At 32.3% G+C, this 72,089-nt stretch overlaps 6 protein-coding genes across 7 annotated transcripts; 2 read left to right on the top strand and 4 right to left on the bottom strand.

Moving 5' to 3' along the window:
• Positions 1 to 24,564: 24,564 nt before the first annotated feature.
• On the top strand, positions 24,565 to 26,294 carry LOC120068999. Its single transcript, XM_039020644.1, has 3 exons — positions 24,565 to 24,746; positions 24,849 to 25,300; positions 25,582 to 26,294. Exons 1-3 carry the CDS (start codon positions 24,656 to 24,658, stop codon positions 26,125 to 26,127), a joined length of 1,089 nt encoding a protein of 362 aa, XP_038876572.1. The 5' UTR covers positions 24,565 to 24,655; the 3' UTR covers positions 26,128 to 26,294.
• Positions 26,295 to 27,655: 1,361 nt separating this feature from the next.
• LOC120068992 (bifunctional bis(5'-adenosyl)-triphosphatase/adenylylsulfatase FHIT) lies at positions 27,656 to 31,338 on the top strand. Of its 2 annotated transcripts, XM_039020635.1 has the most exons (6): positions 27,656 to 27,858; positions 27,956 to 28,066; positions 30,037 to 30,183; positions 30,461 to 30,516; positions 30,861 to 30,959; positions 31,053 to 31,095. In XM_039020635.1, exons 1-6 carry the CDS (start codon positions 27,730 to 27,732, stop codon positions 31,075 to 31,077), a joined length of 567 nt encoding a protein of 188 aa, XP_038876563.1. In that variant the 5' UTR covers positions 27,656 to 27,729; the 3' UTR covers positions 31,078 to 31,095. The 2 variants fall into 2 exon arrangements, with proteins under 2 accessions (XP_038876563.1, XP_038876562.1); XM_039020634.1 differs by lacking the exon at positions 30,461 to 30,516 and having other exon boundaries at positions 27,672 to 27,858; positions 31,053 to 31,338.
• A 1,248-nt stretch (positions 31,339 to 32,586) lies between these two features.
• On the bottom strand, positions 32,587 to 34,296 carry LOC120069009 (protein CANDIDATE G-PROTEIN COUPLED RECEPTOR 7). Its single transcript, XM_039020665.1, has one exon. It carries the CDS (start codon positions 34,191 to 34,193, stop codon positions 32,874 to 32,876), a length of 1,320 nt encoding a protein of 439 aa, XP_038876593.1. The 5' UTR covers positions 34,194 to 34,296; the 3' UTR covers positions 32,587 to 32,873.
• Positions 34,297 to 35,899: 1,603 nt separating this feature from the next.
• Positions 35,900 to 40,068, bottom strand: LOC120069019 (endoglucanase 1-like). Its single transcript, XM_039020677.1, has 7 exons — positions 38,376 to 40,068; positions 38,067 to 38,276; positions 37,745 to 37,945; positions 37,568 to 37,660; positions 37,307 to 37,468; positions 37,100 to 37,211; positions 35,900 to 36,453 (listed from the first exon to the last, which is right to left on the bottom strand). The coding sequence occupies exons 1-7, from the start codon at positions 38,577 to 38,579 to the stop codon at positions 35,966 to 35,968; spliced, it is 1,470 nt and encodes a 489-aa protein (XP_038876605.1). The 5' UTR covers positions 38,580 to 40,068; the 3' UTR covers positions 35,900 to 35,965.
• Positions 40,069 to 48,619: 8,551 nt separating this feature from the next.
• LOC120068993 (beta-carotene isomerase D27, chloroplastic) lies at positions 48,620 to 51,514 on the bottom strand. Its single transcript, XM_039020636.1, has 6 exons — positions 50,743 to 51,514; positions 49,990 to 50,082; positions 49,477 to 49,538; positions 49,263 to 49,369; positions 49,022 to 49,117; positions 48,620 to 48,918 (listed from the first exon to the last, which is right to left on the bottom strand). The coding sequence occupies exons 1-6, from the start codon at positions 51,121 to 51,123 to the stop codon at positions 48,869 to 48,871; spliced, it is 789 nt and encodes a 262-aa protein (XP_038876564.1). The 5' UTR covers positions 51,124 to 51,514; the 3' UTR covers positions 48,620 to 48,868.
• A 1,399-nt stretch (positions 51,515 to 52,913) lies between these two features.
• LOC120069011 (transcription factor MYC2-like) lies at positions 52,914 to 55,099 on the bottom strand. The gene is made up of 3 exons (XM_039020667.1): positions 54,642 to 55,099; positions 53,885 to 54,351; positions 52,914 to 53,684 (listed from the first exon to the last, which is right to left on the bottom strand). Exons 1-3 carry the CDS (start codon positions 54,947 to 54,949, stop codon positions 53,101 to 53,103), a joined length of 1,359 nt encoding a protein of 452 aa, XP_038876595.1. The 5' UTR covers positions 54,950 to 55,099; the 3' UTR covers positions 52,914 to 53,100.
• Positions 55,100 to 72,089: the final 16,990 nt, after the last annotated feature.

Below are 72,089 nucleotides of genomic sequence, written 5' to 3'. Positions count from 1 at the left end.
ATTTGGAAAAACTACTCTTTTTTTTTTTTTTTTTTGTTATTCTGGTTCTATTTTTCTGTCTAGTTTCTATTTTCTGAGTTTCAAGCTGTTTATATTTTTAATAAGTTTGGAGTTTTTGTTTCAATTTAATCTTTAAATTTTAAAATATTACAATTTTATTTTTTAGAGTTAATTTTTGTTTTTATTTAGTTTTCAAATTTTAAGATTTATATTTTTAATTTCGATATTTCATTGTTTATTTACTTTTTTAACACTAATTACTCACTTTTAGACATTGTCTTAATGTCTATTAATTAAATTAAAATAATTATGAAGTGATGTTTCACTAATGAACAATTGAGAGTAAACGATGAAAAACTCTGAGTTTCATTAACTTTCATAACTATTAAAATTAAATTTAAATTTCTACTTCAGGATTCTTCTAAATTAACTAATAGATATAATCGTTCTAAAAAATACTAATAAATATAACCACTAAAGATAAAAGATAAATATTTAATGAAAAATGGAGATTAGAAATATAAAGCTTGAAACTAATGGAACAAATTGAAACAAAACTTAAATTTCAAGAGTGAAATTGTAACATTTTGAAACCTATAGACTAAATTGAAACCGAGTTCAAAATTTAAGGACTAAAAGTGTAACCATTTGAATTCAAAGGACCAAAAGAATATTTATCTCTCTTTTTTCTTTCTCATGGTATTAAATTTTCATTGATATTTTTACAATTTTATATTTAATATCAATATAAGAGGAGAATTGAAATTTTTATTATTTCATAAAAATCATGAGACATAAAATAATAAGTAACAAAATACCACTAATATGAATATAATATAAATAAATAATAAAAAAAAATATCAATTTATACTTGTAAACTTTAAAGTTATATTAATTAAAATATTAAACTAATAATTGTCTCAATTTAAATAATGAACTTTAATGGTATGTTTGGTGTGTGATAAAAATAGAGAGTTGAGTTGACTTGAGTTAGTAATTATTATTTGGAGAGTTAAATTATCTGAGAAGTTAAATTGTCTGTGTTTGTTTGCAGAGTTGAGTTGAGTTGATAATTATTGTCTGTGTTTGTTGTACAGAGTTGAGTTGAGTTGAGGATCTGATGCAGTTTTTTGTGAAGGAGATTAGTTCTATTTTTTTCTGTTTGTTTTTTATTTCATTCTTTTATTTTTTTAGTTTTATACTTTGCTATTGTTGATTAATTTTCAAATATACACGTATTTTCTCAAATCATTTATGACATAAACTGGAAAATCTCATTTTTTTCTCAATTTGTAGAACATAATAGATTATTTTTCATATATTCTTTTCAAAAACTGTAATAATTCTAATTCTCTTCAATCGGTAAACATACCAACAAAATATATTTCATATTGCTGCTTAATTAATTGGTATATTGTATATTGTATGTATATATATTGAATGTTTGTATATATATTGAAGGTAATTATCCCAATTACTAATTGGTATATTGTATGTATATATATTGAATCTTGCTAATTTAACTTTATTATTTCACATATCATACAGTTTATTTTTATATAATATGGATAGTATATTTGGAATTGAAATTGTACATAGGATAATTACCTTTCATTTGATTATGATGGTGAGAATGTGATGCAGTACAGTAACATTTTTCATAAGATCACAAAAATAATATGAACCGACCGAATATGTGGCAGTTTCCAAAAAAATTCACAAAATATATGTTCTTTTCGATATTTATAATATCCGTGTCATAATACAAACACAAAAATTACATGTCATGACGTATGCAAAAGTTATCATTCTTTTCGACATGACAGTCCATTGTCTATTTGCTGTTATCCAAAAAAATTATAAATAAAATATTGGGGTGTGGTCAGTCTACATGTTTCTTCCTAGAAGACGGAGGCAGTACCTCTTCCGTGCGTGTTCTGGTACTGCAAGGAAGGAATCTGTCTTCTGAATGTCTGTGACAAGGAGGTCAATAAGAGTGACCTGATCATCCTCATCCAGGCCATCAATGTTGTATATGGCATTTACTACTTCTTTCCGATGCCCGAACTCCAGCTCATACTTCTCCTTTTGCCACGATGCAAGTCTACCTATGTGTGTGCTCTGCATTTCAACAGTCGATCTCATGATGCCGATCATTTCAGCTTGGAATGATGGTCTCTTCCTCTTACTGCCTTCAGATGACTCGGCAGGTACACTCACTCTACCTGTAGATTACTCTGCTGGCTCTTCATCTATTTCATCTTGATTTAATGGTGATTCTATCTAGCGAACCTCTGGTGTGTGACAGTCCTGTGATCCAAGTCGAATCTCATCTTCAAACTCTCAGAATGTATTCGTTGCCAACCCTCACTTGATTGCCCTATTGCTCTGTCTTTCCCAAATACGGTAGAGAGGTCATCGTAATGTGGGAATGGCTTGTTCCACATCCCCTTCGCATTGGGATGACTCTGCATTGATACACATACACATTATTAATATTTATATTATAACACGTACCCGTACATTTTTTTTTCTAGAATCTTATTCGAACCCAAAGATCGAAAATCTCCCTCTCGATCTGGACACATTTGAACTCCTCGTTCTAGCCAAACCCCGACTAACTTAACATCTCTGATACTGTGTTGTATTATTTCTTCAGACTCCTCACCTTGCACTCAATGGTGTTCTGATTCAGTGCGCACCTGGACACTTTCTCATGCAGAATTCGCTCCAAGTGTTGTAGGTATCCTGGTCGAAATGTCCCATTGTCGGACCTTCAACCGGTCTCCACCAAATACAATAGAGTTTCCATCAACTTAACGTCCTCCACCTTCGACCATACGTGTTTAGACCTCTTACCATTACCTGCCATTATGCTGCATGCATACGTTTGTTGAATAAAAATATGCTATAAATTAAACACGTGCACAAATAAAGGATAAATTGCTGAAATTATATGTTCCAATTTAACTTGCACATAGAGTCTTGGCACAAAACATTTTCACGATATACTTGAAATGTTCCATAATTAAATTCCATTTAGTAGTAAAAGAAAAGTAAGCAATGAATATTGAATAATCAGGCTCTTTGCCATTGAATAAACATTTCAACTGCTAAGTCATCCCTGAACTTGGTCCATTCCTCCGATGATTCAACAAATTCAATATGATCCCCATCAAGATCAACTGATGCAGAATTCTCCTCATCGGGCACGTCAAGCATTGCACCGATTCCCATCTCCCTTGTGATCAAGTTGTGAATAAGGCAACATGCAGTTATTGTTCGACATTGAACTTGTATTAGGTAGAATGATTTTCCCCTAAGAATAGCCCACCGCTCCTTTAGCAACCAAAACGCTTGCTCGATAACATTCCTTGTTGAAGAGTGTTTCATGTTGAAAAATTCTCTTGCAATTGCCAGTGCGTTTCCTACTCCACGCCAATCGGAGAGATGGTATCGTTCCCCTCTATACGGCGCCAAGAATCCTTCAGCGTTGGGGTATCCAGCATCACATAGGTAATAATATCTTATACACGTTTTGAAATGTCATGCACATGTGTTGTGGCATGTACGCATGTTTAAATAACGTATACGGTTATTATAATACCCTTTGGAACCCTCAATCCATACGGTCGCGAAACCGCATNAATAACGTATACGGTTATTATAATACCCTTTGGAACCCTCAATCCATACGGTCGCGAAACCGCATCCCTAAGAACCCTTGAATCGGCTGCAGAACCTTCCCACCCTAACAAAACGAAGATGAACTCCCCATTTTGATCACACACCGCAGGAACGTTTATGACAATCTTTCCCTTTCTCATCCTATATCGAGGTCGATCGACGACACTAACATTCATTTAATGTATGTGCCGTCTAGCATATCTAGACAATTCTGTTTCTCTCAAGTGATCAGAATGAATTTAAAAAAAAATCTATCGTTGCATAAATATTTATGACGTATTCATATAAAAAACTGAGTACTTTTTGTACCTGAGATCACTTCTATCTTCCATCGGTGCATGTATTTGTGATCGGTTCTGGTTTTCTTAACAAAACAGTGTGAAGTTGTAAGATTTCCCTAAGAACTGCGTTGAAATATCTCGAAACTGTCTCACCAAACCTCAAAAAGTTTCTACGTAACACTTGATTCTTGACATCGTGTGCAAGAATGTGTAGGAATATCACAACCATCTATTCGACGTCCATACATCTTGTTGGTTCCAAACAACCAGTCGACCGTAGCATATTACATAGAATCGTAAAGGTACGTCTATCCATTCGGGTGCTTTCACGACATGCCAAGTCACTCTCGTAAATTAGGCGAAAGAAGGTCAACTGCCTAATGCAGTGCCTAGCATATGTCGATTGTCTCTCTATCCTTCGGTAGTTGTCCAATAACGTGGTTAGTGTTATGAACAACTGTATTTGAGAGTGCGAAATAATTCTCATGATAAAAAAGAGGTCTTCAACAGTATCCATCTTTATAGGGAAAGGGATACATAAGTTTTTCCTGAAAGGGTAAGATATTTGGCGAATCATGTTTCATGATTAAGAAAGAATAGCAAACGATGTCAAGCGTCAGTATTGGGCATATTGGGTTATAGTTTAGATTTATGGTGTTATTTCCCAATGTACCTATAATAATCTAAAAATACATGTGTTTCAAGGGATTAGTGGGTTTTTTTCCTAAGGATAGGGTTGAGGGTATTTTAGTTAAGTCTTTTTAAGGGTCTAGTGGGTTCTTTTTTTTTTCTTTTTTTTTTTTTTCTCTCTCTCTCTCTTTCTTATTCTTCTTATTTTTTTCCCTAGATTGGTTTATGAACAATTTGAATCAGCTTCTAAAAACTTATCATACTCCTAGTTCCTAGGACAACAAATTTTCATCGAAAGATATGTTAACACGATGTATATAGAAAAAAATATGCATTTTTTCATACTTTCAAAACTTGGTGAACCGATTGTATGAATATTGGTGTGCAATATTTTTTAATTCTTATGTCACCGATTAGAAATTATATTTTTCAAAAATTAAACATTGGTTATAATATTAATACCATCGTTTCATTACAATTATATAATTTTTTTAAAAAAAAATCAATTTTGATTGTGAAATGATAGTAAGACATACCAAAATTAATCCTGAAACTAGCTTGATAATAACACACCAAAATGTATAGAATATGTTCTTATTGAAGCTGGAAAAAGAAAAAGAATTGAAATGAACGTATTATTAGATAAAAAAAAATTACATAACAGTACTATTTCACCCATAATTCATAAAAAATTTGAGAAGTATCAGATTAAAAAATATAATGTCGGCAACCATTAATAAAAAAAATTTGTGAACTAGTATTCCCAAAAAAATGTAACCAACAATTAACAAATAACATATTTTCATAAAAAAAAAATAAGTCTTAAAAAAATGGAGATACTCTGAACCTCAAAATAAGAAACCTCCTCAAACTAATTAGGAATAATTTGTGCAATTAGTTTGGACCCTACAAGAAACCCAAACTAATGATTGTTATATTAGAAATAAAATAAAATAAATTAAACTAAGGAGTAACCAACAAAAAAAAATTAAACTAAAGAGTAACCAATAAATGAGTGAGAAGTCAGTATGAGTGAGAAGTCATCTATAAATAGAAGAGGGAGAAAGAAGAGGTTGTTGGAGAGAGTTGGGTGCATTTATTAAAGAGTGAAATTAATTTAACCTAATTAATTAAAGAGTGACATGAATGTTAGTTGAAAGTAAGTAGCAACCACGTTGGTAGTAAAGTCAAGTACATAGAAATACGACAGTGGAATGAACCAACAAAAATGACAGTAGAATGAATTTGAACATATAAGATAAGATCGGTCCTTGGAAGAATCCAATAAAAACAATGAACCAAATCATCATATCAAATTTTTGTAAAACAAAAAAGTAAGCTATGAACTGGAAAAAAAATATTTATGTAATATAACACAAAAATTCTATTAAATTAGCTACCAAATTTGAAATGAAAATCAGATTAGGATGAGCGAGATCCTCCTCATGAGCGAGATCCTCATGAGCAAGATCAAGCATTTCTTTAACAAACTGTCTTTCTAGCAATGCTCACCTTACCAGCGAGATTCAATCCACATTTCTAGTGAGATTTCCTTCTAGAGCGAGATCCTCATTACAAAATTAGCGAGATTTCACTTGTCGAGGGTTGAAGTTTTGACTTATGTATGTAGAAACTTCAACCTTCGACAACCCTTTATACATATTGTTTCCAAGTTTTTTTTGTTTGTCGAGTTCTCAATGTTTGAAAACAACCATATTAATATAAAAGGTCCTAATTTTGAGGGGATAAAAAAGAGAGTTTTGAGTGAGTAAAAAAGGGGTTTTAATAACCCATAGGTTTTCTTTATGGGCTTAACAAACATGGGTAATAAATACCCACCCAACTCAATAACTCATACCCATTTATCAAACACCTCCTAAGTGTATTAATTTACACTATTCTCTAGATTTAGTTCTACCAATATCATGTAAAACTTATAATTTGAGTCAATTAAAGTTCTAAATTTTTACAAACCAATAAATTTAGACCCTTTAGTACGACTACTTTTGAAAATCATCACTACATTAATTCTCAAACTTGTATAGATTTCTTCAAATGTCGATTTTACATAATAAATATTTAGAGTAAATGCATGAACGGTTTTCTAATAAATTATTAATAAGAGTCTAAAATGATTATTCATTAGTAAAAGTTTAGGAGTTTAGTTGATAAAATATAAATATAAGTTTTACACGAGGTTTTTCCAAATGAAACGTAATGAAGAATGTAAATTGATACGCTTACAAAAGTTCAGGTTGTTAATTGATACAATTATTAGTTTTGGGTTTAAATTGATACAACATTTAAAATTTAAGAGTATTAGTTGATATTTATCCTGAATAATATTTTAACTTGTTTAAAAAATAATAAAATCTTTATTTATTAATTTGACCACAAAAATATCCACCCATATCAATATTTTTATGGATATTTTCGTAAAATTGTGACATTGACATTTTAACCATGGTTTTCCCTTCAAATTTTGGAGAAAGGGAAACCCTCGTTTTCACCTATAAACTTGTAAAAGGTTGTATCAACCATCAACACATAAGTATTTCAATCAATACTGTTTCATAAATATTTAGATGATGTTCGATAACTATTTGGCTTTCTAAATTATAATTATTTTTTTTTACACTTATTTATCATAATTTTTATCTTTCTTAACTAAAAACTTGTTTTAAAAGCAAATTACAAGTTGTTAAAATTATTATTTTTTAACTTTTCAAATTGGGCTTGATATTTGATAACAATCGTCAAAAAATAGGTAACAAGATAAAGAAACTAATAGGTAGAACTAATGATTTATAAGCTTCACTTTCAAAAATAAAATATCAAATGGTCATAAAAAAAGTCTTCAGCCTTATTTGGCAATCATTTTGGTCCCGTTTAGTAATCATTTTTTTAATTTTTGTTTTTGAAAATTAAGCCTATTTTTTTTTCATTTCTTACAATGATTTGCATATTTCTGTACTAGTTGAATTTTTAGCTAAATTTAAAAAACAAAAAATAAGTTTTTAAAAGCTATTTTTTTAATTTTCAAATTTTGTTTGGTTTCTTAAATGATTGGTAAATAGTAGATAACAAATGAAGAAATTTGGAGGTGAAAGTAATGTCTATATGCTTAATTTAAAAAAAAAAAAACAAAATGATTACCAAACGGAATATTGGTTTTTAGTTTCTAGTTTTTAAAAATTAAGTTTGTAACATTTTTTTACCTCTAAATTTTTTGTTTTGCTATTTGTATTTTACCCATATTTTAAAACAAGGCCAAATTTTGAAAACTAAAAATCTAAAAGTAGATTTTTAAAAAACTTTTTTTTGGGATTTGGCTAAGAATTCAACTCTTATATTAAAAAAATGCAAATCATTTTAAAAATTGAGAGGAAATAAGCAAAATTTTTAAAAACGAAATGGTTACTCGACGAGGCTTTAGTTTTTGGTTTTTGAAAATTATAAAGCTTATTTACTACTTACTATTTTATTTTTTTTAAATTAAATTTGATTATGAATTCTAAGAGTTCAAAAAACCCGATAATCCTACCAACCTGGACTACTTAACCCACTGTAAGGGTTAAGTTGGGTTAAAAATATTTAAAAAAATTAAATTTCGAGTCGGGTCTCGGGTTATCTCATTTAGGTTTGGGTTGACCTAACCTGACTATATATAGCCAACCTGACCCAACCCGACTATATATATAGCCACCCTGACCCAACCGAAAAATTTTGGGTTGAGTTGGGTTGGATTGACTCTTCAGAAATGAACTAATAGAGTTCATTTACAGTGAACCTGAATTTTCAGATTGGTCTACAAAATGCCTCCAATCCGGGCCTATCCCGACTCATATATACCCCTAATGAATTCAAAAGTTTATGGAGAAAAAAAGAAAACTATAGTAAAGAAGGAAGCTGTTTGAGTAGGATTCTAAAAAATCAAATAGTTATCAAATGAGATCTTAATTAATTTTTTAGTTTTTTTTTTTAAAAAATTAAGGTTGTAAACACCACTTCTACCTCAAGTTTTCAGTTTGTTATCAACTTTTTACTATAATTTTAAAAAATAAGCAAACTTTTAAAAACTATATATATAATTTTTAAGAAGTAATTTTAGTTTTATAATTTGACAAGAAAAGTGTTTTCAAACATAAAAAGTAAAACAAAATTATTGATGCCTAAACTTTTAATTTCATCAAATTACATCCTAAATTTAGTACAAAAAGTGTTTCAGCTTTTACTTTGAATATCTTTGGGTGAAAATTCATTTTTTTTAAAAAAAAAAAATCAAATATGTTTTCAATCTATATATAACAATAAGGGGAGAATTTTTATCTTCCCTTTTTGCCCTTATATCTCTTAAAAATTTCTATTCTACCATCATTCAATATTTTCAATTTTACGTACAACATCGCACCTTTTGAATTCTCATAGTCATAATATGTGGCAATAGATAAAAGAATCTGGTAGACTTAATCATAGCAACAGGTGAGAAAGTTTTTTCATAGTCCACTTCCTCAACCTTAGAATAACTCTTTACTACTAGTCTAGCTTTAAAAGTTTGCACCTTTTCATCTACACCATGTTTCCTCTTATAGATTCATTTGCAACCTATGGGTTTAACTATATCAGTTGATCTACAAGTTCGCAGATAGAATTGGAGTGCATAGACTCAATTTCTTGATCCATGACTGTGATCCATTCATCTTTGTCAACATCAACCATTGCCTTCTTGTAAGACGATGGATCATTAACTTTATCATCTAATTTGACGGTTTGCGTTTCTGTTAAACCCAAATAATGAGTAGGTTGGGTTACAATTCTCCCACTACGTTGAGGCTCTCTCAATACTTGAGAAGGATGTGTTTGACTAGATGAAGTAGCATAAACAACTCTTATTAAAATGCTCGCCTCTTCAACAACTCTTGTTGAAGTTTCAGTAGTTTCTCTAAAAATTTCATTTAATATGATTTTGTTTCTTGGATTTTGTTCTCTAATGTAGTTTTCTTCTAATAAAGTAGTATTTGTCGATACAAATACTTCAACCTCTCATTTCTTTAGAATAACCTATAAATAGGCATAATCTTGAACGTGGTCCAATTTCTTTGGATTTGCCACAAGCACATATGCTGAAAATCCTCAAATCCCGAGATGCCGTAAACTAATTTTATGACCTTTCCATAATTCAAAAGGTGGTTTAGTAACACTCTTTGATGGAACCTGGTTTAAAAGGTAAGTTGCAGTCTCCATTGCATAACCCCAACACGAGATAGGTAGAGAAGTATAACTCATCATAGAGTGGACCATGTCCAACAATGTTCTATTTCTCCTTTCTAATACACTGTATTGTTGAGGTGTACCAAGTACTGACAGTTGAGATGTGATTCCTTATTCTATCATATAGTTCTAGAATTCAATATCCATGTGCTCTCCACCTCGATCTAATCGAAGTGTTTTAATCTTTTTACCTAACAAATTTTCAACTTTAGCCTTATACTCCTTGAACTTTTCAAATGTGTTAGACTTATGTTGCATTAGATAAACATACCCATCTCTTGAATAATCGTCCATAAAACTGACAAAATATTCAAGCTCTCCTTTACCTTTTACACTCATTGAACCACAAAGTTCTGAATGTATAAACTCTAAGGGTTCTTTAGCTCCATGACCTTTTCCAAGAAAAGGTTGTTTTGTCATTTTTCTTTCTACACAAGATTCATATACAGGTAAAGAATTTTCTTCTAACTCGTTTAGAAGTCCATTCTTAACCAATCTTTCAATCCTATTGAGATTAATGTGACCCAGTCTTAGATACCAAAGATAGAAGAAAATTTTCTTTTCTTAGTTTTAGTGGTTGCAGTGTTGAACATTTCGATATTGTGAAGCATTTTAGATACTAACGGCCTTAGTACATATAAGTTGCTTTCATTTGTTGCAGAACAAATATCAATACTATTTTTCGAGACAAACGCTTTATCCCGTATAAAAGATACATTAAAAGAGTGTTCTAACAAACATGAAACTAAAATCAAGTTCCTTTTAAAATTAGGAACATAGTAAACATTATCCAACAACATATACTTTGATTCAAAAAACAGCTTCAAACTCCCAACTGCAAACACGGAGACAACCTCTCCTATTCTAACCTATAGAGTCATCGCTCTCGCTGCAATCTATTTCTAGGAACTAGTTTCTTACAAAGAAGTACAAACGTGGTTAGTGACTCATGAATCAAGTATCCAGGTATTGTTATTATTTTTCACCAAACACATTTCTAGAACTAGTAAATCATATTTACCTATTTTTCAGAATTAGTCGATCAAGTAAGTGGGAGATAATGAAGACTGACTATCGTGTAGATGATGTACTCGATCATTTAAAAGATGAAGCCTATCGTATAGACTTTTGTTACTCGATTGTGTAGCAACGATCAACCGAGCAACTATCGTATAGTCAACTCTTAGCTCAATCGTATATGCACTCAACACTATCACTTAGTAAAAACATTTTTTACTTGATAGCCTTTTTCATGAGTTTTTCCTGAATGAATCATCTGACTAATTTTGAAAAACAATTTTCCTTTTTATCTCATGGTTACCATAAAACTTCCAATAACCTCCCACTCAAAACGGTTATTAGAGAAAAAGAATTAATTAACATATAATTAATATATTATAAATAAATATTATAACCAACTTATCATATTATATTTATAACCTATAGTTTTAATATTTCATCATATGAAACATATAAACCATGGTTCTTTTTCTATTTTATGGTATTCAATATAAATCATATCTATATTAATTCCTCCAAATAATGTATCTAATACATTAAATCAATTATATCACATATAATTGAATTTTCTCTTGTTAATTTGAATACTTCAAATCAACCTAAAATCTGATTCTTAACTTGAACCCAATGAGCTATAAGGGGACCTCATGGACCTATAGCTTGAAGCTCCAACGGTACGTAAATAACTGACTAAACTCTTTAGTCACTAGATCCATCATTTGTTAACTGTTGGTCACTCCACTAAAGACCGACAGCTGTACTCTTCGCACTACAGATATATTTTTGTGTCCATATAACCCATCAACAGTGCGATGACCCTTCACAAATCACTCGTAAGTACAGTTGAGCCAATTTATGTTTTGCCCCTGTAGTTATATCTAACTCCTTAAAGTACCATTGATTCTTTTAATAAACAATAAGTCATAGTCTTATTATGATTGAGTCCCCTCTTCCAAAGAGAGGGTGTGGCCACTATGTTCAAGACCCAGAATCAGCCTTTAAGGGAGCAATTTATCTACTTACCCCTGTTTTGGGGAATGAGTGAATTCTGTCTTGTGTAGCTAAGTTCCCAGCTCCCGAATAGACGAATCCCCAAAAAGATAGGCTTGTTGAGTTGCAATCTGGTCACTCTCACCCATACTAATCAAAGGACCACGCTCATAGGTAGGAGTTTCCAACTCACTCGGGATTAAGGTCATGTCACCAAGGTCATTTTAGTGAAATGTAAGTCTAAATTATCAATGACATTATATAAAGAAACTAATCATCTCGTGGTCTGGTCTTATACAAACTCTTTATATAGGACACCCCCGCTCGCATGTCTCCACATGAATGGCCAGAATTGTTGAGATAGTGTCCTAATTCTCTAGGAGTCTCATTGTTTGTAATGATACACATTGTTTGATGAATAAAATAACTGTTATTCATTCTGGCATTTACTCTATCCAATAAACATATCTCCATGGTTGTCTTATGTAAACTTAAGGATGTATATTTTGATATACAAGTGGATTATGCCTTAAGTGATAACCTAAATAGTTTTGTAGTGTAAGGATTAAGGTGGGATACCTGATCCTGGTGACACTACGGATTACGGCCCGCTTTGTAGAGGTTTGCAAGTGTTGTAAACTACTACAGATGGTAGATCCTGACCATTCATGTAGAGACGTGCGGGTGGGGGTATCCTATACAAAGAGTTTGTATAAGACCGGACCACAAGATGATTAGACTTTATATATAACGCTGTTGATACTAGAGACTTACATCTCACCTAAACGACCATAAGTGACACGACCTTAATCTTGAGTGTTTTGGAAATTCCTGCCTTTTAGGGCGGTCCTTTGATTAGTATGGGTGAGAGTGGCCAGATTCCCAACTCAACATGCCTATCTTTTTGGGGACTTATCTGATCTTAGAGTTGGGAACTCACTTACACAAGATGAAATTCACTCCTTTCCCGAAGCAAGGATAAGTAGAGAGATTACTCCCTTAAGAACTGATTCTGGGGCTTGAACATAGTGGTCACAACTTCTCTTTGGAAGAGAGGACTTGATGACTGAAATTTGAGGAATGTAATTATGTGATGCATGTCTTAAGATATGCATTGATACTCATGCGTCGGTGGTCATGCGTTGGAATGAAACTATGCGTTACCGAATGTATGCGATGACCATGCGTTCTCGTCACAAGTTTTCTTGCGCCCACGCCAAGTATAATGCGAACGCAAGTTTTTCGGGTGATCTGAGGTCGAACTTAGGGACTTTTAGCTAAACGTATGCAGTAATGTGTTTGTGGTGGATGAATAAAAGAATGATGGAGGGTATAAGCTATAAACTACTCCTACTCCTAACTAACAAACAAAGCATTGGAAGTATGAATGAGAGGTAGAGACACGACAACTGTTGACGCGTAGTAAATGGATGAAAAATAGATAAAATGTGAGGATGTCTTCATTGCAACCCTTAAGATTGATTTCAAGGGCAACTTTAGCCAACGCAAGCTATGCGATCATGCTACACACACTTGAGCCTAATTCTATGATGCATACGATGTATATGTGATAGTGTCAAGAAGACTATGCCTAAACCTCCAAACCTCGGTCACTTGCTCTCGCCGCATGAGCGTGATAGCCGTATACCACTGTATTCTACTTCTGAACGCATGCAATATCCTATCCGTAGGGTACATACGCTGTGTAATAGCAAACGGAGCTTATCTCTAAGTTCCCCATTCTTGCTTATGCGTTCCAATCCATTCTCTCGAGTCTTAGATTTGGTTTTTAGACTACTCTCTCAAGTATGCCTAAATGATGAATGATGCGCTCATAAGACAAGGTAATCGCATAAAATTGGCTTACGTAAGATTATTCCTATCTTTAGTGAATACTTGCTTACATTGCTTAATGCGACCAACTACTTACCCTCCCGGGCAGTTAGTTGTTGCTGACTTTACTCATAGACAAGCGTTGTGTCCGCCTATAGACAGGCGTTGCTATAGCTTCACACTAAGCAGATAAGGTTTTCTCACAATACTCACGCAATGCACACCTCCCAGTGGTTTACTACATGCTTCATATTCCTATGTCGCATGATTAAGTATGCGATAGTCTAACAGTCTCACTAAGTGATGTAATGAATGTTAAAGGTGTTAAGCAAAGAAAGATGGAGATGGAATCGAAGGAAACATAGAAATGTAATACAAAATGTAATACAATACAATATAAGAAAAGAAGAGAAAATGAAAGGACCAGCTGGAAGTAATGTCTTGCTTCCAGCAGATGTGTGTCAAGGTTGCCGGTGGTGCCATGGAAGGGCGGTGGCTGTCTCTTATACACATCTAGATGTGTATAAAGGACCAGCTGGAAGTAATGTCTTGCTTCCAGCAGATGTGTGTCAAGGTTGCCGGTGGTGCCATGGAAGGGCGGTGGAGCTGACTCTCTCGAGATCTAACTCCGGCAAAGGCTCCGGTCGTCACTCGGAATGGATGAAGGAGATGAAGAACTCTCAAGCTTTCTTCTAACACGTTCGTCTGGATCACAAGTATCCACCTGAAGGTAGGAAACCATGGATTAGTTGAAATTCTGCTCAGCGGCTTCTATTTATAGAGCTTGATCACCGACATCATTAATAGACCTGCTCTGATTTTGACATTAGCGGTGCGTCGGTCCTTTTCTGAATCTCGGCTACTAAAGGTGTGGTAGGTGAAATGTCAACATTATTTTTTGATTTTCTCGAGATATACGTTGATGCTTCCATTCCACCAACCTTGCGGTGATCCTGCTATTATGGTTATCATCGTGTAGTCGCAATCTTGAAATGACCGCATTCGCTTGATTATCGCAACTTCTACACGATGACTGCATCTTCTATGCGATGATCGCATTCGCTCGACGACCGCAATTCCCATGTGATGGACGCATTCACTAGACAGCCGCAACACCTATACGACTGTTGTACGCGATCACCGTATGCGATTAATGGACGCAATATTCATGTATCAAGCGTATGCGATCGTGCATGCGATCGTCTATGCGATAGCCTAGCTTTCGTGTCTGCGTCCGATTCCTACTCAGCTACAAAAGTAGACAATTGAACGCATAATAACACATAATAATGGGTTAGCTGAGATTCTTAATGTTGAATGACACAAACTCATTTTCTCATGAATTCCTAACATAATTGCCGCATATTATGCTTAACAACCCTCATAATTCTAAATAAAAGGCCTAAGATGATGTGCATTTCTGCATGTCATCAGGACTCAATCATACTAAGACTATGACTTATATTTATTAGAGGAATCAGTGGTACTTAAGGAGTTAAATGTAACTATAGGGGCATAATGGTGATTGGCCGAGTTGTACTTACGAGCGATCTGTGAAAGGTTGTCGCATTACTGATTTGTTAAGATGGACACATAAAATATCTGTGGTAAAGAGAGTTAAGCTGTCAGTCTTTAGTGGAATGTCTGGCAATTAACGGATGGTGGATCCCATGACTAAAGAATTTAGTCAGCTATTCACGTACCGTTGGAGTTTCGAGCTACAGGTCCATAAGGTCCCCTTGGTAGCCCAATGGATTCAGTTGAGGATCAGTTCTTGGTTTTGATTTGAAATGTTCAAATTGACAAGAGGTAATTCGATTATATATGATATGATCGGTATGATGTATGAGATACATCTAGTAGAGGATTAATGTAAATGAGATTTACATTAAGTGTCATAGAATAGAAAAAGAGTTATGGTTTATATGTTTCATGAGATGAAATATTAAAACTATAGGTTATAAATATAGTATGATAAGTTAGTTATCATTTATATTTATAATAATATTAATTATTGGATAATTAACTCTTTTTCTCTAATAACCAATTGAGTGGGAGGTTATTGATGGTTTCATGGTAACCGTGAGATAAAAGGAAAGATGTTTTCCTAATTTTAGTAAGCTTGAGATTTTGTGATTTTGAGAATTTCTCTCTCGGAAATATTCTCACGGGAAGTTGTCAAGTAAATAGGGTTTACTAAGCGACAGCTTGGATAAGGTAAACAATCGTGTAGTGTTTGTAGGTAACAGACATTTATCTAAGCGATGAGCTAAACGATAGCATAGCTTTTGCTAGACGATCACTTAGCTTTTGCTAAATGATTGGGCACCGACCTAAATGATAGGTTCAGTCATCTCCCACTTGCTCAATCGTTTACACGATTGTTGTTTCCTCCGTCTTTTGTCTCAAACCAAGTTCACATAGAGCCCACCCTCTAGAGTCTCACACCGAGAATACCAAGGTAGCCTTCTTGGGGTGTCATACTCAGCTTGACACCATCGAGGTTCTGTGGAGTTTGTTCGTGTTGTTGGGGTGTTCGTGACCGAGGCAATCGCTGAGTTCGAGTGCGCGGTGCTCGTGCAATGTAGCGGTCGCGTTGGACGAGCGTTAGAGGTTGCTGTGTTTTTTTGTTCGAGCGTTCCTGATCAAGGAGCTTGGCGAAGAGTCTACAAATGTATGTAGCGTTTCTCCTTGATAATTTGTAGTATCATGCTGTAATTTCTATATTTAATGCATAACCGTATGTTTCTGTTTATGACTGTAATTTATAATGTTCATATATGATTGTAATTCGGACTGAACTTTCTGCTGCTCATGGAAATCCTCGTGTTCGATTTCCTTCAAGGATCAGACCATTTGTAGCACTTTACAACACTTGTAAATATCTACAAAGCGGGCCGTATCTGTGTCACTAGGATAAGATATCCCTCCTTTATCCTTATACTACAGACCATTTAGGTTATTACTTAAGGCAGAATCCACTTATATGTCTCACGTACATGCTTAAATTACATGAAATAACCACATATCTTAGTTTATTGGATTTGAGTAAATGCATATAAAATAACATTTATTTTATTAATAACAATGTGCACAAAATGTTTACAAACTACGAGACCACCGGGAGAATTAAGACACCAATCCCAACATCCCTAACTTAATTCTTGCTTGTCCCGAGCAAGGTCACAAAATAAGACATGAAACTTGTGATGCAAATGAGTAACTCCAATCTTAAGACTAAAGATAACAAACTCTTCTCAAAGAAAGGGTCATTCAAATGCGTGTGCTTAATCAAGAAACTTAAAACTAATTCTCTATCCCTTACGTGCGTGTGTGTTAAGTCAATCCTATCTAAGTCTCTACTAACCTAGGAAGGTTTTATTCCATCCTCAACTCGTTTTTCCCCCTACTCTGACTCGGAGGATCAAGTATTAAGCTCCCTGGACTCAAGGTGGCAATGCAAAACTTAAGGGAACAAACTTTTATTCTATTTTTTACCTTTTTTTTTTTAATTCACAAAAGATGAACTCTTATCCAGATTACACCACCTTCATTTTGGCTTGTCCACACGGGTTATGTGAAAGCATCCAACTACAAGCAATATATCCTTTAAAAATTTCGAAGCTTACTCATTCCTCAAGGGCACTTTAGCTTAGAGGGAAACTATGGGTGTCATAGCCGCCCCAGTTTAATCACACCCTTAATAAAGAGGAGTAATCTCCTTAAAAAATATCATACAAACTTACTTTTACTCTACAATATGCTTGCCTTTTATTTAGCGTACAACAGGCTTTTACTTTACAAAACAAGAGTTTGGCAAAAACCTAAGCATGCATTACTAAGTTGAGCTTCAGTTACTTAGCAACTATCACCTAGACCTTTCGAAGTGACAACAAGCAGATGGACCAAATAACCCAATTCTAAGCATTCAAGACCATAGATAAGACTACTATGTGCTCAAAATATGCAAGAAAATCAAGAAATTTTTTTAAATTTGGTCTAAAATCATGCTTACATTTTGTGAATCCTAAACAGATCGAATGGAGAGTTATCTATATCCTATCACAGAAAGTCATAATCACAATACATGCATTGCAAAAATCATATCAACAGCTCAACCACAAAGTCCGAGCTCAGGTGCTCAAGGACTTTCTAGACATGCATATAATTACCACCCCCAACTTAAAACGATACATTGTCCCCAATGTATCTCTAATCTAAGCCTAGTGAAAATAAAGATAAAGGAATAGAAAACCTGACGTTTTTGTGCATAGTCTCTGAAGTGTGTCAGTAGGGCTTGTTGGGATTGGTGTCCTAATTCTCCCGGAGTCTCGTTGTTTTGTAAAGATACACATTGTTCAATGAATAAAATAAGTGTGATTTGATTCTGGCATTTACTCATATCCAATAAACAAAGCTCCTTGGTTATCTCATGTGAACTTAAACATGTATATGTGATATACAAGTGGATCATGCCTTAAGTGTTAACCTAAATCGGTTTGTAGTATAAGGATTAAGGTGGGATACTTGATCCAAGTGACACTACGGATACGGCCTGCTTTGTAGAGGTTTGCAAGTATTGTAAACTACTACAGATGGTAGATCTTGACCATTCGTATGGAGACGTAGAGCAAGGGTGTCCTATACAAAGAGTTTGTATAAGACCTACACCACGAGATGACTAGACTCTGTATATAACGCCGTTGATACTAAAGACTTACATTTCACCTAAACTACCATAGGTGACACGACCACAATCCTGAGTGTTTTCGAAACTCCTGACTTTGAGGGCGATCCTTTGATTAGTATGGGTGAGAGTGGCCAGATTGCCAACTCAACATGCCTATATTTTTTGAGACTTGTCTGATATGGGAGTTGGGAACTCAATCCACAAGATGGAATTCATTCCTTTCCCCAAGTAGGGATAAGTAGAGAGATTGCTCCCTTAAGGGCTGATTCCAGGGCTTGAACATAGTGACCACAACTTCTCTTTGGAAGAGAAGACCCAGTCATAGTAGGACTATGACTTATGTTCATTAGAGAGATCAGTGATACTTAAGGAAACAGATATAACTACAGGGGTATGACGGTTATTGGCCCAACTGTACTTACGAGCGATCTTGAAGGGTTGTCGCACCACTGATTGGTTAAGATGGACATATAATTTATCTGTAATAAGGAGAGTTTCCGCTGTCAGTCTTTAGTGAGTGCCTGATAGTTAACGGATGGTGGATCCTGACTAAAAGAGTTTAATCAGTTATTCATGTACCTTGGAGCTTCGGAGCTACAGGTCCATGAGGTACCCTTGGTAGCTTAGATTCTGTTGAGGATTAGTTCTTGTGGTGATTTTAAATGTTCAAATTGAACAGAGGTTTTTTTAATTATATATGATATAATTGGTATGATGTATAAGATATATCTAGTGGAGGATTGATATAAATGAGATTTAACATTACGTACATGGAATAAGAAAAAGAACTATGGTTTATATGTTTCATGGATGAAATATTAAAAACCTATAGGTTATAAATATAGTATGATAAGTTGGTTATCATTTATATTTATAATAATATAATTATTTGATAATTAATACTTTTCTTTTAATAACTAAAGTAGTGGGTGGTTTGATCATGGTAACTGTGAGTTAAAAGGAAAATGATTTCCTATTTTGAAAAAAAAAAAAGCTTTTTCAAAAGTTTGAAAAGGATTTGAGTTTTCTTCTCGGCGTATAGAAACTCAGACTGGGTCGTCAAGTAAATACAGATTTACTAAACAATGGCTGGATGAACTAAACGATCGTACAAAGTGCGAGTTAAACGATTCGTGCAAATGTTTAACAACGATCGGCATAGTTTTGCTAGACGCGATCGTGGCTATAAGATAAACGATCGTTGTAGTGGTGTCTGTAGGCGACAAGAGTGAGCCTAACGATAGATTTAAACGATCGCATAGCTTTTGCTAGACAATCGCATAGCTTTATCTAAACGATTGGGTATCGACCTATACGATAGGTCTCAGCCATCTCCCACTTGCCCAGTCGTGTATACGATCGTTGTATCCTCCGTTCGTCTGCCTCATACCAAGTCCGAACAGAACCCACCCTCTGGATTCTCACACCGAGAATACCAAGGTTGCCTTGTTGGTGGTGTCAGACTCAACTCAACACCGTCGAGGTTTACTGAAGGCCGTTCATGGTGCTTTGGAGGAGGCCGTTCGTGTTGCGGAGTTGTTGTGACCAAGAAGATCATTGAGGATGAGCACGGAGTGTTCGTGCTGTGTTGCTACGGTGTTGCGGTCGTGTAGATCAGGGGTTCAAGGCTGCTGTTATTCTAGTGTTCGTGTGCAACGGAGCATGGAGACGTTTCTGCCGATGTGCGTAGAGTTTGTCTCTTTATGCATTTGTATTGTTCATGCCGTAATTTTTCTGTATGATTTGCATAACCGTTTGTATAGAAGATGACTGTAAATATATGTTAATTCATGATTGTAATTTGAAATAGTCTTGTTCTGCTGCTCATAGAAATCTCGCTTCCGGTTTCCTTCAAGGCTTGCCTCTAAAAAAGATGTACTTCTCTTCTAAGTCGTCCCTACAAAACAAAACAAAAAGAAAGCTAATCTAGAAAGCAAATAAAGAAAACAGTAAATTTAATCATATGGCTCCCTCCAGAAAAGGCAAATTTTTAACGTCAATTGCTTGACATGACCTGTCTTCTGTCATGTTACAAAAAGTTCTTGTATTTCTCTGGTCTCTTTTTGGATGAATCGATATAGCCCGATAAGATTATAAACCTTTGAATTTTTAAAGAGAACCAGATAGGTCGAATTTGTATTTTTCATATTGATAAAAAAAAAGTAAAAAGAAATATCAAAAGACTCAAACGACCCAAAAGAGTCGAAATAAAGAAAAGACTCAACAAATTTTTAAGAACAAGAAGAATAAAACTAAAAAAATAAATGATATACCAAAGGGTGGAACAGGGTGAGGTTTTTCAACCTCTAACTCCATCACCTGAAAATTGACGATTTTAGCCTTATATTCTTCATTTTCCTCGCAAACTAGCTCTAGACATGACATGCTATCTTCCAACTTATCCTCAATGTCAACATAGGTTACCTCATCGCTGTATGCCTCGGTAGTGACATTAGAATGTGAGTGGCAAGGATTTGCGTCCTCTCTCAACTGAATCAGAAGATTGAACGACTGAGTCTCTTAAACTTTGAAGATCAGTTCAAACCTCAGTCTGAAAACTAAAGCTCTCCTGCTAAAAAAGAAGATTGTTATCAGCAAGCTATCTCATCACATCTTCTAATGTCATGTCTGAGTTGGCGGTATGAGCTTGCATCAACATGTCGAATGTGGCAGGGTGTGGATCACAGTGGCACTGGTCCCATCCTAGGTTTCCATAGCCATAGGACTCCTCCCATTTAGGCGGATGGAAATCGTCATCCATATAACTGCTCCACTGCAAACATGGGCATGCTTACTCAGGTTGATCGACCCTACAAGCTTGCACCTACTGTGGTTTACCTACAACCAATCGAATAACCAAAGAAGTTAACTCAGAAAGTTGACCTCGAAGGTCACAAACCTCGTCACTAAGCCGAGATGCTCTAGTCGATTATCTCCAATCTTGTTGATGATATCCTGCCATGCTAAGAACACTAACACAAAAAGGAAAACAAATAAAAAGCAAAAGAATATTCTAACTAGAAATTTAACTAACGAAATGTAATGGCATCCCCGACAACGACACGTTTTTTATCTTAACTTTTTGGTGTTCCCCCAAAAGACTAAAAATCAAAAGAATATTTATAATACTGAATTATTCCTATTACTACAATGACATAGCAATAGTGGTAAGTACGAGTCGACTTGTAGGGAAGCACGATTTGTTTCGTTAAGCCAATTTCCTTACTAGAGCGGTAAATGGGGTTTTTGGTGTGAAAGAGATAAACGTGCAAGAAATCAAAATAAAAGCAGGTAAATGTAAACTAAGGATAGGAATTATTTTATTTTGAGAGCAAGAGAGATCCTATATAATTTCAATCATCGAAATCTACTAATTGGACATGCAATCAATTTATGCGTATACAACACTCACTAGACACGACCAAGCTAGCCTCTATAAAGATAGACAACTAGCTAGGATCGAACTAAGAAAGCATCTTAGTTAAACTACATGCATTAAATCCTAATTGGATCTGATAGCGATCAATTAAGACTAAGCACATGTGCATTAAGCTTTAGGATTCCATTGTGCCAATTAACTAATGAGAAAGTCCTAACTCAATCAACCGATTTATTCTTGAACCTAGATCAAGCATGCATCCTAAGACCCAAGATTAGACCATAAATCCTAGCATACACATTCAACCATTTGCTACCGGGGTAATTTTAAGCATAGACGAACATTAAAGAAACATGTGAGCCTAAAATTGACTAGCTAAGATATACATTTGTGATAGGGGCGTCAATCCAACACACAAATATATATCGAAATCAAGAAAGATTCAAAAAAACATTAATTCAGTATACATTAACTCCAAAGAATAGAAATCTCAAGAAAAACACATAGGGTTCTTGTTCCAAAAATTAGATAAAAGTTACCTCAACATCCTATAGATAAGAGGAAGAGGAAAAGTCCAATCCATCATTTGTAACCCAAAAATAAATGTAAATCCTAAGCTAAGATGGTAAAAACTGAAGGGAGAAGAAGGAAATTGAAGCTTTACCTCAGCCTCCTCCATGGCCTCCCCCTCGACCTAAAATCAAAGATAAATTTTATAGAAATTGGGCGCAGCAGTGAAATACGACGAGCGTTGCAACACTCCTATCGATTCAGCCCTCAAGCATTAAGTATGTGTTGTAGCGGTGGCTTCGACACTCACTTGCAATAGGCGCGTGACGCGGACGTTGGCGTTGCGTTAACCATCGCAGTGTTGCAATACTGCCCTACATTCTTAGCTTCTATCATTCAGCATTGCACAATCGTTGAGGCTATGCATGTAACAAGCATTGCGACACTTTAACAGGGAAATTTTGGTCATCTCTATTCATTTGAAGTCCAAATGCTCAAATCACCTCCAAATTGCCTCAAATTAACCGCGGTTATCATCAAATGACTAATTCTACCTCTTGATTGCTTGGTACCTATAAAACAAGACAATTAATACATAAAGCCCCTTAACGAGCCTAAACTAAGCAAGAAAATATAGCTCTTTTTAAGAGTTATCAACAGATGGTATCAGAGAGGAACCTCTCTCAGTAAGATGTGGTTCGGGGACGAACCAAGCGGAAGCTAGTGGGCAATATGTGGAGTTAAGATCAAACCTTAGATCTCAAAGTTTAGAGGTATTTTTTATACAAATACAAAGTTCATGTTTTTTTAAAATTTATTTAGCCTTGAAAAGAAGACAATGAATATCGGTCTTCACAATGAAACTTGCAATACGTGGAATTAAGAGCAAACCTTAGATCTCAAAGTTGATAGACACAAATTCATGTCAGTTGAAATATGCTCATGTTGGCTTTATTTAAATCTTATTTGTTTAGCTTATAACCTAAAAAACAACTCTCCTCTCAGTGTGATATCAAACAACCCTTAAAAAAGTAATAAAATAAGAGCCCGTGTTAAAGCCATATCAATGGCTAGCTACCAGCGTAAATACCTAAAACGACCTTTGCTAGCAAAATTTACAATATAAAGGATCATTTTCTTCTTATAACTTCATATGACACCATGTATAGAGTTTTATCCATTTTTCCTCCTTAGGCTTCCTTATTCAGCACATCTTTGACTTTTTTCGCGGGTGATATATATTTTATATTAATTAAATCATGATTATGTTGATAAATTTGATCTAAATTTAAACAATTTGTTCTAGTAATGTTAGATATAATATATTTATAAATCATACAACTATTTGGAACTGCCAACTACATATTAGGTTGAATATAAACTATTATTAATTAATTTATGAACATGTTTTATGTTGCAATATTATATAATTATTAGTTTACAATATCATATATTTTTTAATAAATTACACTCTACGTATTTAACTTAACAAAAATTAATTGTATTCTTTTAATCTATTTTTAATATTAACTTTGGATTTTAAAATCTTGAAACTGATAAAATGGAAACATAAAAATGTTTATCTAATTTGCATAGATTTGTAAACCATTTAAAAAGATATATCTATCAAATGCATATTCATTAAAATCAATAAATTTGAAAACATATAAATTTCAGATTGCCTAAAAAAGCCCTGGGATATTAGAAAGCAATTTGAATTTTCACCTGAATATACTGCAATATTAAAAACATACATAAAACCTGAATTTTGAAAAGATTAAAAGAACTAAATTGTGAATTTTGTTATCTATTAACATTTTTACTATAAATTTTGAAAATATATTCACATATTAAAATTTTTTATTATCATTTAACTAATTTTGTTAAAAATTAATTTTGAGGAGTTAATTCTAAAATTTATCGAAAGTAAATGGATTAAAATTAAAAAGTGTTAGACCTAACATGGTAGTTTAACTTAAAAGAGAGGGAGGAAAAAAAAAACTTATTTTGTAAACATCAACATCCTCCATATAATGAAATTAGAAAGAAAGAATTCCCTAATCCAGCCCAATAAATTTCTCAAATTACCAAATTGCCCCCAAAGGAATACAATTCGCCGGCCAGCTCCGTTCCAATAAACAAATATTTTGCTTATAGAAACCCTAACGGCTAGTTTTCAAAAACGTGCTTCTCTGGATCTCTCCCGCTCCAACGGTCATATTTTCCATTTACTCCGTTCTCTTACCCTTTATAAATCCCCTCTCCTTTTCTTTTCTCCATCACTTTATTACTTCATTCAACTTTTTAATTTCTCTTCCTCTTCACCGGAATCTCGATTCTCCGACTGCCTTTTCAAAGTTTTCAATGGAGACTCCGTCCTCGATCCGCCGCGTAACAAGGTCCCAAACGCTCGCCACTGTGAATTCCGTCAACAACAGCAACAATTCCATCTCAAGTGAGACTCATTTTCTACTTTTTCTTTAAAAGATTGAATCTTTTGGGTTACGGTAAATTTAATCTTCGATTGTCGGGTCGGTTTCTTTTATGGTGTTTTTAGGGAAGGTTGAGGAGTGTGACAACAATGGCTTATCTAAATCCCGACAAAGGAATCGAACGTCGCAAGATTTGGCCGGGGCGAAAGGGCAAGATCGGTCCGCACTCTTCGACATTACCAATGACTCCCCAATCGTTGGCTTGGCAGCAGGGAATTTGATGACGCCCATTTCATCGGTGACGAAACAGAGGAGCTGCCGGCCCAAGATGATGACGCCGGGTTCAGGGGAAGCCTTATTGAGAGGGCAAGTGAAAACCCTTTTGCAAAAAGTGGAAGAAGAAGCTGAAATTTCTAAGCTTTCTTTAGAAAACCGGCCGTTCGTTCATCTTCAGTCCCCGGCCGGACTTCTCGCTCCGACCCCGGCGAACACGCCGCAGATCTTGAATATGTCTCAGGATGGAAATCTTTGCAGTATCACAGATCATTCCATTGTTGAAGAACAGATGATGTCTCAGGTTTGAAATGAAAACTTGGATCTCTTCTTTAGTTTAATTTAATCTTTTATTCTTATTAATTAATTAGAATATATCTTGAATTTCTGATGAACAATGTACTTTCAAGAATGGTTTTATTGTTTTTTGAAAGCAATTTTGGGTATTCATATAAAAAAATAACCTTATTTCAGGTATCAATTTTATCGAAAAGAAAAAGTTAGGAATATACAATTTTCATAAGGCGAATTTAATAATCTTTTATTCATATTCTTAACTCGCTTTTTATTTGATTTTATTAACAGGTTGTGGTTGATATTGATCTTTTTAATGAAAAGAAACAAGAGGAAAGTCAAATTAATAGGTCTCTTTTGTTGGATTTTTCTGAGAAATCTGAAACAATTGATGATGAAGCTACATCATCAGACTGCTCCTCTGTTCTCACCCACCACAACAAGTTGTCGTTATTGTCATCGCCATCTCGGGACGACGACAACTCTTCTCTATGGTCAATTCAAGTGAATGCAAGCAGCCGTGGTGAAGACGAAGACGTGGAGGAAGAAGAGCTAATCGAGGACGAGGACGAGGAAGAGGAAGAAGGAGATGACGAAAACGACAGCGGGTTGGTCGATGAGCTATGCAAGGGACTTAGTAAAATAAGTGTGAATGAGAAGGGGAAAGCTGAGGAATTTGTAGGTAAGCACACGAGGTTCGTGTATGATAGCGAAGATGAAATGATTGAGGAAGTTAGTGATGAGAGCCATGGCGGGGTTTCGCCGAGCGTCCTTCGTCTGAAGGGAATGCCAACGCCCAAAGGGAAACATTTGCGATTTCGATTCGAGGACGAGTAGTTTGAAAGAAGAGGTCTGTGTTCTCTTGGGGTTATGTTTTGTAATGTTGTCTTTCTTTGACAACAGGAAGTTGGTTTTTTTTTGTGGGGAGTTTTGTGACTGTTTTGTAATGTTGTTTTTGTTTGCATTTTGCTGTCTTGGGTAGAATTTTAATAATTTCTGAAAGTTGAATGAATTCTTTTACTCACAATTACATATTTTTCTAGCGTGGAAATTTATATTTCTTTCAAAAATATTTATTTGGTGGGAAAGCATATATTAAACTGATTTTTTTCAGTTTGCAAATTAAAAATTTTATATTCTTAAAGGAATAAAAAAAATCTTTTTTTAGTCACATAAAATCGGTACATTACAAATCAAATCAAATCAAATATTTGAATTTTGTGTATGAAATAAATTTTTAAACACAATTTTTTTTGTACTACAAAAATTTAAAACTGTCATTTTATTTTATTTTCTTTTTAAAAACAAGGGTGAATAAAATAATTATTGATAAAATTTATAAAGTTCGAAGCTTTGGGGAATAATAAGAGAACATATTTGAGAAAACAAAATTACATATTTGAGAAAACATTTAACTTTTTAATTTCGTTTCAAATAAAACAAGGCACAAATTAAAAAATTTTAAAATTAATTTGATTATTAGATATTAAATTGATTTTTATATCGAATAGAATTATTTTCAATTTTGTATATAAATTTTATAAAAATAATATCGACTTCATGTACTTAATTTGCAATAAAGTATATTCACCAACATGTTGGCACGGTTGGTAGTATGATTTAATATTTTTATTCATACTACCAACCGTGCTAACATGTTGGTGATTATACTTTATTACAAATTAAGTACATGAAGTCGATATTATTTTTATATTAAATTTTACGACTCATACAAATATTAAATCTTAATATATATATATATATATATATTAAATTTTATGACTCATAGAAATATTCGTAGATGCGGTGTGATATTTTGTCAGAATATCAGTGAAATTGAAAATTTGATATTTTTTTAGTACAACAATTGTAGGATGACTATGTCAATTAACGTTGAACTAATGTCACATTTACCCAAATGAAACGTAATCATCAATGATAATTTGAAAAATGGGTCCCAATTGATTACATTTGTTGTTGTTTTACCCATGTTCCCAATCATAATGAACTATGGAGTCCACCTTCAAATCTATAATCAAAACGTAATCCGATTGAGAAATGAAAGGGGCTTAATGTGATTGTGGTTGAAAACTAGGTAGGATCCACTACCTTTATCATTATTATTATAGATTTTGTTACTATAATGACGTAAAAATAATGAACCTGCCACATTTAATGTTAGCTTTGTCTTTACCATTATCATTATGGTTATCATTAGGGTCAAATAGTAACGATAACAATAACAGTAAAATGTGATAAATTTATAATTCTAAATAAATAAAAAATAATAATCTAATTATATTTGTAATTGAGACTTATTAAACGTGACAGAAACTCATTTTGGCTAGCGATATTGATATTGTAATAATTGAAGATACTCTCCCATTAGCATTACTCAAATTTACAAAGGTTCCATTTTGAACACAAACACTCAAAATTATGCTCTTACGTTTTCAAGCATCTCGCGCGTTTCTTCCACTTCCAAGTTCTTGTTTCATGAAATTTGGCCCATCAAAACAATTAGGGTTTACTTCCATTTCTTCTTCTCCAACGAAATCCTTCGCCAAAGTAATTCTTCTTCGCTTTCACTAATTTGTTTCTCAATTCATTGCCTCTGCTTTTCAGTTCATCAAATTCTTCCCACCCTTCATTTCCTTAATCGCAGATGGCATCAGACCACTACACCTTTGGGCGTTACAAGATTGATCCGAAGGAAGTATTCTACTGCACCACTCTCTCTTACGCCATGGTCAACCTTCGTCCTCTTGTTCCTGGTACTCTACTTTGCTTTTCTTTACTGCTTTTTCCGTTGTCGTATGGAGTTTGATCTCATAGTTCTCTATGATTAACCGGTTTGAGTAACTATGCACATCTGTTTTTGAATTTATTTAAGGAACAAAACGAGATCTGGAGTAGATTTTTGCAATTATTTGTGCTTTTCTTCAATTACAAATTAGAAATCTTGAAGAGTAACAGGAAGTTCAACACAGATATCCAGAGTTAGACGAATACACTCTAATCAAAGAATACAAAATAGAAACGGCTCCTATTTTCTCGGATATTGCGAGTATTTGGCCCAGTTTACATGCATTTGACTAATATCAGCAGACTTCCATAGTGATTGTGTTTTTTTATCTGTATTCCGTGACGGAGTTTTGCAAGGGACGCGTGGTACAAAACTTTTTTAAGAAGTTATTTGCCAAATCCTCCGTTGAAATATTTAGTGTGGGAGGGATCCTAAAATCAGAGTAGTTTTTCTTTGGAGTACGAGAATGTGGATGGAGTGGAGTAGAAAGGGTTTTCTAAGATAAGTTTGAGGGAAATTGAGAGCGCTGCGATGTAGAATTGAGAATTTAGATGCCATACCAAAATATACTGCTTATTTTAGTATCAATTGGTCCCCTCACAAAAATTAGTTCATCTTCAAGTTAAGTAGTAGATGGAGTTTGTCTGATGGGTTTCAGTATTCAGTCCAGTCTAAACCATCGAAAATTGGGGAAATATTACACTTTGGGTTGGTCAAATGGCCAATGAGGCAGACGCTCAAATATCTTTTGCACAATAGGCATCAATTGTTTGAAGCACTAGCGTTACTGATAAGTGATAAGTTTGTTTGCTTGTATGACTATAAACTACGTAGTGAAATGATAGCCATCGGAGAAATAATAACTCCATTCACAATGTTTCAAGAATTATTCCACTCTTCTATCTCTTCTCCTGCAGATTCCTTATAAGCTCTAAATTCACAACGGGTTGATCCTCATTCCTATTTCCTCAATATTAAACCCTTTTCACATCTCACATCTTGCTTTGTCTTTCATCTCATTCTTTATAGGCTTCATATTTGATAATTTTCTTCTGTTGTTCCTATCAGCTATTTAGGTTCCTAATTGTCTTTCAATCAAGTTGTGTTGACTATTTATCTGTGTGTGTTTCATTCTTCGATTGGGCCGTGCAAATTTTTAGTAGAGAATTTGGATCACCAAGAATTGATGATCTCTTATTTTTTGGTTTGCCATTTTGGTTTCTTATGACTTGTACAAAGGAAAGTTTCATGAGATTTTATCATGGTATAGTCGCAGTCTTGGAAGACAGAGATATCTCCTTTATGCTAAAATGTTTAATGTGAGGACTATGCATCAAGCTAACTTGGCTGACATTTTTAGATGATTGAAGTGGGATAATGAATATTTGTCTAAGCATCTTATTTAAAAGATACTTTTGTGCAGTATTCTAGAGCAAGAGCTTCTCTCTTTGCTGAACTGCACCTGCTTACTTTTGTTCTTATATTCAACGTTCTTATCTCCTTCTTACTATTGTTTGATTAATTGCTTTTGTCTTTGCAGGTCATATCCTTTTTGAATCACAATTTACTGGACAATATTAGGAGGTGCTTGTATGCTGATTATAGAAGGGAGCCACTCGTTTATCAAACGTTGCCTCGTGACCCTAGATTTTGAGCTAACAATGATTACATTTTTTTGATTTCTAACCCATGCACTATCATTTCTCAATATTATCCTTCAAATTTATTTTTATACTCATGATCAAAATAACAAGTGGCGACTCTTATTTCCATTTCATCTCTTTTCAAGACAAGGATGGTTTTAACACGAAATCTACCATTCCACTTTTGGTTGTACATATCTTTTAGTGGAAAGCCTGACAGGTTTACTATGTCGAGTGACTTTAATTTGTTTAGATTATGGTTCAACTTGCAAATTTTGTTTGACTTAACATTTCATACACGTGCTTGTCTGCCCAAAGCGTGAAGTTCAGCGCTTTGCTGATCTCACTGTTGATGAGACTTGTGATCTATGGCTCGCAGCTCAGCGGGTTGGTCGCCAGTTAGAGTTGTACCATAAAGCTTCGTCACTCACATTTGCAATCCAAGTAAGCCATTTTGACGAAATATAAAGGCAGATTTCTATCAGATATCGATTCATTTTCTTATTTCATCATCTTGCTAGTAGGCTGGCATTTGATTGATGGATTTGATATTTAATCAACACTGTTTATTGGGTTCTGTTTTGTTCTAGTCAAATAAGTTTCATCCTGGAAATTTCTTAGCATCGTAGCCTTTCTATTGGTGTTTAATTGTTAGTTACTATTTTTCTTGTACTGTCATAATGTGGCCTTTGTCTACCTGGATTCTTGTTGTGTCTTTCATGCTGTTCGATGCCTTGGATGGTCTATCACTATGTGCGGTGGTGCAACTTGCAAGAAGTGAGTTCTTAGTAGGGTGAAAAGTGCTTCTTCAGATATTCTTGGTTTTAAGTTAGTTCCATGGTTTAGGAAGAAAAACACTTATTCAATAGTCATTCAAAAACTTCCTCTTTATGACGTCTGTGGTAAGTACTCTCAAGAAATGTCTTGGTAGTGTGTTTCCATGGCTATCATACAGAAAAATTGAGCGGACTGAATCTTATAGTTCAAACACTTTTAATATTTAATCAACATGGTTTATTTGTTTATTTTTGCATTGTTCACCCTGTCTTTCGAAGGGGGAAAAGCTATGGATTTATATTTTTTAGTGCTAACCTCCTGATTAGTTAAGGGTCATGTTGTAGGACGGTCCGCAGGCAGGACAAACTGTACCCCATGTTCACATTCATATTCTCCCAAGGAAGGGTGGCGATTTTGAGAAAAATGATGAGATTTATGATGCTGTAAGATGATGAATCCATTTGTTACGTATCACCTACTTTTTTTAGACTTGGAAAACCAATCTAATTCAGGTTATTGTTTTTTGTCATATATAGATTGATGAGAAGGAGAAAGAATTGAAGCAACATCTTGATTTGGACAAGGAGAGGAAAGATAGAGACATGGAAGAGATGGCTGAAGAGGCAGAGCAGTACAGAAAGCTTTTGTTGTAACTTCCTTTTCCTTTTCCTTTTCTTTTTGGCTTCTGCCAAGTCCACTATTTTTTAACAATTGCGTTGTAATTTATGACAACATAAAGTATTGAAAAATTAACTTATCATATGAAAGGCATAATGGGGTATATTTTTCTTTTAAATATGGAAAACACTATTATTTTCATCACCCTAAGCCTTTGACCGAGTCGGATGATGATGTATATTATATTCCTTTCATCATGCTAGACCATCGTACGTGGTATATGACATTGGTAGAGTAGAGTTTTTAAGTCGTCATTATTTAAAAAATAACTTCGAACAAAAACACGCACTCATTAAGAATCGACACCCAACTAGAGTAGAGCCTAATTTTAGAACTTTATTATTTATTAATTTCTAGCTACTTTTATACTTCATCATTTATTTTAAGAATATTACTATTCTTTTAAAAGTTACACAATTATCTTTCAAACTTACACAAAAGCTTCAAAATGCTGGAGTAAAAAATCCATTTCAATCCTAATTTCATTTCATGTCATTGCCAAACTTAGGGACAGTTTTAAAATGTCTATGAAAAAAAATTAAAGATAATATTGCAACTTTTCAAAGATTGCATTTTATATTTATTACAATATTTATTACAATATTTATTTGAATGAAAGTCAAATGAAAGTGAAGGAGTGAGTTGAAGCTTGAAACTAATCTATTTCACTTGTTGAGACCCTTGTTAGAGAGCCACCATTCATAGGGTTTGTACAACAGAATTTTGTATGCTTAGAACAAAGAAAACAAAATGCCTCTACTTAGTCCATACTCATGGAAGCTTGAAGCATCCCCTCAACTTGAGCATGGTGGAACACCCTTGGTCTAGTCAACCATCACAAGGAGGAAAAAATGGATAACCATGGTTTTAAGAACCAATTTTGGTCTCTTTAGTTTGATCGATCCTAACAAGATAAAATTGATAATTTTAAATTTCATTTCAACTCTTCAATAAGACCCTTCATTATCATTGAAAATAAATCTCCACTTACTAGACCAAACCCGCCACTTAAAAAGGATTTACTTGAAAAGAAATGGTGAGAAAACAAGCACTTACTAAAAACAAAACAGAAAACTAAGGTTTAAATGCTATGTTAGTCTCTCTACTTTTAGTTTTGACTTATTTTAGTGCTTATGCTTTAAAAATATTCATTTTGGTCCCTATACTTTTAACTTTGGTTCATTTTTTGTCATTGTCCTTTCAAAAAGTGACCATTTTGGTCCCAGATGAAAATGATCATTTTTTCAAAGTTAAAGGATCAAAATGAACATTTTGAAAGTACAGGAACTAAAATAAAAACAAAAATGAACAAAAGTTAATAATACAAAAACCAAAGCAGTATTAAAATAAAAAACTAAATAGTTATCGAGGCAAGCCTAAAAACACCCAAAGTTCTAACAAGAATGGCACATGAAAGATACAACTATGCCTTTATGGTCAGTATGTGTACACGCTATCCAAATCACAGACATTGATATATGTTATTCTACAGACTTAAAGAGAGGTGGAAATACAAAGAAAAACATATATCAAAAAACAACATGACATGCCTGTAATTCCCAGATTGGACAAAAAAACAACATATACTTTAAACTCTGAATGAGAATTTTTCTACCTTAAAACTCACAATCAGAAGAGAAACAACATTGCAGCAAAGCACAACACCCTCTTCTTCTTCATCACAATTCAAACTCATCTTCAAGCTTCAATGCCTCAGCAGCTGCTTCTTCCTCCTCATCATCAACTACAAAATAAGGATTATGAGCCTCAGGCTTGAACTTATAACCAGTGAATGCATAAAATGCAAGCGTCGCCAATTCCCCAGCCACGACACTCGTCCAAAGATACCGATATGAAGTAATTGTCTCAAGTGCATAAACTACGACCCGAGTGAAGTAGATATAACATATAACCACAATGTAATACTGTCTGAAGAGGGTCAATTTCATCAAATTCACAGCTGCTTTTCCATCAGTTCGTGCAGCTTCACGCAAGTTCTTGATCGACCAGACAATGGGGAACAGAACAGCACAGCAACAAATCACATCAACAAGCAAGAACACTTGTTTCCAAGTAACCCAATCTTGTTCAAATGGCCCAGTTTCATCAATCACAACTTGAGCAATATTAGCCACAACTTGCAATGGAATCACAATCATCAAGACCTTCTTCTCTTTGTCCTGCAAATAAGGTTTCAAGAAAGACCAACCAGTGCCAATCAAGACGATCAAAGTGAACAAGGTGATACCCTTTAAGAAACTAAAAATGTAGAACAGAACATCCCAACCATGGGCGCTTCCAGTGCGCTTAATGTATGATTTATCCTCAGCTTCACAAAGAAGATTCAAAGCCTTCAAGATCACAACAGCAAGCATAAAGAAATGAATACCATAAACCGTCAATCGCTTTTTGTAAAGAACATGAATCCAAACAACAGCAAGCGAGAAATAAATCAAAGAGAAAACGAAGTAAATCCTAGGGAGGATGGTTTTCCCAGCAGAAAGATAGTCCCGGCCACCGTTTTTACCCTCGAGATTGTACATAGCGGATCGAACATCCATAGAAACCTTGAGTTGCTGAAGACAGTTAGCAAAAACGAGAGTGTATTGATCGGCATCACTCTCGGAATATAGAACATCGAATCGATCGCTACCTTTGAGGGTATTGAAGGTGTAAACGGGTTTGACGAGGTCGGATTGAAGAGCGCAAGAGATTTCCCCTTCCTCCAATTGCTGGATCACATGAAGCCATGATTCTCGAGTACAGAGGAAGAATCCGGCCTTGGAGAGGTCGAGATCTGGATTGGAATCGGAGAGTGAGAGACGAGAGACGTTAAGCTCGAGACGACCAACATGGCTGAAGCCGAAGACGTCGAAGGGAATGATGGGTCGATTGTCATTTGTGATCTCCGTGAAACGAATCTCTGCAAACGAAGATATGGGTAAGAGGAAGATGAGGAGCAGAAACAAGGAGGAGGAGGAGAAATCCATGGCCGCCATGGCAAAGAAAGCTGAAGCTTGAAGAAGAAGACGATTGGGGTTTTCTTCTTGTCTCTCAGATCTGCTTCACCAAAATCCCTCTGGTTATATCGGAACCGACGATGATTTTTTTTATTTTTTATTTTTTTTTTTAAAAAAATTATAAATAAAAAACATTAATTTGGAATTTATAAATTTACAATTTCTACCAATCTAGGAGTTGAAGAAGACTTGTCCAGAGAAGAAAATTATTTTTTCCCCTTTTCTTTTGACTTTACTATACGCAAAGGGGCTAGAGGAAATAAATTACATATTTATTATTATACTTTTGCCATTATTATCATTTTCCCCTTTTATTTTTGTTTTAGTTTTTTTTAAGTTAACCACGTTTGAAAGTGGTTAAAACAAGTATACTTAATTCACCTCGAGGATGTATTATCATTATCATAAAATTTCTATAATGATAATATAAAAATAAAATTATCCTAATTCCGTTCATTGCTTACCATAAAAGCTAACATTTAAAATGTGGAATTCATTAAATGAATATGAGGTATCAAATAATAATGGGAATAGTATGTATTGTGGTAGTATGATATTTTTTTTCATTCTTCCACTTCCTATTGTACTAAAAAAATACATATAAAAGTGGAGATAAAAAAGTATGGAGGACCAAAATTATCTGTGGATGGAGCTCCATTGTTTACAATGGACTAGGTTCGTATTACTATTTGAATTATGTGCAAATGAGTTGATTTCGTGTTTTGTACTTTGATGATATTTTGTGTATTTTTTTTAAATGAGTTCAATATTTGTAGGGTGAAGATTTGACCGTAGATTTTTTGGATGTACGTGTATTTTAATCATTAAACTATATTTGAATTGACTTTTTAATTTTTATTTTAAAAATAGTATCTCACAATTAATTAAATTAATTATTATCATTAATAATGGATTATGTGTCGGCCTGTCACATACTAGAGTAATGAAATGATAGGTATAGATGATGAATGAACAATATTAATGAGAGAGAATCTATACCTTATTGAATTGAACTAATTTGATTCCAATTTTTATTTAGTAGTTAAGATATTAAAATTCACACAAAGTGAGTGTATGGAATTCAACAACCAAAGCAAACTTGTATTTTGTTTTTTTATTATCAAAATTTTTAAATTAGGTTTAAATCTTTTGTCACCTTGACTAACTTATAAAATATCTATTTTAATATCAAACTTCGAAGAAAAAAAATCAATAAAAAATAATCAATCAACGTCTTGGTTTCTATTCTATATCTCTCATTTGAATTCTATTTGTGTTGGGATGATGACTCAGTTTGTCTTACTAGGTGCTACACTTCAAAGTGTAATCCGACTTAAAATCAATGCTTGAACAACACTGGGACGATCATAGAAATGTATTTCTAGAAAAAAACGATTCAATTGATGGAATTTAATATGATACTTATGAGATCAATATTTCAATATTTCAAAAATCATAAATAATCTATTAAATAAATCTAACATGAAAAAATATCCACTATCCAAACAATACGTAGAGTAACTCTCAATATAGCAATAAAGAGATACTCAATATTCGAGAGTATTAAGAATATTTTAAGTCAAACCAAGATAATAATTTAGAAACTTACGACTTTCTTTAATATACTTTGTTTTAACATAAAAATAGAAGTGGAGATTCGAACTTTTGACCAAGATACACGGAACTAAATCCAACCAATGTCCAATTATCTCTCTCCTTCCTTGAAAAGAAAAAAAAAATTATTATATCCATTAAGGTGTTTCTGTAAAAAAGGCTAGGGCACCAACAAATGGGGCATTTATATAAGTAGCAGGCTCCGACTGCCGATAGTTATTCCGATCATCAGAAAATTTATCGCCATTATCAGGTCCACCAACAATGGCGCCAAGAAGCAGATTCGGATTTGGTGAAGAAGAGTACAGAAACTGGAAACCTTCATTGCAAGAAACTCGATTAGGGTGTGAATGAAGGGACGGCACAGAGGAACCTCTATGGTGAATATGCTGAGGGTATCGTTCTCCAAATCCCACCATGTATGACATTTTCTCTGGATTTTCTCCCAATATGTAATCGACTTGTTTCTTTGCTTGTGCGATTAGGTCTTCTGGGGAAATCCTTGAAGTCCCACATCGAATGGATCCGCCATTGGAGCTTAGGTATTTCGCGTAGGTTAGAAGGAGAAAAGTTGCTGAAGTTACATACTGCAGGTTGCTCTCGCTTCCTTTGAAAAATAGTCCTCCTGCAATTTTCGATTTCATGAGCATGAATTGTTTTCATTTGAAAATGGGTGTCTATTCTGTCTTCTTGTTCGTGTACTAGCTCTGCTTTTCATTTTATGTATTATAGGGTTAATTACACTTTAGTACTTGATCTTTGAGTTTATTTCATTTTGCTTCATGATTTCTTAGAATATTTGTTCAGTTTCAATACTACTTTGCTCTTTAGACTTTCGAGTTTTCGTTCTTTTAAAATGTTATACTGGAGTCCTATACATTTAACTTTAGTTCATATTTGTTCATAAACTAAACAGTACCATTTTTATCCTTATCCTTATTTTAGTTTTTGATAAATGGATGGTATAGCTTTAAGCCTTTAATACATTTATTAATGTATCAACTTGGCACTTGAGAGAAAATGGGTAGCAATCATAAATTAATAGTAAAGGACAAAAATTGTCTTTTTTATAGGTTGATGCAATAAAATAGACATTTTGAAAGTCATGGGCAAAAATGTCTTTTTCTTTTTCTTTTTTGTTTTTTTTAAAGGAACTTTTAAAAATTCAAGCACAGTTATGCAGTAAAATAGGATTAAGACCTGATATATGATATATGTAGAATTGTACATGCATAAATAAATGACAAGGAAATAGTTATGTTATTGCTAACCAGGAGTATATTGACCACTTAAACTGGAAGTTCCTGGGATGAGGGAGCATATGTAATTATCTGAGTGTGCTTTATAGATTTGGAACTCCTCTGAATTTTGCACTAGGAAATCCTGTGGCAAAGGTCCACACCATGATAAGATCATCAAGCTTCAGTTTAGGAAATAGATTTTGGACTGATTTTTATCCAGAGGGAGCAAAACCAAACCTGGGAGAGAAGGATCTTGGTTCCTGGGCGCTTGTCGTCCCAGCTAAAAGTGTAGTCATCTTCTTCGGCTCCTAGTATATGGCCATTGGATTGGATATAGTTCAAATGTATGCTGTTTTTTGAGGCTTTGTAAATCCATGAGGCAGCCCATAGAAGCTCATCCTGATAGAGTGTCAATATGAACTCAGAAGAAACACCACCTTGAAAGAGAAAAAAAAAAAAAATGAAAACAAGTAGATGTATGTGTATCTTCTTACTTACATTGTATCCTGAGTAAGAACAGTAAAATGGACAGACCACTGAATGGAGGGAATCACTGTAAGAACCTCTATGCTTATCTGCAAAATCGAATACCTGCATTGCATTAAATGGGAACTTGTTACTTTGTTTAGAGCATAATGATGTGCAATGGGTGTGAGGAATGGGAGTATGATTTACTTTTAAGGCCGCATCGAGTAATTTGTTAGAATAAGAAGGGTCGGATGCTTTGAATACGATTGAAGCTGCAGCCAACGCAGCTGCAGTCTCTGCTGCTACATCAGAGCCTGGGTTTTGAGCAGTTATCTTATACACAGTACGTGGCGTGTCCATATCTTCTGGCCTTTCCCAACATTTATGATCAAGGTTTGGATCTCCCACCTTCACACCACAAGTTTACTTACATTACACATTCTTATTATAGTGATTATTGTTATCTTAACCATCATATTCTCTTTTCTTTCCCCTCTCTCACACATTTGCTTATAGTCACTATACTCACTTGAACATATAAGACGTCAGGCGCAGCAGTGGCAGCCTTCAATAGATAATCCGACCCCCAACGAACTGCTGATCTTGCATTTTCAATCTCATTCCCCATTGAGTCACCAAACTCAATGACACTCCAAGCCAGCAATGTAGTAGTAAAGGCCATTGGCAAGCCAAACTTGACATTATCCCCGGCATCATAGTAGCCACCAACAAGGTCAACCTGGAAAGTTCATATTCACGTGCCATTAAGTTAGAGCCTGAGTTATTAGACTCATAGAAGTAGTAACAAACATAATAAGAAGAAAAGGGGAGTAAGCACATGATAAGAGGAGCCATCTGATAAGGCAGAATCACCCCTCCATGCGAGACGTTGGTTCGAGGGCAGCTTCCCGGATCGCTGTCCCTGAAAGAAAAGAATGGAATACTGAAGGGCAGTAGAGTAATGTTGAGGAGTGAAAGCAGAGGAAGATAAGGTAAAGAGAGGCAAAATGAAGTAGAGAGGCAAAGTGATTGAAAAAGACATTGTTACAAGTTGTAATATAACACACTGACTTGGAATAGTAGTGGTGAAATGGGGGTGTTATTTATAGAGAAGGAAGTTTAGTTTAGTGTTGGTTGAGAGAGAAATTATTCACGAGATCAACTGCGCCGAATTGGAAGTTAATAGGTGAGGTGAAGACAAACCAACTTTACAGTTGGGATTGGATTGGATAAAGGAATGAAAAAGTCAGGGAGAAAGTGAATTGAATTTATGGGGGTATTGTTTAGTATTGAAATATAAGCAAAAGGGGGGAACTTTGGATGCCAAAATAAGAGGCGGAAATACAGAATTGAATTTGTCTGTATTGTAAAATGAGTAGTCACGGGTGTATTTTCTTAGGCTTATTTTCTGTGCTCACATGAGTTACTCTTTTGCCACTAACAATTGAATAGGTAGAAATTATGAAGTCTCAAGTTTCATTTCTTGTGATTGGCAAGTGGGATTATCCTCAACTTTCACATGTGTCTTCTATATTAACTTCTCTAGAAACAGATTAGAAATGTATGTCTGATTTGTGGAACAAAAACTGCACCCCTTAAACATTCTTACAAACCTAACTAAGTTGTCTTGGCCTGAAGAATGTTATAGCTTTAAAGACTTTTGGGGAAACTACCTTTTAGTCCCCAAGTTTTGAAGACTAGGTGTGTTTGATCATTGAGTTTTCAAAACGTACATTTAAGTCTATGAGTTTTTTTAGATTACATAGATTAGGTGCATTTGATCTCTGAGTTTTCAAAATGTAACTTTTTAGTTCTCAAGTTTTTAAGAATGTTGGGCCTGCTTCTGCAAAAGAAAAACAAATTAGCCCAAATGATGAAAAATTAAATGAGGCCCTTTACTATTTGATCCAAATCGAGAGCCATGTTCTTTGTCCCAAGTCCTTTGGTTGGTAGAGAACTTGGTTGATAGGAGCCTACGATTTTCCAGCTGATGCCTTACACGTGGTCGATTCCACTACTCTTTGTCTGATGGAAAAAATGAAAAAGAACTCCTTTTTCTGATGGGTGATTAATGCAAATCAAAATTTTCTTTCTCTCTCTAGTTTTTTGATTCTCTCGTTCTCCGCCTTCTGTATTCTTTTACTTTCTTCTAACCCTAATGCTTTCTTGTTTGATCTATGCGACTGCTTTGAGTATACGATGGAGAAGACTTGCAATTGGGTAGACGATGACAGAAGGGAAAGGTAAACGATCATGCAATCGTGTAGATGATTGCTGAAAGAAAAGGTAGACGATCGATCGATCTTCTAGACGATATGAAGAAAATAGTAAACGATTGAGCTATCTTGTAGACGATGAGAAGAGAAGAAGAAAATTTGCTCAGCAATGTACGTGGTTCGGCTATTAAAGCCTACGTCCACAGGAAGAAGAGGGTTTTTATTAAGACGCTAAGTCACATACTCCTTTTTTTTTTACAGATCTTTCAAGTTTTCTTGAAGCTATGTAGTTGTTGTATCTAAAAATTTGTAAATGATGAGTATATATACTAATTTCTAATACAAGTAGTTACAATAACTAACTGTAAAGATTAACAGTAATTTTCACTTAGAATTGCATCTGATAGAAGACATCTAACTCTTTCCATAAGTGTCTTATTTAGTCTTTCAACAACTCCATTTTGTTGAGGAGTGAATCTAACTGTCTTATGCCTAGTAATTCCTGTTTCTTTACAGAATTTGTTGAACTCTTCATTACAAAATTCCAGTCCATTATCAGTTCTTAGGTATTTAATTTCTTTAGAAGTTTGTTTCTCTATCATGAGTTTCCATTCCTTAAATCTATCAAACACTTGGTCTTTAGTTTTAAGAAAGTAGACCCAACTTTTCCTAGAGAAATCATTAATAAAAGAAAGTAAATACTTTGAGCCACTTAAGCTAGGTGTAGGAGCTGGACCCCATAGGTCAGAGTGTATGTAGTCTAGGATAGCTTTTGTGGTATGTTGTGCTTTAGTGAAGCTTTGCCTTGTGGTTTTCCCTAAAACACAGTGTTCACAAAAGGTTAGATCTTTTGAGAGGCTTTTAGGGAGAATTTCCTTGATTAGATAGGACTTCTAGGCCTTTAGCACTTATGTGAGATAACCTTTTGTGCCATAGATCAGCCTTTATGATCTCATTTGTGGTGGTTACATAAACTCCTGTTATCATCTCAACTCCTTTAACCACAAATAAGTCATTTATCTTTTCCCCAACTAATATTACTTTAGAGTCCTTTAGCACCTCAAGAGTTCCTCCTTTACCCCTGTATTCACACCCTATAACATCTAACATACCTAAGGAGATTAGATTTCTCTTAAGTAGTGGAACATATCTCACATTCCTAAGAAGTTTGATGGTTCCATCCTTAAGTTTCATGGAAACAGAGCCAATGCCTTCAATTTTACAGACTTGGTTGTTTCCCATATAAGTCGTTTCTCTTTTTATTTTCTTAAAGGTGTTAAACCAAGGTTTCATTGAGGTCATATGGTAGGTGCATCGAGAGTCTAAAACCCAATCATGTTTTCCTATAGGGTTTACATGATTAGATTTGTCTAAAGTTGAGGCTAAGGCATTTGAGTAAATGAATGAACCCTCTATAATAGATGCCTCAAGCTGTTTGCCTTTTGAATCCTTCTCTTTCTCTTGGTTCTTTCTCTTTAAAATAAAATAATCTTTTATTAGATGTCCTTTCTTCTTACCGTACTTACATTTTATTTTCTATTTTGATTTATTTTCTTATGGGTTATGAGGTTTCCTATCTTTAGAGTGGCTTTGTTTAAAGTTTCCTTTTACAAACAGACCTTCACCACTAGGTTTATCCTTTTTATCAACCTGTAGCTCAAGCTCTTTAGTTCTTAGGGCTGATATTATGGTGTATGTACTTATACTATCCCTTCCATACTTTAGAGCATTCTTCATTTCTTTATACGGTTCAGACAAAGAGTTTAAAAGCAGATAAGCCTTGTTTTCATCACTAAGTTTTTCTCTTAGAGTTTTAAATTCAGTAACTATCTTCTTGAACTCATCTAAGTTATCAGTTAGTGTTTTAGATGAATCCATTTTAAACGTGAAGAACTTCTCTTTAAGATACATTTTGCTAGGAAGGTCTTTAGTAACATACAACTCTTCTAGCTTAGTCCATATTCTAAATGCAGTTTCTTGATCTAAAACTTGTCTAAGAACACTATCACTTAGATTAAGAACTAACGTACCATAGGCTACCAGTTCCAATCCTCATTTTCTTGGGCTGTCACTGTGGTAGGGAGTGTTGATGGATCAAGGAGGGCTCTGTAGGTTTTCTGCTGGCCGAGTATCGCCTTGATCTTGGCCTTCCACAGTCCAAAGTCTCCTTTGCCATCGAATTTCTTCCCCTTGAACCTTGTTACTGACATTTTGGATGAAAGCTTGTGTCTTGATTCTCCAAGAATTGAGATCTTGAATGTCCATTGCTCTGATACCACTTTGTTGGGCCTGCTTTTAAGAAAAACAAATTAACCCAAATGATGAAAAATAAAGTGAGGCCCTTTACTGTTTGATCTAAATCCAGAGCCTTGTTCTTTACCCCAAGTCCTTTGGTTGGTAGAGAATTTGGTTGATAGGAGCCCACGATTTTCCAACTGATGCCTTACACGTGGTCGATCCCACTGCTCTTTGTCTGATAGAAAAAATGAAAAAGAACTTTTTCTGATGGGTGATTAATGCAAATCAAAATTTTCTCTCTCTCTCTCTCTAGCTTTCTGATTCTCTCGTTCTCCACCTTTTGTGTTTTTTTACTTTCTTCTAACCCTAATGCTTCCTTGTTTGATCTGTGTGACTGCTTTGAGTATACAATGGAGGAGACTTGCAATCGGGTAGATGATGTTAGAAGGGAAAGGTAAACGATCATGCAATCATGTAGACGATTGTTGAAAGAAAAGGTAGACGATCTAGACGATATGAAGAAAATGGTAAACGATCGAGCTATCTTGAGCTATCTTGTAGACGATGAGAAGAGAAGAAGAAAATTTGCTCAACGATGTACGTGGTTCGACTATTAAAGCCTACATCCACAGGAAGAAGAGAGTTTTTATTTAGAAGCTAAGTCACAGACTTCTTTTTCTTTACCGATCTTTCAAGTTTTCTCGAAGCTATGTAGTTGTTGTATCTAAAAATTTATAAATGATGAGTATATATACTAATTTCTGATACAAGTAGTTACAATAACTAACTATAAAGATTAAAGAAATGTGAAACAGCTTATTGAATGTTGATGTATGAGCTTATATTCTTCAAAGAATATATTTGAACGGTCCATGAAGTATTTTTTTTTAATTATTATGTTATATAATTAAATGGAATTTTTGTTGGATTTTATGTCCTAAAACTCGTAGTTTATAATATCATATTCTTGTTCAATAAAGCTGTTATTGAAAATCTTTAGTAAATTTAAATTCTATATTCATGAATCCAATAAACTAAGGTTCCGAGGCTATTAAGTTTAAGTTTGAACGTTATATAGTGACATAAATGTGGACAAGTTCAAATATATATAGCCAAAATGGTCTATAGTATATGAATAAGGTTGGGTGCCTTATTTTGGGAACACTATGGATGCGGTGTTAGTACAAACGATGTGATCCTAAACCGTTCATGTGGAGACATGAAAATGGGGTATCCTATGTAAAGAGTTTATATAAGACTAAACCATGAAATAGTAACTTTTTACGTTCTAAATGCCGTTTAATGTATAAAATTGACTATTTCGTTAATTGATGACCTAGGTAACTTAATTTTAATCTTGAGCTAACTATGAACTCCTGTTCACTCGGAATTATCCTTAGATTTGCATAGGTGAGGGCAACTCATTATTGCTGGCCCAATAAGCCTCCCATATGGGGTAAGATTAGGTTGATAGCTGGGAACATAGGGTGCAAGATGGAATTCACTCCTACCCGGATAGTAGTTATAGGGATAGTAGATAGGTTGTTCCCTTTAGTACTAAATCCAGGTCTTGAACAAGGGTTCCCACCCTCTCATTGGCCCGAGAGGGGTTTGATTTATAGGTTGGATCTTAAACCAATTGTTCATTAGAGGATCAGTGGAACTTAAGGAATAAGATGTAGTCTCAGGGGTAAAACGGTTTTTATGACCCAGTCGAGATTACGAACAACTTGTGAAGGATTAGCTTACTAATCATGGTTATATCATATGGACACAAATATATCTATAGTGAGGGGAGTGCAACTACGGGACTATAGTGGAATGACCCGTGAGTTAACGAATGTTGATTAGCTCCATCTAAAGAGTTTAGCCAGCTAATCTCGGATCGTTGGAGCCCATGATCTATAGATCCATTAGGTTTCCCTACTAGCTCATATGGAATAAACTTAAAACAGTATGATAGAATAATTCGAATTGTTCGAATTAGGTAAAGAGAGAGAAACCAACAAGTATATGTGATATAGTGGTTGGTTTTTCAGTTTAGAGATACAGCTTTAATGTTTAAATGTGATTTAAATATCAAGAATATGAATACGTTCTTATTCGGAAGCTCGGAAATAATGGAAATGGTCAAAGATGTAAAAAGTCAAAGAGTTGGCTTTGAAAAGTCAAACTTTCTTCAAATGTGATTTGAATTTTGAGAAAATGAATGCGGATTCATGCTTGGGAGGTCAAAATTAGTCAGCACGGAAAAAATCATAAAAAGTCAAAATGTTAACTTTTCGGTCAAAGTTTGACTTTGACCAAATGACTATTTTGCCCTTTGACTAAAGTTAGTGGGAAGATCCAAACTTTTGTTGGATAATTTCACTAACAAAATAGTGGGCTAGGTGTTGGCTTATAGTGGAGACATTAAGCCCGATAGTGGATTCTAGGTGTTGGGTTTTTATGAATTGGTTTCATGCAATTTTTGCAGGGTTCTTTTCTATAAATATGAGCTTTCAATTTGGATTAAAAACTTTTGTATATTTTGCAAAAATTAGTTTTTAAAAATTGGGCTGAAAAAAAACCCAAACCCAACCCAAAATTCATTCTTCTATTTCCATCTCTTTCTCTCTCTCGGGTTCTTCATCCATCGAGTCCCACAGCCCGGTTTTGAGTCTAGAGGATAGTAGGTCAGCTCTAGTGGTTGTCCGGTTCGTGTTCGAGCGGAGATAGACGAGTTTCGGGAGCTTCAAAGATAACGTTTCTAAAAAACCCTAATTAACTAATTTAGGGTTGTATGTTTAATTTATGCAATTAGAGTAAAATTGATCCTTAATTCCGCTGCGCATGCCTACTTTTCTATCAATTTTCAATTCCAAAAATAATTTTAAGGAGAAGAGGTAATTTTTTAAAAAATTATTTTTATAATTTAAAAAAATAATAATAAAAATATTGTAGGGACCTTTTAAAACTATTCTTAAAAATTTAAGGATTAAAAAGTTACATTTTGAAAACTTTTATACTAAAACACAAATTGATTACTGAGTAGGGTCTTAAAGATTGAATACTTTGAAGGTTTTCTTTTTTTATGGAGTGTGAATTCTTTCAAATTCATCTTCGCCCACCCCAATACTCACAATCATGTCTTTAATTCTGATTAGAAATTGGAATGATCCTTAGGTTATATTTGAAATTTAATTCCTAAACTGAGTTGTATATATTTGGTCTTCTAATTTTTTAGATTACAAATTTATTCTATGATTTTTTTTTAAAAAATTCATATATATACTATAAATTGAAAGTTTAAGGTTTCATTAGACATAAAATTCAAAATTATACTACACGTATCAATTTAATTTTTTAAAGAAGTTTTTGAATTTTTCAAGAACCTATTAGACGAAAAATTAAAAGTTCAAGAATCAAATAAATATAAACTTCAAAGTTTAGGGATTAAACTTATAATTTCTATGGGACAATATCTTTTCTTGAAACAACTCTTGATGTAAGGAAAAAAGAAAAAGGAAAAAAGAAAAGATGAATCCTTTCTTGAAATGGGAATTCAAAATGACCACAACCTCCGTATACTGTGGAGAGATTTGTATGGCACCACACAAATTCCAAATTTTGAGGATGCTAGCTTTCTCAAATGGCCATTTAGACAAAAATGTTGAATTACAATTTTAGTCCCTAAATTTTGAATGCGTTTGTTTAGTCTTTAAACTTTTAAAAGTGTCTAATAAATCTCCAAATTTTTAATTTTGTGTTTAATAGGATCCTAAAAAGTTAAAAAAATTTAAAAGTCAATTGATTATTAGATGTAAATTTAAATTTTATGTCTAATGGAACTCAATTTTCAATTTTGTGTATAGCAGATTCATGAATTTTAAAGAACATTAAAGACTAAATTTGTAATTTAAAAAATTTAGGGATTGAATAGACACAAACCCCAAAGATGAAAGGACTAAATTTCTAATTTAAAACCAAATGAAAATATAATTGATTTCCTTGGATCCTCATAGAAGGTTCTACGACATGGTTGGTTGTTTTTGTTATAGACCGAAGATGGGAGAGGAGTTCTTCCTAAGCTATGAAGCACAGATACTTCATGTGAGGCAAAGAATCAGTATCAGATACATATCGGATACCGATACTTCCAAATACTTCCCAGATACGTATCTGATACGTGATTTGACGTATTACGTATCTGATACATGATTTGACGTATCTATTCTATGCGTATTTTTTTTGAAGAAAAAAGACACGTAACTCATCTAATCTTTTGCAATCTAAAATTAGACAACCTATTTAAAAAGCTCACTATTCGAGTCCAAAACTAAAAGAAAAATAAATAAATAATGGACCAAACCCTAGATAGAATAATCTAATCTCCATCTTTACATTTAAATCCTCACAAAGTCCATCAAAATATAAACCATTTGGATATCTTCAATAATAAGTTCTTCGTTTGTCTTCATACTTTTCTCTCTAATCTTCTACTTCTTTGCGATATGAGTCACTTTATTATTGCATTTTATTAACTATTGTACTTCAACATCTTAGATGTTTTTTTTTTATATTGTATTTCAGTGTATATATTATATTTTGTACTTGTTATTAACTTGTATGCTAAATTTATCTATATCCTAAATTTTTTTAAAGAAAAAAAGTATCTTAAACGTATTAATATCCTCGTTTTTTAGAAATATATATATTAAAAATATATATAAAAAAATGACGCATCATTCGACGCATCCGTATCTTAGTTTTTTAGAAATTAACGAATCGTCGTATCTAATATCGTATAGTCGTATCTGTATCTGTGTTTCATAGTTGATGCCTATATTCCCCACAATCTAAAGCCCCCCGGTTTATTGTGATATTTTTATGAAACTTGACTCAATCTATATTCTAAGCTTGAAATATCATAAGAAAAAAATTACAAAAAAGGTTCCCTCAATTCAGTTACTTGGGACTTGAGTTTATTATATTATAAAACAATAAAAAGTGGCATGTTGCCACTAGGATTCGAACCGAAATTTTCTACCGATGCTTCCTAAATAATTATTATGATTGTCATTTTTGTCTCTCATATTAATATTGTAATCAAGAAACCAATTTTTTTTGTCAATTCTCTTAATTGTTTGAGAACCAGAAGATTAATAATGCTTACTTTATTCTCGGGAGCCTTCTAGATTTGGCCTTGATTTACGGTCCACTGTCTATTATGGAACAAAAAATGAATTTGGCTTCATTGTTAATGATTTTAAAATTAGGCTAAATATATGTTTTAGTCAACCTTTTTTTGGTATCTTTTCAATCAAGTTCCCATTGTTTAAAAATGCACTAATTAGTCTCTAGACTAATTTCTTACTGTGGGTAAAGGTTAAAATTAACCTCTTATTAACTTATGAAAAATATTTGGGTGCATTCTAACTTACATCCATCTTTGTGCAAGTTCATCCAAGTGTTCGATTATAAGTTATGTTTTTAATATTTCGCTTTGTGATTGAAGGGAATACATAGAGATGGGTAGAGTCTTAGGCTACACCCAAGTATTTCTTTAAACTTACATGACATAATACTTAAGACATATTTAAAAGTGATTTAAAAATGATTAAAACCACTTTTGTCATTTTCATCGGATTGACACTCTTTATTTGCTATGTAGGTTACCAAGTTTATGTGCAAAGTATGATGTCCACAATTTCAGAAACGAATGCACAAGAGTATTATTTGCTTCAAATGGTACATAGTTGGATCCTCCAAGAAGGCTGTGCTTCACTGGTGTCTTTGTCAAAGAAAAAAATGGGAGGAGTTAGGTGCCAAGAATGTCTTACATTCTTTTCACTGTGTAGACCCACATTATGAAAAATGGTTGCAATGCTGAATGTTCAAAGATGCCTCAAGCTACAATTTAGACAACGTTTATATCGTTTCATATCACATTCTGGTGTGTGAAACGACGAGTAACATATATTTTTCTTGTCTCTTAGGTTAATATTAAACATTTATTATTATTAATTTTGTTGTCGCTATTGTTGAAGACACAATGTTAAATGGTTGTTTCTTGTACAAATTGGTTTAAATATATAGAGGTGATCATCAGTAAACTATGGGGATCTTTTTAATTATAAAAATATGTTTAAAAATATTTATACTTTATTTTGAAACTTTTTACCATAAAGTGTAATATCTTTTGGGATTTTTTTTTTTTTTATTTATAAGAATTTTCAGTCTATGTGGAAAATTGACATGTTGATTTTCATAGGTTGGAGATTGTCAATTTTGAAGGGTTTTGTGACACCAACCAGTCAACTATATTGGTCCTCACTTGGTCGATTTGGTTGAAATCGATGAGAACTCCCGTGAAAAAAAAACGGTAAATATGTCAATTGAGCTATTGGCCAATGGTGAATTAATTTTTATTATAATCTTTTTAAGAGAAAATTATAAAGGTTGCTTGGCGTGGTTGGAAAAGTGTGTTTCGACGACAATGACCGAACCTGGACTACATCGATCTAGAGTTTGTATCAGTTTTTTTCCCCACTCCTATATAGAGGAGACTAAAAACAAGACAATATGTTATTTGCCCATAATTGCCCATACTCATGCTAACTAATTGTTAAATAATGTTAGACCTTACTTATTTATTTTCACTATATAGCATCTCAAACTTTCATACAAGGCTAAAAAGTTGGATCATTTATACATCATGAAAATTTTCCCTATATTCTTGTAAACATGTTAAGAAGATTATCTTCTTCATCGTATGTGATCTAGCAAACATAATATCACTTGCAGAGGAACTATGACGTTTCCTCTCTAATATTGCGAGAGAATCTATACGCTCTAATATGGACCCAATGACGTATAAACGAAGTATCGAATACATTTAAGGTTGTAATTTAGGACATACAGGGGTACTACTATTTGCCATTGAACCTGCCAACCACACAAGAAGGCACATTAATAAGTTAAAAACCAAGAGTATACTTTTGTGAAATAGGGTCGATCATTGAAATAATGGCAGATAGATTCTTCTTACATATATCTTTGTAGCAAGGTTGATTGGATACTGGATCCTCTTCAAATGGTGGTGGAACCTGTCCATATATCATCTCACAGCTCATGTCTTCAAAATCTAACCATGTCACAAAGCAAGAACACGTTATGGTTTAACATTATCTAAGCCCTTGAATCTAATCATATCAATCAACACGTATTTAAAAAGGTTAAAAAATACTTTTGATCCACAAACTACGTATACAGTATCATGGTATACATACTAGGATTCATGGTGAGAGGAAGCCCAAATTCATTAGTGAAGAAATCTTGTGTAGGTATCTTGCACATATTCACACACATACCTACACACCCACTGTTCTCTAGGTACCTATAATGGGGAATCAAAAGTATATCAATATATGCTTATGTAATTGTAGATAGATAGAATAATTTTTACAGTGCTGTGAAAACCATTAATGAAAATGGACTTCATACCTGCACTTCTTTATATGAACTCCACTTCTTTGTTTAATACCATTTACCTCCACTTCCACAACCTAAATTAAAGAAAATTGAGAAGAGATTCTCATTTTTATAACATGCAATAAATTAAAGAAACTCTGATGTTCAAATCTTATGGTGATCACTTAGATTAAATTTCAACAAGTTTTTCTAATGTCTTGCAATTAGGGACTTGAGTGGCAGCCTCAAGACTGGAAGGTTGTATAGTCAAGCAAGGAGTAATTCATCATTGGTCACCAATCAATCCAAAAGCAACGATAAATTTATTTGATCCAATACTTTCAACAAAACCCATCTAGAATGTAATTAGTCACTACCATTACTTGTTCAATAGCAATTCAAAGCATGTGTAAACTGATTCTTGAACTGGAAAATCAAGCAAGCATTCAAATCAACAGAAAACAGAGGGTAATAAATGAAACAGAACACAAGGGAATCGTATAGATTGGGGCATTTTGAAGATACAATGAAATGAAATGAAATTACCTCTGAAGGGCCGACTAACCATTGAAAAAATGGCACTGTTATTGAGGCATTGAATTCGCAAGCCCATTTCGTTGGTGGGAACAATTTCCTGAACTGCAAGCATCAGTTTTTTATTCAGTCCACATGATTGATCGGAGAAAGATGCAAATAATCCCTAAAATATGTTTTTTTTTTTGTCCTTCAAGTGCAAATAAAACAAGGGTTATGGCCCCCAACGAGCATAACTCACATTAGCGTCAAACAGGTTTGTGGTTCGTATTTTTATACTTCAACTTCTGAATATGTTCAATAAACTTCAAAAGAACCTCTTATTTTGAGATTCTTAATTTTCTAATGTGTGAAATTCCAACTTATTCACTTTAGTTAGGAGCGGGAGATTAGACATATGACCTCAAAGTCGATGGTAAGAGTTTTATGTCAGTTCAACGATACTTATGCTGGCATTCTAAATATATTTATAAGTCATTTACATGCACCTATAAAACTATTCTTCAAATGAAAATTCAACAAAAAGTATAAATCAATAGACGAGTAACCATTTTAATAAACCACAACAATATAACATACAACGTTTTAACCCTAAGTATTATTGTTATGAGTAGAGCAACCACATTGAATCATTTTTTTAAAATCGAACATAGTTTAATTGATATCTAAATATGCTAAAAACCACGAGGTCTTTGGTTCGAATCTCCCTATCCTCAATTGTACTTAAAAAAAATGAAGAGAAGAGATTATAAAAGAAGGTTTGACCTGAGCCGGGGCACCGGGAGGGAGCATAGACAAGAGAACTTCACGAACGACGAGCTGTTGTTGCATTCGATTCTTCCCCTGCATTACTCTCTTTGAAACATCAACAAACCTTTCATAATCATAAAGAAAATCCCACAATCCCACTTTCTTCTTCCCTTGCTCCTTGGTATTTGCGAATTTCTCCATTTTCCTTGCAAAAAGTGTCATAAAAACCTTCTCAAATGGCCCGTCATTGTACTTTGTTTTCTGCCCCAATGGAGCTGGCTCACCAGATGCCTCTGCTATCCCACATCTAACAAATCTGCTCTGTTTCTTTCTAATCCTAATCTCCTTTGGAGGAGCTGTGAAGAATTGGATGCTTTGTAGCTTCACAACCACCATCAAAAGCACTTTCTTTAGGAAAAAAGCACTTTCTTTCCCACAAAAACTCTTTGGTATGGTTATTATATGCTTCTTTCTTCCTTATTTCACTTTTTATCATATCAAGTCTTATTATGCTTAGAATACAAAGTTTTGGGTGGCTGAAATTCGCTTGTTTTTCTTTTACCATTCACAATTTTGGATGTTGGTAGGACAGTACTAGAAGGAAACTTTTACCTAACGGAACAAAATTTTACTTTCTAATTTTATGTTTATATAGGAGACGAGACACAATGAGAAAAAAAGCTTAAAAAATAGAGTGAAAGGGCAAGTCCTTGTAATGTTGAGAACGTAGAAAAATGAAATCTTGTTTTTTGAGACCTTTTAACCGGACAAAATCATATTATTGTAGAAACATAAACAAACACAATGTTTTAAATAGTTGAGACTGCATAATTGATAAATAATGTGTCATGAATTGGTTCATAGAGTGTTTTTGATTGACCTAAAGGCTATGTACATGAGGATGAGGTTAGAAGTAGATGTGTGGTTGTAGTGTGTGGAGAATGGATATGGGCAATTTGTGGTGGGTGTGGATACTTCAAAAGCCACATCCACTTGGCTTGTGGGACAAAGATATTTGAAGTTAGTACTCAAGTTTTTAGATTAAAACTTTATAATAAAATGGTTTAAGTCATGTATTTTTTTGGTTCCTCGATTTATATCATACAAGTATTTTGTTTTACCTGCTTGTTGGTCCATCAATTGAAATGACATTAGCTTTTAGAATCCACCGTTTTTTTAGTTCAAATAAGAAATAAGGATGAAATTTGAACTTCTGACCTTCGAAATGTAATTGATACTTTAGTCAAAATTATATTACTTGTAGGTTCCAAAAGTTAGTTAGTCAACTTAGTAAATGTTACTGATACTTTAACCATTTTTGTGTGAAAGACCATTTTAGATATATGTTTTGCAACTTTGCTAGATTCAAAATTCCTTAAACTTACATCGTAGGAATATACATCAATGTCTTTTCATTAGTCAACCAACTCAACTGATATTAATTTTTGAAATCTACCTTTCTCTTTTAGTTAAATAAGAAATAGAGTGAAATATTCAAAGTTCTATTCAAAAGACTAGTTTATTATACTCTAACCAATTATGCTATTTTCAAGGCTCCACAAAGATCACTTAGTCAAGATATTTAATAATTCTAGATGGACATCACACACACTTTACACTTGTTATTTTTGTGAATGACCATTTTAAATATATTTGAAAATTTATTCAACATTACGAACACATAATTTTATGATCAAAGTCACATTCGAGACACAATATAATTAGTGTTTTGTTTCTCTCCTCTTCTCAATCATCAATATAATATGGGAGTCTAGTTCTTAAGTATTGAGAAATGACCTTCAAAGTTGTATTAGATTTTAAAATAATTCTTTAATTTTAGTATAAGAAGACTTAAAACAAGCAATGAAAAGTACGTAAAAGAAATAGAATTCCAATGAAAATCATATATAATTATTATCAATATTTTTATCAACTTAGTATCATCAAAGAGCTAATTTTCTGATGAAAAACAACTGTCATATTTTGAAATATATATATATATATAATATATATATTATAAACAAACAAATGGATTTAATTAATGACCCACAGACTAACATGATATATACACTTATTTCTTATGTCCTATTATTATATATATATATATATATATATACTATTATATATATATTTGAACATCGATCTTTTTCCATACTTTAAATCAAAATAAAACTTAAAATCAATTAAGTTCAAGTAGACATGATATCATATTATTACACGAACAAAGGTACGGTATTACATAAGTAAAGACATCCTCGTTGTTTTAACAATATTATCTATAACACAGATTCGATAGATAAACCTTCGAACATGCACATACCGACTTACAACGATAAACCGAATAAAGAACATTATTCCATGCAAAATCAAACATTATTCAAGTCTTTGAAGTATGGCAGTTTTTAAGGTCTTTTCTTTCAAGGCTGTCCCATGAGGAATTCTAACAACAACATCTTGTAGCATCAGTTCATTTACACTTGACAAACTTGCATGATGAACTTGAAGTCCCAAATCTCTTAGCACATTCAGAAGCCTTGCTGATGGGTAATTTTCATCTCTGCAATGAACTCTCACCATTGCATCTGACCCGATAAGTCGCACTTCTACGTTGTTGTTGTTCATTGCGTAACTTGTTGAGCTCATCGTTTGCTCGACCGCTGAGGTCGTGCTTTGGTTATGATCAAATGCAATGCTCATGCTGCTACTAGTTTGGTGCTGTGGTTGTTTTAGCTTAGACTCCAATTTTTGAACCTTGGACTTTAGCTCCTTGATGTAATCTGCTGCATCGGCGAGCAATGAAGCTTTGTCCATTTTCGAGACATTTGGAACCACCGATCGGAGCGCGTAGAATCGTTGGTTCAGCTTCTGTCGTCGCTGCCGTTCAGCTTCCACGTGGTTTACCGGCAGCGAGGACTCTGTTTTATTTTTTGCCGATCTCTTCCCCCTCTTGTTACCAACTGTGTTTAGAATCGAGAAAGTTCAAGAAATGATTTAGATTGTGTAAAATACGAGTTCAACTTACTTTAAAATGTTGAGAAAACTTTAAGAATTATAGCTATTTAGTTCGAAAATGTAAATAACTTCCAAGATACAAACAAACAAAACGGGATATATTTGAATTTCATCATGAAATCATGAATAACATCGTGAAACTAACCGTTATCGTTATTGACAGTTGACATGAAATTTCCATCGGAGTTATCAGAGAGGGAATCGGAGGACGTCCCTCCTCCACCACGGCTGGTCTCTCTCTTGACCACATCGGAGCACGACGGAAGTTGTGGTTGAATTATTATTCCTCCACTACCAGCACCCACATAATCTTTTTGTTTAAAAAGTGTAAACCTTGAACAAGAAGCAGATTCAAAAAGTGATTTTGCATACTGAACTAAACTCCAATCTTGTTTAATCAACTCAGAAGAACCCAGTTCCAGAACCCCAATGGATGTTGAAACAAAAACCAACGTCTGAATCCCACGCAAACGCGCTTCTTTTACTCGTTCGCACTCGTACAAATAAAGACCGTCGTCCGCTGTTAACCAGATGTATGCACTCGAGTCGTACACCCGACCCACCACATTATCTACTGCACCATACGACCGGCTCATAGATGCCGTGTAGTACCTATTAACAATATGAATAAATGATTAAACATACGATAATATTTCCATCCACTTCCATTCTCCATCAAATCACTACAACACAACTCCTTGTAACATATAAATCCACCACCTCTATTCAACCTCATGCATACTTTATTCTCTACTCAATTGAGAATACGATTAAACGATATCGAACTTATTTTCGAACTCTATAATGTAATCGTTTCATTCTCAACTGAGGAGGGGACTGTTAGAGAATATCAATAAACTAAAAATCAAGCTTTTGGGTTTTGTGGTAATTTATAACTGTACCATTCTAAGTCGCTGAAATTGGCACCTCCCACTCGATCCACCACAACTTCATCGAACCCGAAACTAATGAGTTGTCCGCTACCGCCACCGCCACCGCCACTGCCGCTGCCGTCTCGGGTGTCACGAAAAAGACCATTTCCCCAAGTGAAAACAAGATTTCCAGTGATATCTTTAGAAGCCAACCACAAAATGGAATAAGCCCACCATTCAAGGCGATTATGGAGGATGAATTGAATCCTTTGTTGAAGAGTTGCAGTACTTGAATTTGGTGAAGAAGAAGAAGGGGGAGAAATTATAAGTTCATCCATAAGGGAACAAAATTAAAACCCCCCCCTAAAAAAAAGAATTTTTTTCTTTGGTTTTTAAGAAATTGCAATATGATGAGACTAATTAGAAAATTGAATTGGAGAAGATGATCAAAAGGGTCAAAAGGGAGACAGAAATAAAGATGGTAATGTGATAAATGAGCATTCAGATTATATAGACACAAGAAAAATTAAGAGAAAAAAAAACAATAAAATTGTTTTTAGGACAAAGTAAAAAAAAGGAGCCCACTTTAATTTTGTGTTTGCTGTTTTAAATATTGGGTAATTCAATAATTTTAGACACCAATTCCATGTGCTTTAATTCAACTTTTTTGGGTTCATGTACTTTTCCCCCCTCTTTTTTCTTGTTGTCTATTTTCAATCTGTCTTAATTTCAAGAATAGGGTTTGTATTTTGAGATACATGATGGAATTTGGTAATATGATCAAAAACATTTTTTGTTTTTTAATTTTTTTTTTTTTTATCAAATTTGATTTTGGGCTTCCCCTTCCCTTTCCCCTACATTATTTATTTCACCTTGTAGCATAAATTTTGGTCGTTATGTTTTGAGATCTGTCCCAACATAAATATAAAAAAAATATTTAAAAATATTTACACTCTATCGCAAAAAGTTTCAATAGTGCTTTATAAGAATTTCTCTTATTATTATTATTTTAAAGTGGAGATATAGTTATAACTACACCCTCAAAATTTTAATTATAAAAATTGAGTCTTTTGGACCATCGAACTTACAATAGTTTTAAAAGTTGGATCCTCAAATGATAAAAATTGAACTCTCAAATTTATAATATTGTTACCGTTTATTCCATTATGTAAGTTTGAGGGTCTAATTTTAACCCTTAAGTTTGATGGCTCAATTTTTACAATTAAAAGTTTGACGGTATAATTGCAACTACAAACCGTACTTAAACGGTGATTTTTGTAATATATTTAATATTTTTAAATAATTCTCTTTTTAACCATGTATATTACTAACATATGATTTTTATTATTAGTGTATCACTATGGAAGTCTATTGAAATAGATGTGACTTTTTAAACTTTTTATTTGGTTTACTCTTAATCTGTTTTTAGGCTTAAAATTATGTCATATTTGCAAATAATAAAAACAATCTCTAGTTCGATTTATTTTCAGCAAATTTTTTTTAAAGACTTTTGTTTAGTACTTTAAGTCGAAGAATTTTAACTTTCAACTTTAGTACATATAAGATTATCTGATCTATCAACTTTAATTTAAAATTTGTAATGGATTTAATTCTTATGATAAAAAATTAAGTCAAAAGTAAAAAATCGATACTTTATCGTAGTACTCTAACACATGAAGGACAAGTGTGTTTTTATAAATTCCATCTGAATTGAAGTTGGAATATTTATATCTTTTTTTTCCTATATGTTAAGTTAGAATATTTATGTCTTTTTTTTCCCTTTATATTAGTTAGATGAAGAGTTCTTTTTAAATATAGAAAAATAAATTAATTTATTTATGAATTAAAAAAAAATGTTATCGTAAATTATGGTTATTACTCATACACAATGATATTTACTGTATTTTAAAATATTTTTAACAATCTTACTATTTAAAATAATAATAATGATCCTATTTATGAAATTGTTTTATCCTTCTCCAGCAAAACAGTGTGTTCAATTATGAAATTGCGTACTTAATGGCCATTTAATTTGTGTACTTTTCTTAGAGGGCTAATCTCAAAATAAATAAATAAATGGAAAAAAAATACTTTTTTTAAGTCTTAAATTTTTGGTTTCGTTTCCATTTGTTTTCTAGTTTGAAAATGCTATACTTAATTTAGTCCTTTAAATTTTGATTTTGACTTTAAATTAGTACTTAAATTTTAAAATATTATAATTTCACTATTGAGATTTGAGTTTTGTTTTCAATTTGGTTATTAAATTTAAAGATTTACATTTTGAAATACCAATTTTTCACTAAATACTCAATTTTCATCTTATTGGTAATATCTATTAGTTATTTTAAAAGAATTATGATTAGTTAAGTTTCACTTTTTTCATCACTATTAAAATTAAATTTTTAAAAATTTTACTTCATAATTATTTTGAATTAATTAATAAAGATTAACGTCAAGACTTAAAATTGGTATTTTAGTGAAAAATTAAGATTAAAAGTGTAAATATTGAAATTTAGGGATCAAATTGAAACAAAACGCAAACGTGAAAGGTAAAATTGTAACATTTTGAAAGTTAGGGATTGATTAGAAATTAAACAAAACTCAAAACTTAAGGACTAAAATTGTAACATTTTGAAACTTAGGAACTAAATGCAAATGAGACCTAAAACCTAGGGACCTAAATTGTATTCTTTTCCTAAATAAGTGATAGAGAAAATATTTCATTTATTCTTCTAAATTAATTTGAGGGTTGTGTCAATTAAAACCTTAAACTAAACTAATAATGGTATCAATTTAAGAAAAGTTATATCAATTACCGTTGAGCTAAGCTCACTTTGGTAATTTAAAAATTATTTTTATATCCATGAGTGTCTGGACTAACTTATGCACGACTCAACTAATTTTACGCGACAACCCACCTGATCGTACAATGCGTTTGAGTATAAAAAAAACTCGTAGGAAATTAATTCCTAGGTAGATGACTACAATGGATTAAACCTTGACCTCTTAACCATTTTTTAAGACCATATCTAATTGATACCTATCTAACTTATGAGCATAAATTAATTTTTTTTTTTTTAAAAAAGAAGAAATATGCTGCTAGACAAGAAAATAGATTCTCATTTATCATTTGATATATGATAAGAAAAGTTGAGATTAATGGATGATATATAAATTAAAATTTTAGTCTTTTAATTTATAAAAACATTTAGTTTCTAGTTAGTTTATCATTCAACATAATTACTTCAGCAAATTTAATAAAAAAATTTCTTGATAAAAGATGCATTGGTCACAAATTTAAAAGTACATGAAACAAAAATGGTTACATAATATTATCTTTTTTAAGAAAAAAGTTATATATTTAGATAAAAAATTAAATTATTACAAATTCAAAAATTAAATTATTACAAATTTGAAAGGAAGATAACACTAAACATTATGTAATATATATTTAGGTACAAAAAATTCTCATTCAATGGAAAAATTAACCATAGTGTTGAATGAATGAAGAACAAAGTGGTGATATGAAAGTTGATTGATTTAGATACTTTTGTTGTTTTATGGTGTGATATTGTTATTTTCTTTGACCAAAAAAAATGTAGAATATTTAAAAGTCTAATAAAACAAAAAATGACAACCATATGGAAATCAACCCTACACTTGCCCAATCAAATTCACTCACTCCCACATTACACCCTAATAATAAATCTTTAAAAATAGTAAATCAATCACCTTTACTAATTTCATCATTTAAATCACATGAAATTATATATTTAGGGTTATATTTGGCTTATTTAGAAGAAAAAAGAGCAACATTTTCCTTTTTATATGTTATTTTAAATTGAAAATAATGTAAATTGAACCTTTTCTAACATTATAGTTACTTCTTAAAGAAGAAGAATAGGTTTTTCTTTGTTTTCTTTTTACGTGTTAAATTAAATAATGGATTGATGACCAAGTAATAAAGATAGTAACGTAAATCTATCTCAATTGGTATAAAGTATGTACTCTCAACCTGAAAATGAGGAACGAGAAGTGATAGATTAAATAATGAATTAGTTAAAAATTATGAACAAATACAATGACTAAATAAGATTGTATTTGATAACCATTTTATTTTTTATTTTTTGTTTCCGAAAAAGATGCTTGTTTCCCAGGGTGTTTTTGGTTATTAAGTTGGAAAATATTTGAATTCTAAATCAAATTATAAAAATAAATCAAGTTTGTAATTTTTTTTTTTTTTGTAGGTTTTCAAATTTTGATTTGATTTGAGAAATATTTGTAAAAAGTTAATAAAACAAGAATACTATTGATGAAAGTAGAGTTCAACTTAATTTTAAAAACAAAAAGGAGTTATCTAACTAGGCTAAAATTTAAATATAAATATTAATGTAAATTGTCAATTCAATTCTTATAGATATGTCTATAGAATAATAAATTCCAAGAAAAAAAACACAAAAAAAGAGAAAAAAATTAGCATTTAAGTCAATATTGAAACTTCTAATTAAAGAAAGGATTAGACATCTAAACTAGAACTACATGCCCATGATAGCATACATATAATTATGCTAGTAATATTTTGTTAGATAATCTTTTTTTAAAAAAATTATCTCAACGATATTGTATTGCACGAAATAATAATCAATAAAAGCATGTTTAGTTGACAATCAAGGTTCTCTTTTATGTTTTTCAGATTTACTGGCAAATATGTGTGAGAGACAACTGGATTTGTTTCTTGAAACTGTTTTCAGATTCTGTGTTCTAAATAGTACAAATTCTGAAAACAACATTTTTATATTTTCATCGTATATAAATTTTGAATTTCATATTTTTAAAAGTAGTTATATTAAATAAAAATAAAAATATTTAAAAATACATGATGTCATGTTATAAACTATATTCGTTTAAGAAAATGTAATATGTAATGCATTATAATTATATAATATTACAAAATAAAAATTATACAAATTGTTTCGACATAAAACATGTTCATAAATAAACTAATAATAATTTATTGTTAACTAATATCCAGTGGGTACCTAGACCTAGTTTTATGATTTATAAATAAAGTATTAAACAAATTTAAAATAATTGTTTAAATTAGAATTCCGTTTTTGAATCTGCCACTATACACATATCTAAAAACATGAAATACAACTCTATTTTCATTAAATCTTTTGTTTTCAAATTTTTTTATCAAACAAGCCTTAAACTTCTCGTATAAATTTCAAACTTAGTCTAAGCACAGCTAAAATGGGTAACACATCTTTAATTTTTTAGCTTGAATACTACTTCGGTTCCTGTAATTTTATTTTGGTTCATTTTAGTTTTCTTAATTACCTTCAAAAGTTTATTTTGATCCCCATATTTTATACTTTTGGTTTTAATTTATTTTAGAATCTATACTTTTAAAATGTTCTTCTTAAGTCCTTGTACTTTCGACTTTAGTTCATTTTGGTCAATATACTTTTAAAAGTGACCATTGTAGTCCCTTAAAAATGAAATAAAAATAAAAATGAAGGGACCACAAAAGCCACTTTCGAGAAATACGTGAACAAAATTGAACCAAAGTTGAAAGTACAAATACCAAAATGAATATTTGAATTAAAAAAAGAACAAAAACCAAAAGTAAAATGAATGCTAGAACGAGCATAACTCAATTGACATATGAATGTGTTCATAACCCAGAGGGTTGTGGTTCAAATCCCCTTTTTTCCTATTGTACTCAATTAAAAAAAGACGAAAAATGAACATGAAAGACTTTAGATGTTGAATCCGGATTTCAAATCCTGGGATTCAGACTTACAGATGGTATCAGAGTGGAATGTCTCCCAACTATGGTTTGTCTGAGCATGTAACAACTCGGGTTTAGGAGGGAGAGATGAATGAACCGAGATCACATCCGAATGAGAGGAATCCTGAGGACATGAAAGACTTAAAAAAAATTGAAAGTCACTACCTATACCAACAAAGTGCACCTTTTTTTTGAATGACTCAATTATAGGAACTCCAAAGTTAAGTGTCTTTAGCTTGGAGCAATCCTCTATTGGGTGGTCTTCTAGGAATTTAACTAGATGCTTGTGAGTGAAGACAAAACATGCTGAAAGAACTAGTGTTGGTTTGTGGGGACAACTTTCACTTTTAAAATCATTCAAGACAAATAAGGATGACGTAGCTGTTGGGGTTGATGCCCTAAATATCGTGATTCGTAGTTTGTAAATTATTTGTACACAAATTATTTATTTGATAAAATAAAGTGTTATTTTTTTCGACATTTAGTCAGCATTAACCCAATCCAATAAACTATGATCCAAGGTTATTTAATTTAACTTAAACATGCATGTAGTTGACATACAAGTGGATCATATTTAAGTAATAACCTGAATGGTCTGTAGTATATGGATAAGGTTGGATACCTCATCTTGGTGACATTAAGGATACGACCTACTTTGTAATTGTTATAATAGTTGTAAAGTATTACATATGATCTGGTCTTGATCATTCATGTGAAGACATGCGAGTGAGGGTATCATATATAAAGAGTTTGTATAAAATCGGACGACGAAATGACCAGTCTCTCTTTATAACGCCATTACTTGAAGAGACTTCACTAGGATGGCCATAGGTAACTTAACCTTAATTGTGAATGAGTTATGAACTCCTACTTATGAGGACAGTCTTTTGATTTGTATAGATGAGAGTGGTCAGATTCATCGACTCAATATGCCTACCATTTTAGAAATTTTTCTGAGTGAGGAGCTAGGAACACAACTACACAAAATGAAATCCGTTCTTTCCTGTCTTAAGGGTAAGTAGATGAATTGCTCCCTTTAAGGGCTAATTCCGGGTATGAATAATGAGGTGTCCCACCCTCTCATTGGCCAGAGAGGAGTCTAGTTTAGAGTTGGACTATAACTAATTATTCATTAGAGTGAGTGGTTGTACTTAAAGAATTATATGTAACTACAAAGATAAAACGATAATTTGACCTAACTATAGTTATGAGCGAATCGTGAAGGGTCAACTCACTATTGACTTGTTATATCTATGGACATAGAAATATATCTATAATGCGAAGAGTGCAGCTATCGGTCTTTAGTGGAGTGCCGACAATTAATGAGTGTTGATTAATTTAATTAAAGAGTTTAATTAATCAGTTAATCTCGTATCATTGGAGCTTCTAATGGTAGGTAAGGCCTCCTTGCTAGCTCACTAAAGATAAACAAGAGATGATTGCTTATAGGTTTTATAATGTTTATCTTATTCTGCATTTTGAATGTATGTAATTTCTCTATATTTTACGTCTTTCAAATTGAACTTCAATTGCACGACATTCACGAACTTCCGCAAAGGAATTCCATTCCTTCAGTAGTCATGTCGCAAGGAGATGCAGGGGAACATCAGGGCCATTAGGCGTCAAATTTTGATTATTTCGAATCCTTGTATGAATCTTAAGCTTGGGGCGTTACAGATGTGTCTTATTTTATGTTTGGCTAAGGTTAACCTCAGGCTTGGCCGAGGCCAAACATCTTCTCCTAAATCCATTTTAGTCCTAGGGTGAGGCTTTGAGACGTGACCTGCGCACGTTAATTTAACTTTGACATGAACTAACTCTCTCATCTAGGTCCAACCTAGAGTGCTATCTTTACTCAAACCTTATTGCTTCTCTACTTATTTTATGTCGATCATACTTTTTAGGTCTAAAATTACCCTTATTTGGATGTTCAATTCTAATCTGATATTATTAAAACAGAAAAATTAAAGAGGAATTGAATTGAACTATAACAAGTACGGTTAGAGCATAATATTTGATATGCGTTGAACGTGGCAATTTTATTTACGTAATCTTGTGGTTCAGATTCTATATATGAATAAACACCTAATCCTGTCAATTATTATTCACTTCCAAAGTTTCCTTCAATACTTTATCAAAAGAAATACCTTTTTTTTTTTTTTTTTTTTTTTTTTTTTTTTTTTTTTTTTTAAAAAAAAAAAAAAAAAAAATTTTTTTTTTTTTTTTTTTTTTTTAACCAAAAAAGAAGAAAAAAGTATGTGCTTTTTTGTCCATTTATATATATATATATATTTATGTCCTTCAATACAAATTCACATCCATTTCAATTCATAATTATTGCAACTACCCTAGCTACTCTAGAGTCTACAAAACATGATGATATTGAAATTTTTGTGTTCATATTTTTATAAATATATATGAGTTCGACGTGGACATAAGATGTAACATTTTTAATTTATTAAAAAAAGATCGAAGTTAGTTATTTTAAATGATAAAATTGTTAAAAATATTTTTAAATATAGTAAAATGTCACCGTCTAATTGATAGACATCTATCAGTATTTATTATTATAGACAATGATATTCTGTTTTATTTCTAAATAAGTTGGCTCATTGTTTTATTTCTAAATAAGTTGGCTCATTTTTCTATATTTGAAAACATCGGTTGAAAGATTTGGAGTTAATTAATTTTTTTTTGGAAGAACTTTTTTATTTGTATGAGTGTTTTCCATTAATATTTGTTGATATGTCGACATATATTTTCATTGTTGAATGCAAAAACTAAAATCTTAAACTCCACTTCTTATTATTATTTGTTTATTTATTTATTTTTATTTTAAAAAAATTAAGTTTATAAACACTATTTTTATCTAATAAGTTTTTATATTTTGTTATCCACTTTCTACTAATATTTTAAAAAGATAAAAGCTAAATTTTTTTAGAAGTAAAAGAAGTATGGTTTCTAAAAACTTGTATTTGTATTTTGAATTTTATATTTAAGGAAAAAAATAAAATTTACATTTAATAGATAACTTATATATTGACCTAAAACTTTTTATAGACTTGTTGAACATTTTTAAAATTTTAGGATAATCTATTAGCTAAAATTTCGTTGATCTATCATACATTTCTAAATATTTTAGACTAAAAAGACACAAACCTAAAACTTTAGGTCCTATTTGGTAATCATTTTGCTTTTTGTTTTTGAAAATTAAGTCTATAAATACTACTTTCACTCTCAAATTTCTTCTTTTATTATCTACTTTTTATCGACAATTTAAAAACCAAAGCTAAATTTTGAAAACTAAAAAAAAAAACTTTTATTATTAATTTTTTTTTTGAGATTTGGCTAATAATTGAACCATTTTATTGAAAAAAGATGCAAATTATTGTAAGAAATGGAAGGAAATGAGTTTAATTTTTAAAAATAAAAAAGTAAAAATGAAATGGTTACCAAATAGGATCCCTTAAATTTTATAACAATTTTTAGTATAATAAAAATACGGAGATTTGAACCACGATCTCTTGGTCACTAACACGTTTACGTCATCTATGTATTAAGCTTGGTACTTTTTTTTCCTTGAAAGAATTATATAATTTGCATATAAAAATCTTAAAAAAAAAAAAAACATAAAATCACGATATCATTATCAAATTAGAGATCAACTTGCACAAAAAAAAAAAAAAAAAAAAAAACCCCACCACCACAAATTTACTCAACCTCCTATTACTGTCATATATATTTCTAAATCAATGCATTACATAAATCTACCTGACATTTCTGAACCATATATTTTAAAATTTAGGAATTTAATGAGAAATAAGATTTATGTGGAGCCTTCATCTTCCACATCTCTATCCTTTACCCCACTTTTTCATTTTTATTTTTATTTTTTTAATTTTTTTCCCTTCTTCTTTCTTTTCTGATTTGATTGGTGTTTAGCTTGGTTCATGCGATGAGATACCCAAGAACTTACCTTAATTTCCTCGTGTGGAAACTGCACTCCCAATACTTTGGATTAAAATGATATAATCATATGTTATTGACTCGAATATAGTTCTATATGCTCTCGCCAAAAACTAGTGAAGTGAGTTAAGCTCTCGAATTTAGAGATGGTAGATATGTTTTAGATTTTTTTTGTGGCAGATGATATTCTTGTTTTAGATGCGATTTTGGTTGGTAAAGTTCTCTTTTTGTAATTGCTAACTCGATTCTACAAGATGTCTTGCTTGAGTTGGTGCTAGGTTAGGATTTTTTCTAAATGATTTGAGTGCGTCCTTTTTTGTGGAAGATGGTGAGACTTTTTGGTTAGTATTCTTTCTAGCATGGTTGCTCCTTCTATTTCTAAGGGCGACTTTTCAGCTTCTTTGGTGGTTGGAGTTAACTTGCTTCATTTGTATCTTCAAAAAAGAAAAAAATAAGTTAAGTATAGCTCAACTCGTTACGAGATATATANTATTGCACATAGAAGTTCGAGATTTGTACTTAGAAAAAGAAGAATAGTATAATAATATTGTGTTTAGTGTAACTTAATGTCGTGTTAATCTAAATGTAGATATTATATAAATTTCGATTATGGTTCTTCATTCTATCTCAGCATTGTAGTTTCTAAATTTTTAAATGTCAATTTTAATCTCTAAAATTTAAAATAAAATAATTGTTTTCTTATTATTTTGCCACCAATCTATATATATATATATTACGTATGTGAGGTGATAGAATCAAATCTTTTGACTTTGAGGTTGTTGATCAATGCTGTTTTTGTAATTCATGTGACTCCAATAAATAAAATGTCCACATATCTATCTGCATCTTTAATGTCCTATTATCAATCTAAAATAGAATAAATCTGAATAACTTAAAAGGGTAGAGATTATAAATAAATATTTAAAAAGTTTGTGGACCCAAATTAAATGTTATTGAAAATTTATGGATTAAAATAAAATAACAAAAAAAATATATCAACCATTGCATCGTACTCTCATGTTGTTTTCTACCTCAGGTTTAAAATGATGATGTCAAAAAATGTCGAAATCTCCCTTTTATTAAACTTTCGAAGAAAATATTTATATAATGTCTATGTATTTTTTAAAAAATTATTAAAAAAAAAAACCCACTAAAAAACTAGGAATTAGTAGATAAATATTTTTCAGTTTTTACCTGAGTCAATTTTCTTGTTAATTTACATTATCTTCCCATTAATAAAAGTTTAATGTATTGTCTTTTTTATGTTTTATTAATTTTTTTACAGTACAAAGAAAGGTTGATTCACTACTATGCCAATGGCAAACTTAAAAAACGTGGATAAGTTAATAAAAATTTAATATTTTTTCCCGCATAATTTGGGGAGTTTAAACCACTAACTTTTTTTTTTTTTTTTTTTTTAATATTAATAATAACACTTTCCTTCTACTAGTATTTATATTTTTACTCCTCGCATTTAAGGTCCCATTTGGTAATTATTTGGTTTTTTTTTTTTTAATTAAGTCTATAGACACTACTTTCTACCTCCAAATTTCCTTATTTGTTATCTATTTTTTTACTAATGGTTTAAAAAACCAAGTCAAAATTTTAAGACAAAAAAAGTAGCTTTTAAAAGCTTGTTATTGTTTTTAAAATTTAGCTAAGAATTCAACCATCATATTTAAGAAATATGTAAATCATTATAAGAAACTAGAATGAAATAAACTTAATTTTCAAAAATAGAAAAAAAAAAAAGAAAGTGGTTATAAAAACGGGATCTTAATTTTAAATTTTTAAATTTAATTTTCAAGATCATCATTATGAAAAGAAGTAGGGTAGTTTAAATCAAATAAATACTTTGAAAATTCACTCATATTAATAAAGAAAAAGTCATACTTATCTATTTGATTCTTATTATGAATATTATAATAATAAATAATTGCTTAATGTTCCAAAATCATACCCTTCATGTTGTCCATGTATCTTAAAATTATAGGTAAATTGTGAGAATTCCACTTCAATTCACATATTATCCAAGTTTACAATTTTAGTTATTTTGTGTTGTTTTATTTATTTATTATTATTATATAAAATATTATTATATTATATTTCTCCATATCCGTATTTCTATTGTGCTCCTCAATTTCACAACGCATTATAAGCACGAACTCTTGTCATTTTTTCCGCTAAAGGTAGATCCTAAAGGTATGCCAATTTTTCCCTCTTCATTATAATTAATAAATTTAATGTTATTTTACATATTCAATATTTATTAGAAATTAACATAAGTACGATAGTGCTGCCATGACAAATCGTACAATATTTTATGATAGTATTACCATGACAAATCTTACAAAATTAGAAGTTTCCGCCCTTGATATTAACGACAATAATTATTTGTCATGGGTATTTGATGCCGAAATCCACCTTGATGGTTGATGCTATGAATCTTGGGGAGACTATTAAAGAAGGAAATATGACATCCAATTAGGACAAAACAAAAGCTATGATTTTCCTTCGTCATTATCTCTACGAGGGATTGAAAATGGAGTATCATATAATAAAAGATCCCCGTATCTTGTGAATAAAATTTAAAAGAGAGGTATGATCATAAAAAAATAATTATTCTTCCCAAAGATATGTACTTAAGGTTACAAGATTTCAAATCAGTAAGTGATTATAACTCCGCATTATTTAAAATCAATTTGAAATTGTTATTATGTGGAGAGAAAATTACTGATTCCGATATATTAGAGAAGACATTTTCTACATTTCATGTCTCGAATATGCTCCTGCAGCAGCAATATCGAGAGAAAGGTTTTAAACAGTATTCTGAATTAATTTGATGTCTTCATGTGGCCAAACAAAATAATGAGTTATTGATGAAAAATCATGAATCTCGACCAATCGGAACGTCACCATTCCCTGAAGTGAATGCTGTGAATTTTAATAATTATCGTGGTCGAGGTCGTGACCATGACAGAGGAAGAAATGATTATTATTTTCATGGTGGCCATTTTAATCATTCAAATTTCAAAAGAACCACACAAAATGATGATCACAAAGGAAAAACATCCACAAGATAAGAGTTCAAAAAGTGTTGAAAATTAATGCTTCCGATGCGGAATGACTGGGTATTGGTCACGTACTTGTTGTACGTCAAAACACTTAGTTGACCTCTATCAAGTAAGGAAAGAGAAAATTGTGGAAGAAATTTTGCTACCAGGATATGACAAATTTGGATATGGCGGACTTCATCTTCTGTTGGGTGTTTCAAAAACGATCAAAGAAGATCTATGTCTGGCAGATAGTACAACTACACACACAATACTTACAAATAAAAAAAATACTTTTCCAAATTGATAATGCTGAAAGCAAAAGTAAATATAATATCAGATTCTGCAAACTTGATCGAAGGTTTTGGAAAAAAAATATTATTTTGCATAGAGGAACAAAATTTACAATTGGCAATGCATTGTTCTTTAGTCAATCAAAGAGAAATCTTCTAAGTTTTAAAGATATACGTTGCAATGATTATCATATTGAGACTGATAGTAAGAATAATGTGGAATATATATATATATATCATATCCACTGTCTCAAATGAAAAACATATACTAGAAGAGTTGTCTGCTTTATCATCTGGATTGTATTATACTCATATACGAGTAATTGAAACATGTGCAACAATGAACCTGAAGTTCATGAATCCAGACATATTTACAATTTGGCATGACCAATTTGGTCATCTGGGATCTATAATGATGGGGAGAATTATTGAGAATTCAAATAGATACCCATTGAAGAACAGAAGATTCTTCAATCTAATAAATTATCAAGTGATGCTTGCTCTCAAGGAAAATTGATAACTAGACCATCTAAGCTAAAGTGGGGACTGAATCACCAACATTTTTAGAATGAATCCATGGTGATATATATAGACCCATTAACCTACCAAGTGAACCATTTAGATATTTTATAGTATTAATAGATGCATCTAGCAAATGGTCATATGTGTACTTATTATGAAGTCGAAATCTTGCATTTACAAGATTAATTGCTCAAATAATTAAGTTAATAACACAATTTCCTGATTATACAATTAAGACCATTCGTCTTGATAATCTGGTGAATTTACATCCCAAGCTTTTGATAATTATTGTATGTCAATTGGGATAAGTGTTGAACATCCTGTAGCTCATGTTCATACACAAAATAGTTTAGCATAATCATTTATAAAACGTTTGCAATTAATTGCAAGACCATTACTTATGAGAGCTAAGCTTCCTTCATCTGTATGGAGACATGCTATTTTGCATGCAACGTCACTTGTACACATTAAGCCAATAGCTTATCATAAGTACTCACTATTACAATTAGATTATGGTCATGAGTCAAATATTTCCATCTGAGAATTTTTTAAAGTGCAGTATATGTTCCAATTGCTCCACCACAACACACTAAGATGGGTCCTCAAAGGAGGTTAGAAATATATGTTGGATATAATTCTCCATCAATTATTAAATATCTTGAGCCCCTGATGGGTGATTTATTTACGACATGATTTGTTGATTGTTATTTTAATTAGATAAATTTGGGGAGCAATTAAGAAGTTGGAAAAAGAAATTACATGGAATGCATCGTTATTGTCTCATTTAGATCCCCGTACAGATCAATGTGAACTTGAAGTTCAGAAAATAATTCATTTGCAAAATATAGCAAATCAATTATCAGATACATTTATAGATGCAAAGAAAGTAACTAACTCAAATATACCAATTACAAATGTTCCATAAAAAAATTTGTATCCCAACATAACAAGTTGTAATGAGTCTGGAACACTCCAGAAGCGTGGTAAACCAGTGGGTTCCAAAGATATAAATCTCGAAAACGAAAAATAATTAATAGTGAAAAAGACTTGATTGAAGATGTAAATACCCATAAAGAAATCCTCGACATGACTAGTGAGGAAGGTGAAATACCTAAAGATAATAATGAAATTTCAATAAACTATGTCATGATAGGAAAAAGATGGAATCAGACTAATGTAATTATTGACAACATACATCAAATTTTCGAGAATAGTATTCAATAAAGTTACAGAGATCATTATATGAATTGAAACAATCAGGACGAATGTGGTACAATCGCCTAAGTGGATATTTATTGAAAGAAGGATATCAAAATAATCCAATATGTCTCTATGTTTTTATAGAGAAATCATTGTTAGGATTTGCTATTATAACTGTATATATTGATGATTTAAATATAATTAAACTCCTAAAAAGCTTTCAAAGGCAATAGAATATCTTAAGAAAGAATTTGAGATGATAGATCTAGGAAAAACAAATTTTTGCTTTGGTTTGCAAATTGAGCATTTAACAGATAGAATATTTATTCATCAGTCAACTTATACATGAAAAATTTTGAAAAGATTTTATATGGGCAAAGCATATTTATTAAATATTCCAATGGAAGTCCGTTCATTAGATATAAAGAAAGATATATTTCGACCTCGAGAAGATAATGAAGAACTTCTTGGTCCTGAAGCACCATATCTTAGTGCAATTGGTGCACTTATGTATCTTGCTAATAATACAAAGATTCGATATTGCATTTTCAGTAAATTTATTAGTTAGATATAGTTCTTCTCCTACAAAAAGATATTGGAACGAAATTAAGCGTATACTCCGTTATCTTCGAGGAACAATCAATATGAGTTTGTTTTATTCAAATAAATCAAATTCTGATCGAGTTGGTTATGTAGATTCTGAATATTTATTTGACCCACAAAAAACTAAATCTCAAACAGGTTATCTGTTTACATATGGAGAAACTGCTATATCATGGCGATCGGTGAAACAAACTATAACAGCCACTTCCTTAAATCATGCTGAAATTCATGCAATTCACCAGACTAATGTATATGGCTAAAGTCAATGACTCAGCACATCCGTGAAACGTGTGGCTTGTCTTCTAATAAAAAGCTTCTAACAATATTATACGAAGACAACACAGATTGTATAGCCCAAATCAAAGGAGAATATATTAAAGGAGATAGAACAAAGAGTATTTCACCGAAGCTTTTCTACACTCATGATTTTGAAGAAAATAGCAACATCACTATATAACAAATTTGTTCGTAGGATAACCTGACAGACTTATTTACAAAGACATTACCAACCACAACTTTTGAAAAATCAGTGCAAAACATTGGAATGTAGTGACTCAGAGATCTTAAGTGATGTTTTCATTTGAGAGAGTAAATATATTGTATACTTTTAGGAGTATGTATTATATGAAATATGTACTCTTTTTCCTTTACTAAGGTTTTTCCCATTGGTTTTTTCCTAGTAAGATTTTAACGAGGCATATTTTATATATATATATATATATATATGGGCATCTGAGGGGGAGTATTATAAATATTATAATAATAAATAGATACCCATTGCTTAGTGTCCCAAAACCATATGTCACCCTTCATGTCTTCCATGTGCCTTATAATTATTCATGTTTGATGTCCATATAAGTCCATATCCTACTTGTCATTTTGCCTATAAATAATGGCATTTGGTAGATCTTAAATTTATATATAAATTGGTGAGAAATCCACTTTAATTTACATATTATCCAATTTTATAATTTTATGTTATTTTATTTATTTATTATTATTATATAAAATATTATTATATTATATTTTCTCCATATCCGTGTTCCCGTTGTGCTCCTCAATTTCACCACAATTCTGGCATTTTCCCTTAATATTATGTTAACCATTGCCTTTATCTATATGCGCTCTAACCAATTGACTAGACTAGATCAAATGACTCTAATTTTCCTAATTTAGAAACTAGTGTTGATAACAATTTTTTTTAATAAATTTAAATGATGGATAATTTCACTAAGTAGTGTTTTTAGAGCTAATAATTAAGTGTATAACAACATTTTCAAAGAATTCCAAATTTAGTAAAAATCTATCAATGACAGACTCTATCGCTATAGACCCCTCTTAGTGATATAGTTTATCACTAACAGAATCCGAGAGATGAATCTAAATTTTGTTAAAAATGCAAATTTTGTTGCATTATATTATATCTATTAATACTTTAAACCTAATTGTCCCATAAATTATACTATAAAAATGATTTACATGGGTGGTAATATTAAAAATGACATAAAAGAAAAATGTTCCTCCTTTTTTATAGTAATAAATATTAAAATAAAGATAAATGATATTATTTTTTTTATAGGTATTAATTCTTTGAATTATGCTTTTTATTTCGTTCCATTTTTTCTTTTTCTTTTTTTTTTTTTTTCTTTTTTTTGGGGATTATTCGCCCATTTGATTCTATGACTATATGTTCAAGTAATTTTTTTAAATTAGATTATTTGGGCATTTTTATGAATCGACTGCAACTTATTTGTTAGTTATATTTTGTGTGATTTTTGTTAAACTGGTTTGAGGGAAATTTTCTACTTTGATTTAGATAGAGTATTAATTATGTGACTATTCAAACTGAAATTTTAATTTAATAAAATGGAAAGGTTAAAATTATTTAAAACTTTATACATTTTAAGATAATTATTTTAAATGGTAAAACTGTTGGAAATATTTTTAAGTCTAGCAAAATGTCTATCAGAGATAGACCGTGATAGACATCAATCATTGACATTGATAGATGTTTATCGTGGTTTATCACGGATTGATAATGACATTT

This window comes from Benincasa hispida, unplaced genomic scaffold (assembly GCF_009727055.1).
Source record: "Benincasa hispida cultivar B227 unplaced genomic scaffold, ASM972705v1 Contig179, whole genome shotgun sequence".
NCBI classification, from domain to species: Eukaryota; Viridiplantae; Streptophyta; class Magnoliopsida; order Cucurbitales; family Cucurbitaceae; genus Benincasa; species Benincasa hispida.
This window is presented reverse-complemented; position numbering and strand designations above follow the sequence as displayed.

What these genes read in the sequence shown, in the direction of transcription:
- LOC120069011 (XM_039020667.1), bottom strand. Translation starts at nt 54,949, where the DNA reads ATGGATGAACTTATAATTTCTCCCCCTTCTTCTTCTTCACCAAATTCA. An exon ending in AATTTCAGCGACTTAGAATG is followed by an intron (nt 54,352 to 54,641) that starts GTACAGTTATAA and finishes TATTGTTAATAG; the next exon opens with GTACTACACGGCATCTATGA. An exon ending in AACTGTCAATAACGATAACG is followed by an intron (nt 53,685 to 53,884) that starts GTTAGTTTCACG and finishes TTCTAAACACAG; the next exon opens with TTGGTAACAAGAGGGGGAAG.
- LOC120068993 (XM_039020636.1), bottom strand. Translation starts at nt 51,123, where the DNA reads ATGGTGGTTGTGAAGCTACAAAGCATCCAATTCTTCACAGCTCCTCCA. An exon ending in CTCCCGGTGCCCCGGCTCAG is followed by an intron (nt 50,083 to 50,742) that starts GTCAAACCTTCT and finishes TGATGCTTGCAG; the next exon opens with TTCAGGAAATTGTTCCCACC. An exon ending in GTTCATATAAAGAAGTGCAG is followed by an intron (nt 49,370 to 49,476) that starts GTATGAAGTCCA and finishes TCCCCATTATAG; the next exon opens with GTACCTAGAGAACAGTGGGT.
- LOC120068999 (XM_039020644.1), top strand. Translation starts at nt 24,656, where the DNA reads ATGGAGACTCCGTCCTCGATCCGCCGCGTAACAAGGTCCCAAACGCTC. An exon ending in CAGCAACAATTCCATCTCAA is followed by an intron (nt 24,747 to 24,848) that starts GTGAGACTCATT and finishes TGGTGTTTTTAG; the next exon opens with GGAAGGTTGAGGAGTGTGAC. An exon ending in AAGAACAGATGATGTCTCAG is followed by an intron (nt 25,301 to 25,581) that starts GTTTGAAATGAA and finishes TTTTATTAACAG; the next exon opens with GTTGTGGTTGATATTGATCT.
- LOC120068992 (XM_039020634.1), top strand. Translation starts at nt 27,730, where the DNA reads ATGCTCTTACGTTTTCAAGCATCTCGCGCGTTTCTTCCACTTCCAAGT. An exon ending in CAACGAAATCCTTCGCCAAA is followed by an intron (nt 27,859 to 27,955) that starts GTAATTCTTCTT and finishes CCTTAATCGCAG; the next exon opens with ATGGCATCAGACCACTACAC. An exon ending in ATGATGAGATTTATGATGCT is followed by an intron (nt 30,960 to 31,052) that starts GTAAGATGATGA and finishes TGTCATATATAG; the next exon opens with ATTGATGAGAAGGAGAAAGA.
- LOC120069009 (XM_039020665.1), bottom strand. Translation starts at nt 34,193, where the DNA reads ATGGCGGCCATGGATTTCTCCTCCTCCTCCTTGTTTCTGCTCCTCATC.
- LOC120069019 (XM_039020677.1), bottom strand. Translation starts at nt 38,579, where the DNA reads ATGTCTTTTTCAATCACTTTGCCTCTCTACTTCATTTTGCCTCTCTTT. An exon ending in GTTCTTACTCAGGATACAAT is followed by an intron (nt 37,469 to 37,567) that starts GTAAGTAAGAAG and finishes ACACTCTATCAG; the next exon opens with GATGAGCTTCTATGGGCTGC. An exon ending in AAGTGGTCAATATACTCCTG is followed by an intron (nt 36,454 to 37,099) that starts GTTAGCAATAAC and finishes CGAAAATTGCAG; the next exon opens with GAGGACTATTTTTCAAAGGA.